The 71,519-nt window shown below is 47.1% G+C and overlaps 1 protein-coding gene across 1 annotated transcript; it reads right to left on the bottom strand.

The window, feature by feature from the left end:
- Positions 1–20,757: 20,757 nt before the first annotated feature.
- On the bottom strand, positions 20,758–49,587 carry MTMR9 (myotubularin related protein 9). The gene is made up of 10 exons (XM_054383604.1): positions 49,403–49,587; positions 45,323–45,431; positions 44,346–44,471; positions 36,621–36,794; positions 33,209–33,426; positions 30,427–30,588; positions 27,072–27,213; positions 25,550–25,770; positions 22,825–22,976; positions 20,758–20,921 (listed from the first exon to the last, which is right to left on the bottom strand). Exons 1-10 carry the CDS (start codon positions 49,585–49,587, stop codon positions 20,758–20,760), a joined length of 1,653 nt encoding a protein of 550 aa, XP_054239579.1.
- Positions 49,588–71,519: the final 21,932 nt, after the last annotated feature.

The raw sequence follows: 71,519 nt of genomic DNA, 5'->3' as shown, positions 1-71,519 counted from the left end.
TGGAAAGAAGAAACATCTTCTCCCTGTGGTGCTGAGCTGTTTTAACCCTGATGTTCATCATCCCCAACAAATCCGACACAGGCTGTGCCTGCTCACAAGAAGGTGTCACATTGTGTTGGCAGGCAAAGGAGAACCTCCTACTGATCAAAGTCAATTGTAATCTTCCCTCTGTAAGTGGCTGGCTTTGCTTCTGCACCCAAACATGTGCATCAGGCTTGGATTGCCATTCCCTTGGAGAAGATGGTGAAGATTTTATTTAGGAGTCACTCTTTTTAATTAAAAGCATGAACCTGATGCTCTTCATCTAGATTTGCCTTGGGATTTTGTTTGTTTTTGTTAGCGAGGTGAAGCATGGTGTGGACCACAGATGCCTTGTCTTTAAGATCATTCACCTGGCGTCATTCCAGGCCTTATGAGCTTCTGCAAAGTGAAAATGCAGGTGTTAGCCCTTCAGGTAGGATGAGAAGGAGGCATGTTTCTGCTGATAGCATCTTTCAGCCTGGATCTTCAATGCTCTGTGGAGGATCACTGCCTGAAAGATAACATTTTCTCCAGGCAGGCAGAGAAAGCAGGAGTTTCTGTAGCAGGCTTCACTCCAGCACTGGGTGCACACATCTTAGAGACTGCAGAGGCTGCAGAAATGTCTCTGCATAAGGGGAACATACAGCATCTTGCACGATAATGTACCAGGATTAAACCTTCAGTGCTCCACAGATGCTTTTGTCTTGTTGCCTTCTTATAGTCCACATCTTTTGTGAACAAGGGATAGCAATCTTGCAAGAGCAGTTCCCCTTAGAGACAGACATTCCTCCACCCGTGAATCTGTTAATGGACTGAGGGCAGATCCTTCATCTAGTTTCTTTATATCCACAGTGCTAATTTCCACCCTCATGGTGATGAGTTTTACAAGAGAGACAAGACGCTTACTGCAGCCTTCCAGTACTTAAAGGGAGCTTATGAGAAAGATGGGGACAAATATTTTAGCAGGGCCTGTTGTGACAGGACAAGGGGTGATGGCTTTAAACTAAAAGAGAGAAGATTCAAACTAGATCTAAAGAAGAAATTGTTTACACTGAGGGTGGTGAATTATGGGCACAGGTTGCCCAGAGAGGTGGTAGATGCCCTATCCCTGGGAACGTTCAAGGTCAGGTTGGAAGGGGCTCTGAGCAACCTGATCTAGTTGAAGATGCCCCTGCTGACTGCAGAGGGATTGGACTAGATGCCCTTTAAAGGTCCTTTCCAACCCAAAACATTCTATGATGATGACAGTCCAGAAAGCAAGAGTTAGGATAAAAATGCCGTAAGAGGAAGAGGACGCAGACAGTTCTACGAAGAGCAGAAGTGGCTGGAGGAGACAAGGGGCCAATCTTACAGGGCAAAGCACTACCACCAGTACAACAACAACAAAAACCCCAAGCCCCAAATACACTGATTCTGAAGCCATGTGCTCAAATAATAGCAAGATCATTCATTTTAGCTTTAAGGAAGTCCTGGAAAAGTTCACGTGGGCAGGGAGTAGAGTTTCTATTGCTAAGTGGATTAACAGCAGGTTAGGCAAGCCCCACCAGCAAAGATATACATTTGTTTAATTCTGTCTTAGGGCAAAGAGAGAGACTTAACATCCTCCTCTCTTCAACCTTAGCATCTGAATCTCTCCCCCTTGCTTGATACTTCTACATCTCTGAAGCCTTTCAGTTTAGCTGTTTGCATATAGGGCTGAGGTTCAACAAGACAAAGTGCAAGGTCCTGCATCTGGGTCGAGGAAATCCCAAGCACAAACCCAGGCTGGGCAGGGACTGGCTGGAGAGCAGCCCTGAGGAGAGGGACTTGGGGGTGCTGGTGGATGAGAAGCTCAACATGAGCTGTCAGTGTGCACTTGCAGCCCAGGAAGCCAACCAGAGCCCGGGCTGCATCAAGAGAAGTGTGGCCAGCAGGTCAAGGGAGGTGATTCTCCCCCTCTGCTCAGCTCTGGTGAGACCCCACCTGGAGTACTGCATCCAGTTCTGGAGCCCCTATTACAAGAGGGATCTGGACATGCTGGAAGGTGTCCAGAGAAGGGCCACCAGGATGAGCAGAGGGCTGGAGCACCTCTCCTATGAGGAGAGACTGAAAGAGTTGGGTCTGCTCAATCTGGAGAAAAGAAGGCTCTGAGATGACCTTATTGTGGCCTTCCAGTATCTGAAGGGGGCTACAAGGAAGCTGGTGAGGGACTTTTTAGGCTATCAGGTAGTGATAGGACTAGGGGGAATGGAACAAAGCTGGAAGTGGGGAGATTCAGGCTGGACGTGTGAAGAAGTTCTTCCCCATGAGAGTGGTGAGAGCCTGGAATGGGTTGTCCAGGGAGGTGGTTGAGGCCCCATCCCTGGAGGTGTTTGCAGCCAGGCTGGATGAGGCTCTGGCCAGCCTGATCTAGTGTGAGGTGTCCCTGCCCATGGCAGGGGGGTTGGAACTGGATGATCCTTGTGGTCCCTTCCAACCCTGACTGATTCTATGACTCTATGATTCTATGACCCTCGTGTCACCATAGGACTGTTTGTGATTTATTTCACATCCCATGGCGCTGCATGAGCTGGTGACTTCCTCTGCCCCTAAGCTTTGTCTTTTCAGCCTGGAACAATGCCTACGATCACAGAAATAACAGAATCACAGCATGGTAAGGGTTGGAAGGGACCTATGGAGATCATCTAATCCAACCCTCCTGCTAAAGCAGGGTCCCCCACAGCAAGATCACATCCAGGCAGGTTTGAAATCTCTCCAGAGAAGGAGACTCTACAACCTCTTTGGACAACCTCTTCTAGTATTCTGACACACTCACAGGAAAGAAACTTCTCCTCCTGTTCAGATGGAACCTCCTGTATTCCAGTTTGTGCCAGATGCCCTTAGTCCTGTCACTGGGCATCACTGAAAAGGGTCTGGCCCCATCCTCCTGACCCTTGTCCTTTAGATATGCATTGAGAAGATGCTCTCTCAGTCTTCTCCAGGCTAAACAGCCCCAAGTGTCTCAGCCTCTCCACCTCAGAGAGATGCTTCTGTCCCCTCATCACCTTCATAGTCCTAAATACCAAACACAAGAACAATGATTTGAGCTACATTTGCATGAAGAGGCAACAATCCAGGAAGGGCAAAACCAGACATATCCTTCAGACACACCAGCCAGAATGTTGCTGAGAAATCCAAAAGCTGACACTTGCCCTAAGCAAGGTTTTCACACCTCAGAGTGGATCCACATTGCTCACAAGAGGCAGGGAGATGCTCTAATGCAAAGTGACTCTTGCTTCTCTTTTGCCAGCTTTCCCAGTTTTCCAGCAGAGCTCCTTTAGCACGCTGAGAAAGACAGATGAAATGCTCACAACAGGAGCACTGAGTTCCAAACCATCTCCCTGCCCTTCACAGCTTCTTCTAGAGGTCAGATACACTCAACCTATATCAAACTTGAGTAGACCTAGCAAAAAACAAAGGTAGAAGGGAAAAGTTACATAACCTCAACAGCTGTTTTTGCAGAACTAGACCCACTGACAGTGTCTGGGGTGCACACAGCATCCATTTTTCTTCCTTCCTTACTGAGTGGCCTTGACAGTGCATGTTCCTGCACAGGGGTTTATTTCAAGTGGGCTATGGAAACAAGATGCAAAGCCAACTATATCCTGGGCTGCATCCAAAGAAGATTGAGGGAGGGGATTCTGCCCTTTTACTCTGCTCTGATAAGACCTCACCTGCAGTGCTGTGTCCAGCTTTGTTGTCCTCTTTCAGACACGCTCCAGCTCCTCAATGTCCTCCTTGGAGTGAGAGGTCCCAGACTGAAAGCATTGTTCTAGATGTGGCCTCACCGGTGCTGAGTACAGGGGGACAATCACTTCCCTTATTCTGCTAGCCAAAATAGCCTCTGTAATTAGCAGAAACAGAGTATTGCCACACAGTCAAAAAACTCACCTCCTGTGCTCTGGTGGTGAGAAGAGGTAGGGTTCAGCAGCGTGGCAGAAGCAAGTATTGAACACTACAGAGGAAACAATCACAGCACTAAGTAAGAAGCACCCTCTGGGACAAGAAAAGTGGAAGGTTACCTCCATCTGCCCAAGAAATGGAGACTTGCTGCACACCAAATAGCAGCCTTTAAATGTTGAATACTCAGAAAACAACGTACTGTGAAACACTCAGGTGTTCATGAGTCCTCGAGGCATCATTGTTTCTTCCTCCTCTCTTCCCACTACCACAGCTGGTTCAACAGAAGTCTCAGGCAGAGTTGGCTGAGGTCAGTTACAGCCTGTTCATCAGGGTCATTTTCTGCAAGAGAACAAAGCAGAGGAGAAAAAGCTGCCATCAAGTTAAAGCCACCCTCCAAGCTCTATTTACTAAGTGCCTTTGTTAAATAGACCTCAGAGAATAAAGAAGAGGTTTATGAGAAGGATTGGAGTTCCATCTGATAATGTAATGTATACCTTCCCTGTCAGGGGCTGAAGCCTTGTAAAATCTATGGCTTCACTACTGGGAGTAGATGCTCAGTGCAGTTCCTAATGATTCAGGGAACCACTGGGTTTCATTGTTCTTGAAGAGTGTAACCCTCCATGAATTGACCTGAGCAAAGCCTGCTAAAAATACCTCAGTGCATTTCATGAAACCTGCAAGGTTTCATGGGCTGAAATCCCTCATCTCTGAAGTGCCCTGGTCAATTAACCTCAAAACCTGCCCTCCAAAATGAATCTGGCTTTTGGTGGGAGACCTTGGAGAGGAGCTTCAGGGCAGGAGTGTGAAAATGCATTTAGAATGAAATCTAAGATGGCCATCTCTGCAAAATGGAGTCGTTACCACAGCTGCACAATCATCTACCAAGGGCTAGGAGCATGCTTGATGCATCCGAGAGCAAGCAGCTACCTTTCCCACAGGCTCACCAGCCTCTCACAGCTGTTAAGACTGAACAGAGATGCCAGCAGTGGCAGACACAGTGTGAGTGAAAAACCAGCTCAGGAATTTCTTGTCTGTGCTTGTGGGCAATAAAGCTTCACATTAAGAGCTAGGGAGGGACAAAAGAACTTAAGAATTCCATTTTCCCTAGAGAATTATGAGGTAATCTTTATAATCTAGCACAGTGAGTCCTTAAAGCTCTTGAAGTTTAATAGTCCTCATTGAAATAAACAAAGTTTATTCCTTCTTTTTACTTGACATCTCTCAGGCATGGATGCTGCAGATGAGATCTTTCTGCACTTACAGTGAAGTCCTCTGCAGGACAGGTGGTAGAGTTGGAAATTATATTTTCTTTCAGTATAATCATTGTAATTTTGCTGTCATTCCTGCAGACTGAACTGTAGTTGACATTTTTCCATCCCCTGGATTGGCAATATAGAATTATAGAATGGTTTGGGTTGGAAGAGACCTTTAAAGCTCATTTAGTCCAACCTCCCTGCAGGGAGCAGGGACAGCTTCAACCAGATCAAGCTGCTCAGAGCCTCATCCAACCTGACCTGGAATGTTTCCATGGATGGGACATCTACCACCTCTCTGGGCAACCTGTGCCAGTGTTTCACCATCCTCAGAGTAAAGAATATCTTCCTTCTCTCTAGTCTAAATCTCCCCTATTTAGTTTAAAACCATCACTTCTTGCCCTGTCACAACAGGCCCCACTAAAATAGGAGGACTGTTGGAATATGAGGAGTGTTGGAACATTGACAGCTGCCTCCAACTCTGTATTTATCCTCAGTGTTTTGTAGGAGCAAGATGCAAACATACATCAGCACATGCTTTAGCTAAAACCAAGAGCTTGCCAGCTTAAGCAGGTTGGGACTTTTCCACCCACAGAAAACACAATCTTGGGGTCCTTGGGGGCAAAAGGGGATTTTACCTCAATCAATCAATTTCCTTTTCCCTCCCCTGAAATCAAAAGTCAGTGTTTACTTGAACTAAACTCCAAGTGTTTCAAGTTATGTCAGTGTAGAATGGCTTCAGGCTGCTGTTTGCCTGCTGGGATTGTAGCTTTTGGGTGCTATACATTTGTAGCCTTTCCAAAATAAAGAGGAGAGCCAAGTAGTTGAGCACCAAGTCCCAAAGGGAACAAAGATTCAAGAGTCAGTTTGCAGAGGATACCTCAAAAGTGAGTATTAAAAAGGGCAATCCAGACACAATTTCTACCTCAAGAAGTCATTGAAACACTCATGATTGGAGTCTGGGAAACCTCCCATGATTAATAGTTTCTCCTTAAGTATCCACTGATGATGGTTGCTGGAGATCAAACATGGAGATGGAATGGAATTATAGAATCATTTCGGTTGGAAAAGACCTTTGAGACTGTCAGCTTCAGCCATGAATCCAGCACTGCAAAATGCAGCATAAAACCACGTCACCACATCTACACAGCTTTTAGATACCTCTGGGGATGGTGGCTCTAACACTTCCCTGGGCAGCCTGTTCCAGGGCTTGACAATTATTTGTGGAGGAAATTTTTCCTAATGTCCAGCACAAGTTTAGCTCCTTTGGCACAACTCAAAGCCATTTTCTCCTGTCCTTGGGAGAAGAGACTGACACCCACCTCGCTACAGCCTCCTTTCAGATAGTTGTAGAAAGCAAGAAGGTCTTCCCTGAGCCTCCTTTTCTCCAGACTAATAAACAACCCCAGTTCCCTCAGCTACTCTTCACCAGCTCTAGACCCTTCACCAGCTTTGTTACCCTTCTTTGGACACACTCCAGCATCTCAATGTCCTTCTTGGAGTGAGAGGCCTAGAACTGAAACCAGTATTTGTGGTGCTGAGTACATAGGGACAATCACTTCCCTAGTCCTGCTGGGCACTATGTCTTGTACCTTGGCTCTGCCCACCACGGCCACTCTTAGGTGTTTGTGTTATGCCAGCTGAGCTCTGTTTCTCATGGCAGTGTCCTGGTCTTGGGAGATGTTGTCTGGGCAGGACCCTGAAGCACGAAAATGTGACAGATAAAGTATCCCAGGTCCCTCTGAGTGTACATCTCAGTGAGCTGGAACCTTTACCTCAACAATCCCCAAAAAAGGAATCCTGAAATGTTAAAGTGCTTTTGCAAAGGTGCCTAAAGGAAATTCTCTGGCAAGGTTTGCTAGATAAAGAAAAAACTGCCATACAAAAAGGTGTGCATCCTTATTTTATTTTTGAGGTCTTCATTTTCAGTCAGGACAAAGATCACCATTCAAGTCCCAGAAACAATTTCCTGAGAGGGAAACCTTTCACAGAGCTCTGCTAGCAAAACAAACCCCTCCACTGCACACACAGATCTCCCCAGCCCAGAGATCAGAGGCAGAGTCAACCACATGTGACAGCTATTAATCACATCCCTTAATGCCTGGGTGGGCAGGACGTGGGCACAGCTACAGGGCATGAGAAGAAGACCTTACACATAACATTGCCCCCTGAGATGTACTTACAACAAAAGGGAAAAGGGCTTCAGATTCCCTCTCCAGCTGTTTCAAACACCAGAATGGTTTGTCAAAACCATCCCTGGCATTTGTTGTAGATACAAGGTCCAAGTCAGTTCAGTTTGGGTCAGAGATTCCTATTTTTAAAATGTATTCTTCTCCCACCCCACCCCACCCCACCCCTCCTCACCTCACCTCACTTCACCCCACCTCATCTCACCTCACCTCACCTCACCTCACCTCACCTCACCTCACCTCACCTCACCTCCTTAGAAAGGGAAGTGAGGAATGAAATGTTTTGGGGCCCTCACTGCTAGCAGGACATTGGGTTGCTGGAGCATGACCAGAGAAAGGCAACAAAGCTTGTGCAAAGTCTAGAGCACAAGTCTTGTGAGGAGAGGCTTTTCTTCCCTGAAAGGGTTGTCAAGCCCCAGAAAAGGCTGCCCAAGGAAGTAGTGGAGTCACCAGCCTCCAATGTCCTCCTATGGAGACAGACTGAGAGACTTGGGGCTGTTCAGTCTGGAGAAGAGAAGGCTCCAAGGAGACCTTATTGTGGCCTTCCAGTATCTGAAGGAAACTACAAGAAAACTGGGGAGGGACTTTTTAGGGTGTCAGGTAATGATAGGACTAGGGGGAATGGAGCTAATATGGAAATGGGTAGGTTCAGATTAGATGTTAGGAAGAAATTCTTCCCCATGAGAGTGGTGAGACACTGGAACAGGTTGCCCAGGGAGGTGGTGGAGGCTCCATCCCTGGAAGTTTTTAAGGCCAGGCTGGATGAGGCTCTGGCCAGCCTGATGTAGTGTGAGGTGTCCCTGCCCATGGCAGGGGGCTTGGAACTGGATGATCCTTGAGGTCCCTTCCAACCCTGACAATTCTATGATCCCTGGAGGTATCTGAAAGAGATGTAGATGTGGTGCTGAGGGACATGGTTTAGTGGTGACCTTGCAGTGCTGTAAACAGTTGAACTTGCTGATCTTAAAGGTCTTTTCCAACCACAGCGATTCTATGGTTCTATGAAATTGTTTCACAGCATTTGAAAGTTGGGAGAGCAAACAAAGCAGGATGGAGCAACACTTCCAAGGCTTTTAAACACTAACAGATGGTCAGATTTTCAAACCTCAGCTCACTACTTGTGGACATCTTGCTAAAAAACCATGGTAGAACAGAAGCTGCAGATGGGAAAAACCTCTGCTGGCCATAGAAGCTGAGTGCTCCCAGAACCTGGCTCCCAAGTGCCTAGCTGAGTTTGAAAGAACTGTTAAGTACCATTCACCAGAGCTGTCTCTCTTTAAAAGAGAGAAAGCTACAACAGAAAAATAAACTCAAAGGACCTCAAAAAAAAAAAAAAAAAGGCATTTAAAGACCCTGAGGAATCACAGCAATAGGAGTATCAGCAGTATGAGTCCATCTGCAATAGATTGTGCAGTGTCTTCAGCAAACTGAGGCAAACTAAAAGGTCACCCCAATCCTGTGAGCTCTCTCAAATGCCACCAGTAGCCAGCCAGGGCACAGTACCCAGAGGAAAATCTGTGCTATGCTTCCCTGGCATTCTGACACCACATTGCAAAGCGACTTTGAGTCATAGATGAAGTCCTTGTGCTAAATAACCCTGAAGAAACCTTTATTTCCATGTTTCCCTGCTTATTGAGCCCACATTGTATTTGGTATCTACAATGACCTTGTCCACTGAACCACAAACCCTACCAAACCACATCTCCTTCTGTTTCAAGTGCCACCTGATAACTTCACCTGGAACACCTCAATTCTTCTGTGACAGAGAGCAAATTGTTCCTTACCTTCTCCCTGACAATGTGTCTTAGATCTCCATCATATCATCACCTCAGCAATCAGCTTTTTCACCAATTGAAAAAGCAGGGAAGAGCAGAGCCTCTAGCATGACTCCATGGCTGCTTTTAGGAATGGGCACAAACTGGAACCCAGGAAGTTCCACCTAAACTTAGGGAAAAACTCCTTTCCTGTCAGGGTGCTGGAGCACTGGAACAGGCTGCCCAAAGAAGTTGTGAAGTCTCCTTCTCTGGAGAGATTCCAAACCTGCCTGGACATGATCCTGTGCAGTCTGGTCTAGGTGACTCTGCTTTAGCAAGGGGGTTGGACTAGACAACCTCCAGAGGTGCCTTCCAACCCCTACCATTCTGTGATCCATCCCTGAAGGACAAAAAGACCTCACCTGGCATGCTGCAGAAGTAGAAAGAAAAGATCTTGTGGTCTCCAAGGCCCTGATGTACCCCTGCAGCCAAGCAAAAAGGCTTTCTCTGCTTGGGGAGGATGACGCATGGAGCTCCTGAAGTTGCTCACCCCTGACTTTACAGTACCTGCTAGCCTGACCCAGTGTGAAGTTCTCTTCTAGACCCTGTTGTGCCAGGACAGCAGGACCTGATGATTCACAGGTTCACAAATTACAACATGTTGGAAAGGACCCTCAAAGATCAGCTTGTCCTTGATCTTAAAGGTCTCTTCCAACCAAAATGATTCAATGATCCTGCAGGCTGACAAAGAATCAGGAGTGATTCAATAACCCAGTTGCCTCCTCCAGCACTTATGCAACCAGCTGGAGCAGTCGACTGGCACCAGCACAGGGTAGACAGAATTTGAGCAAGCTGGCCCTGAAACTGCCCCATCCTGCAGGTTCAGCTGCCATCCAAGGCCTCCTTGACAGAGCCCAGCTGGGTAACCCTGCCTCCATGAGTGGAGGAGGTTGCCAACTTGTGAGAAAGAGCACAGAGCCCTGCAAGGGAAGAAAGGTGAAACTGAGGGCAGAGGCAGGATTGTCAGGATGTGATAGGTAGCAGCTCAAAGGTGCAAGAGGGAATGGGTCCAGAGGAGGGCCAGGAAAATGATCAGGGGGCTAGAACATCTCTCCTACGAGGACAGGCTGAGGGAGCTGGGGGTGTTCAGCCTGGGGAATAGAAGGCTCCAGGGAGATTGCCAGTACCTGAAGGGGGCTACAAGAAGGCTGCAGAGTGACTGTTTACAAAGGCCTGTGGTGATAGCATGAGGGGCAATGGTTTGAAATTAGAGAAGAGTAGATTTGGATTGGATGTTAGGAACAAGTTCTTTACTATGAGGGTGCTGGAACACTGGAACAGGTTGCCCAGGGAGGTAGTTGAGGCCCTTTCCATGGAGATATTCAAGGTCAGGCTTGACAGGGCTGTGGGCAACCTGATCTAGTTGAGGATGTCCCTGCTGACTGCAGGGGGAGTTGGACTGGATGACCTTTGTAGGTCCCTTCCAACCCAGACCATTCTATGCTTCTATGAGAGCAGAATGGATATTCTATTCCAGCAAGAAGCTGAGTGCTACCCTCCCACTTGAGTGCCCATCTGGGCAGCAAGGATCCTTTGGGTGTCTTTCTCAGTGGCCAGCACAGCCTTGTAAACTCACCAATCTTTCACTTGGGTGTATCCTGCTCACAGAGTCTCTGGGCATGACAAAAGATGTGTCCCCAAAAAGTGCTCCAGAGAGAGAGAGGGAGGGTTACAAAATTACTGAGAAGCTTGTATGGTTTATATTTTTATGGTATCTGGGGCCTTCCAGTTTTTGCAGGTTTGGGTGGATTTGGGATTTGGGGTTTTTTGTTGAAGATCCAGTCTGAAGTTCAGATACACTGTAATGGAGGCACATGTTGGAAGTGGGAATTAAAAGAGCCAAGATGAAGAGAGTAGGATGTGTTCTGACCAGCTGCTCTGTCTCTCAGAGCTCTGATGACAGGGAAGGGAAAGTCAGATCTGGGCTGGGTGTTGAGGCAACATTCTCATCACATAAAAATTCAGGGAGCTGAAGAAAGAGAGGGAAGACAGCAAAAGGTTGATTCCAGCTTAAGAAGGAGGACAGCAAGACCCTGTCTTCCTCACTCATGCAGGAGATGCCATCCTGGAACAGCAGCAGAGCTGTAGATTTAAGGGTGGTCCTACTTTGCAGGGCAACATAAACAGCCAGCCTCCAAAATGATCTGAATTGCTTTAGTAGGTCTTCCCTTCTTCTCTTCCTCCCCTCCCCAGATGGTTCCAGACCAGCAGCAGTTTTAACATGGTGTCACTCAGACCAAGGAATGCTGGTGTACAAACCATTCCCTTCTTCTGGAAGGGGCAGATTATTAAAACACAGTCAGCTGGCCAACTCCAGAGCATCTTTTGCACAGCATGTGGTGAGACATGCCTCTGAGCTGGGACCTGGGTGCAGTGCTGCCAAAAGGGCCAGGGTGGAGACCAGAGCTGTTGGCAGTCTCCAGCAGCAGCAGAGCAGCATCCATGCTCTCATAAGGAGCACAGTGCCATGGAGCTGATGACTCCAAGAGTGCTCATCCCTCTCCTCACTCTAAGCCACTGCCTTCTTCCTCCTTGTTCCCATGCAGCATCTGTGCTTCTTTTGTTCAAAGCTTTCTGCAACAGCCTCTCCCAGAGCCTCAGGCTTAATCTCTCCCACCCCTTCCTACTCACAGGGTTTTCCTGACCTCATCCCTGCTCCCACTCTGCCCACCTGCTGAATTTGCACAGCTGTGCTCCTACAGCTGAGCAGAAGGATCTTTCCTAGCCTTTCAGGACACCTCCTAGAGACATAACAGAGTTCCTGCCATCCCTTTGGTTTACAGAGGGACAGAATGGTAAAGGTTGGGATGACCTCGGAAGATCATCTAATTTGACCTCCCTGCTAAAGCAGGGTCACCTACAGCAGGTTGAGAATTGTGTCCAGGCAGGCTTTGAACCCCTCCAGAGAAGGAGACTCCACAACCTTTCTGTGAGGAAGAGCTGATTAGGCACTGGGATGGACTGCCCAGGGAGGTGGTGGTGTTGCCATCACTGGAGGTCTTTAAGAACAGATTTGCTGTGGCACTTGGTGGCATGGTTTAGCTGATGTGGTGGTGTTAGGTCATAGGCTGGACTTGATGATCTCAGAGGTCTTTTCCAACCTCAATAGTTCTATGATTCTGTAACCTCTCTGGGCAGCCTGTTCCAGTGCTCCAGGAACTGCACAGGAGCTCCCTGTCTTCCAGTTGGTGCCTCTTGCTCCTTGTCTGGTTGCTAGGCACCAGCAGAAAGATTCTGACCCCATCTTCTTGACCTCCAGCCTATAGATTCTGATAAGCATTGATAAGATCCCCTCTAGGTTTTCTCTTCTCCAGACTGAACAGCCCCAGGTCTCTCAGCCTTTGCTTGACAGAGAGATGCTGCAGTCCCCTCACCATCTTCATGTGCTCTGTTCCCTGCCCTGCACATACTCTCTGGGCACAAGCTTTGTGTTTCTATACACCAGCCATTTTTAGTTCTGCTGACAGCTGAGCAGGTGCTGAGTGTGTGGCTGTCTGGAGTGTTAACAGTGGGCAGGGACTGAGGCATGCCCTCTTGTCTGCCTTTTGTGGTTCCATCTGGGCTTCACTATTGGCCTGGATTGGGCTAGAACACAACCAGTTCTGCTCAGTGAGTTCTCAGCTCAGCTCCTCCCAGTGATGGCACGTTCTGAAGCTGAGGGCATGTTTGCACAGGCAGTGGCTGCTGCTAGCAGTGATGATGCTGATGTGTAGAGTTACTGCCAAGGACTGGGGTGCAGAAAGGCTCTGGCTTACACTTGCTCCTATGGTGACCAAGGTCAGTGTTAGCTCTTGTGTGCCATGTTTGGGTGCAGGAAGTAAGAGGTGGCACCTGTGGGCAGGAACAGACAGGACAAGTGACCCTAAACTGACCAACAAGGGATTGCATTCCATGTATGCCATTCAGTACAAAGCTCAGGGATCATGAGGGTCAAGCTCTCTTCTTCAGTGGCCAGCATTCAAGAAAGACTCTGTTCACACTTCTTCCTTTGAGCTCAAGCTGTGCATTTCTGAATACTGCCCCTAAACCCAGCTCCCATCTGCTACTGAGTCCAGCATGGATTCTGGAGGGGTCTGATCTTTGGTGTATACATCTTTGGTTTGTACATCTTTGGTGTATACATCATCTTTGTATACATTCCCTTATCTTCTTGTTAATATTACAATTTTATGTTATTAATTTTTCTGTTTCATTAAAGCTGTTTCACATTTCTTTTCCAACTCCTAAGTCTGTTTCCCTTACTCCTTTTCTCTGTCCTTTGGGAAGGCAGAGGGGTCAATAGTGTCTGTCATTTGTCCAGTGGCCAGCCCAGCCCTAACCCTTGACAACTACGTGCTTGATAGCTTAGACCTGGCTTAGTGCCTAGGGCTTTGATCAAAGCTCTACAATAGCCAAACAGTCTCTGTCCTAAACAGTAAACACACAAGAGAACAAGAGAGAAAGGAATTTTGCCTGGTCTCACTCTGAGGGTGCACTTCCTCAGCCAAGACTGATGCAGATGATGTAACTTTCTTGTGATGATACCAGCAGTCTGTAGCAGGCACAGCTGCAGGACTTGGATCTCCTAAACTCCAGTCCAGTGCCTAAAAAAACACACAGAAATGAGAGAATCACAGCATGGTAGAGCTTGGAATGGACTTCTGGAGATCATCTAGTCCAACATCTTGCTACAGCAAAGAAAAGAGATCAAATAAAGAAAAAACCCATCAATCATCCTTACAGCTAAATGAGGATCTGGTTGCAGTGACAGAGCCTTAGCTGACAGCTCATTAAGCCCCTTGGGTTTCCACCTTGCACATCTTCTCTGTGATTTAATTACTAAAAGCACCACCTCAAGGTTTAACACCCCAGATCCTGACTCTGGCTGCAGGGCATTTCCCTGTTCCCTGGTTTCCTCATCAGTTTTTCCAATCCGGTGTGCCACGTGGAATCACAAACAGCTGGACCAGCACAAGTGATGAGTAAAAAAAAAAAAAAAAACCACAAACCTAAAAGGAGGTGGAGGAGATCAGCAGGATTTTAATTCCACATTGCCAAAGCCTTCCCCATTGTGAAATGACAGCCTTGCCAACTGCTGGCAGTGCAGCCCAAACGCTTCATGTATTTGATGTTGTGCAAGTGTCCCTTAAGGATCTGTGGAACAAAGCCTCTTTCCCAATAAAGCATAGCTTTATTTCCCCCCCTCTCCCTGCTCCCACAGGTCTACGTCTTTCCTGTGCTGAGGACTCCAGAGCTGGGCAGATTTCACCACAGCAGGTCAAAAAGCCTTTCTGATGGACATTTTGTTCCTATGACATCCCTGATTTGTAAAGCTCCAACTCTCCTGCACGCTGCACAGCAACACAAAAGCCTTCAACGTTTCCAGCAGTCCCTCCCCTGCACAGCCATCACCCACACCATGCTTAAGACAGGCTAAAAGGTTGCTGGCAGTGCAAAGAGGAGCAAGCTTCACCTCATTGTGTGTAAACTAGCACAGAAGTCCATTTTCCCTCGAAAGCTGCATGAGCAAACACTGAATTCATTCCACCAACCTGCTGAATTCCCACAGAAAGGGAACTCAGTGCTACTTTTATGCCTGATTATTCTATGCCAAGCAAATGTTTTGCCCACTAGATAAGCAAAGAAAAGTTGTCCCAAACTCCCAATCTCTAGATAAGAGACAAACTTTCTTCTGTTCTATGTAGTGGCCAGGTTGTCTGCCAGCACTTTAGGATAACTGAAGGAGCTAATTTTGAGCTTTCAGTGCAAACCCTCAATTAGTGTGGCATGCCACATCAGATAAGGCAATCAAAAGCCCTCAGCAACACTCTTGCAACAGAGCATCAAAGGACCATCATCTCTGGCTCTGAAAGACAAATGCCAAAGGCTTGTCTTGACATTTACACAGCTGGAGAAACCATCAGCAACCCATTGCAGTCCAGCATACTTCAGTCACAGTTAGTGCACAAGTAGGAGTTCATCCTGATTGCTTTCTTTCACGGCTTGGGGGAGAAAAAACTGGCAGCATGGAAGACAGCCCTACAATGGCATTGAGCAAAACCACTTGGTCTTTCAGAAAAGAAATGCCAACAGCCTCAGTCTGCTGAGATTTTACCTTCCTTGAGATCTGTTCATAAGATCATAGGATGTTAGGGGTTGGAAGGGACCTTCGATTCCAACCACCCCCCCGCCAGAGCAGGACCACAGAATCTAGCACAAGTCGCACAGGAACACATCCAGATGGGTCTTGAAAGTCTCCAGAGAAGGAGACTCCATGTCACAGCCCATGCAGGATCCTGGGATTTGGAGGCTGCAGAGTCACAACCAGCCAGAGGAACCCAGTATTGAATGAGGTGAGCTCATGGACACCCCATCTGCAGGGGTAAGCTGTTTGCCCTGCCAGGCTGCTGCTTCTCACAGTGCTTGTAGGTCTGCACTTTTTTATTCCCTACCCTGCAAAGCCTGATCTAAGTTGGTGAACAGGTTAGAAAAGGGTGAGATCACCTCTCCTATGGAGAAAGGCTGAGTGTTGGGGTTGATCAGCCTGATGAAAGATGACTCCAGGGAGACCTTATCCTATCAGAAAGATAGGGACAGTCATTAGCATGGCCTGTTGAAACAGGACAAGGGTGATGGATTTAAACTAAAAGAGGGGGAATGCAGACTAGATAGAAGAAGTTTTTATGCTGAGGGTGGTGAAACACTGGCACAGGTTGCCCAGAGAGGTGGCAGATGCCTCATCTCTAGAAACATTCCAGGTCAGGTTGGATGGGGCCCTGAGCATGTTCCTTCAATGTAGAGGGAGTGGACCTTTAAAGGTCCTCTTTCAACCCAAACCGTTCTATGAGGTGGTTCACAGCCTACTGACCCAGCAGCCAGGAGAGATCCAGGAGTTCCCACAGTTCACAGCCTGTTTTCCAAGAGCTGTTCATCCCTTTTTCCTGCTCCTTCACTTGTAAGTAGATCAAAGTACTCCCCCACCCTTAAAAAGCAACAGTTAACCATGAGGCCAGGTCTAGCAGCAGGCATCTTGCAAGGTTTTGCTTCAGTTTAAACTACTTTCCCTTGGAGCTATCTGCCTGCCTGCCTGCCTGCCTTTAAGGAATCCAATGCAACCACAAAAGCTTAGCTGAGATTGATTGTCAAAAGCCCCAAACCATGGCAGCAGAGCTCTGCAAATCATGCAGAGATTCAGGGACTGAACCTTCTCCTTCCCATACAGCACAACCTTCAGTACACAAAGAGGTCTATAAGAAAGATGGGGCCAGAGATTATAGCAGGACCTGTTGTGACAGGACAAGGACTGATTGTTTTAAATTAAATACAGGGAGATTCAGACTAGGTACAAGGAAGAAATTGTTTACACAGAGTGGTGAAACACTGGCCCAGGTTGCCTAGAGAGGTGGTAGATGCCTCAAGCCCTGGAAACACTGCAGGTCAGGTTGGACTGGGCTCTGAGCAACCTGATTTAGTTGAAGACATGACTGCAGGGGTTTGGACTACATGGCCTTTAAAGGTCCCTTCCAACACAAAACACTCTCTGAAGCCCCTCTTCTATCCCCCAGCTGTTAAAGAAAACACAGTCATGCACTGAAAGAAACCAAAGGCCCAGGCCAGAGCTCACACCCAGGTCACACACAGGCACACAGCCCTCCCCTGGAGAGTGAAGGCAGGAGTAAGGTGGGGAAAAAAAAAAAGATTCAGCACTGTAATTAAAGAGCTTTTTTTTTTTTTTCCAATGTTTTAATTTGAACAGACATTTCTACTGTGTTCCCAACATATCTACAGCAAAGTTTACAGCCACTTGGTATCTGGGTTTCTCCCCCCAAATGCCTAAGCAATTTGAGCCACAATAGGTTTGGTTTAGTTTTTTTTTCTTCACTTTTGTGTTTGTTTATGATACATTGAACACCACAGCAGCTAGAATTCTGTGCACACAGCTCATACACCTACCAAGAGCACACAACTCCCAGGCCTGTTTGCTCGTTTCATCTTAGGTAACAGACCCCAGCCCGAGGGCAGCAGCCAACTCCAAGCTGCAGTTCCACAGGTTGGGAGAGAAGTGGCACTCACCCCTTGAGGTTTGCAGGAGTTCACAGGTACAGAGCACACATCACACAGTGCCATCTAATGCCATGTGGCTACAAAGGGAGTGCCAGCAGAGAAGATTTTCCCTCTCAGACAGGGACCTGCACACCACAGCACCCCCCAAGGCTTCAGCAAAGCATACATTAGACTCTGATATGCTGTACAGTGCAATTTAAGGTAAGAGCATCATATGCAACATGGACAATAGTGCACTTAAACCCGTTGTCACATTCAAGAGTTGGATCAATACAATCAAAATAGTGAAGGTAAATATTCCCTTATGAAAACTGTGCAAGTTAGTTCCTTTTTCCCTTTGCTGCTTGCTTGCTTGCTTGGTTTGTTTGCTTGATTGATCCCAGAGCTTGGGGAAACTTCAGTGTCCAGCAAACGTCTGTGTGAGAAGGAGGCGAAGCAGGGGAGTCCCCAAGACTGTAAGGCAGTGTCAGACTGAAGAGCCAGAGCTGGGTGCTGCCACAGCTCAGGAAGAGGCAGGGAACCTGCAAAGACTTCATGGGGTGGAGTCCAGCAGGTGCTCCCCTCTAAGAGAGAGCAAGTCAATCATCACTGCTCATATGTGAATAAATACGATGGACATGCAGGTAAGCCAAGGACTGGAGTGCTCTGCTGTGCCTTACACCAGTAGCCACTGGATTGGAGCCTGGGAATGAAAAGGTTAAGACAGAATGTGCAAGTACTCTGACATAAGAGGTCTGTGAACAGCCTTCTCCCTGCAAGGGTCCACACATCTTGTCTCCCTGTGCTGGGTTACACCCATCCCTGACCCAGCACACTCACCTTCACCACATGCAACACCTCCCAGGACTGCTCCAGGTAACACCTCATGAAAAGTGAGTATTTGCAGGTTAAACTTCAGCCTCTGGCTTCTGCTGTTCACAGTGCCTACAAGGTGATGCACAGCAGAGGAGCTGGGCAAGCACCTGCTGTGGCTGCTCAGAACACCACCAGTGTGTTCATATGAAGGCTGTGATCCACACTACCAGAAAGCCAAGGCAAGCACACAGCACTTGGGTGTGGATTCAGGCCTGGAACACAAGTCAAGGATGAAATGCCAGCTCAGAATTTTCTGCCTTTTCTTGGCTGCCACAGCTGGTTGCCCAATTTTCCTCAGATGCCTGCAGTTTGCATGAGAGATTAGAGCAGCCAGGCAATTAGATCCACAAAAGCCTCTTTGCTTCTCTATTATTTAGCTCAATATATAATTACTATGTTAGGAAATTACATAACCTTTAAGTGTGTTTTGTGTATAGGCTGTTATGGGGAAAATAGTGCCTTTGGAATCCTACCCATCTGGCTAGGGATGATGTATTTCAGCTGTACAAGTCTGACTCTGATGGGGGATACCAAAGCCAGCAGGTGCACAGCCCAGAGATGATTTCTTTTAAAGGGTGGGCAATGATTTTAAGGGCTTACATCAGCAATCTACCCAGAAGGCAGCTCCAGAAACCAGTTTTTGGAGGTGGAAGGCAGGCATGGGTGACTTGTTACCTCCTTTGTTATGCAGTAGAGATCAGCAGCCACCCTGAGAAGCACTCCCCACATCAGTTCACCAAGAGAAGTAAAAATCAAACCTTGGTCACAAGACTGTCACCCTCCAAACCTAAAAGGAAACTGCTGTGGTGAGTAGGAGGAATTATTCTCCTGCCTTAAGTGAACACTGGTTTAAAAATTGATCTTTTTAAAAGTTACTCCAAGTTATCTGGTTTAAAAGTTTAGGTTAGTCAAGATGAAAATAATTAAGGAAATAAGGACTGAAGAAAAAAAGGCATTAAGGTAGCACTTAATCACAGAAGTTTCTATAGCTTCCTTGGTTATAGAACTTTGTTTTTTAATGCTTATATGACTTCTGCAGATTACTCTCCAGCTACTTCAACTAAAAACCCTCCACCCTGTCACATAATTAAGTCTTAAATAAAGGCTCTTAAATAAAGGCTGCTTCATACCAAAGCAGCATAAGATGTCATGGAAGCTCAACAGTTTCCAAAGGGCTCAGTGCTGACCCAGGGCAGTTCCACTCCTTTCAACAGAAGCAGGCTCACAGCAAGCACCTCTTCAGACAATCCCAGGCACAAGCACTGTTGTTAATTCAAGACTTCTCAGCCATGCCCAGCTACCAATGGAATCAAGCTGAACAAATGCCTGGGTGACTGAATATTTCAGACCACTCATCTTTTTAAAGGAGAAATAATAATAATAATAAAAAAATCTCTAGGGAAATTGGTAAGAGCAGACTGCAGTCACAGAAACACAAAGATCAGCTACAAGACACAAAGTTACTTTGAAAAAAAAGAAGCTTAAAGTCTTTAAGCAGTTTTAGCAGCTACAAATGATCTAAACTATTCTAACTCTGTAGTGTGGTGGCCTCTTGAATCTGCAGCAGCAACCTGACATGTAAGATCACCTTAACTCCTAACTTCTGCTTTTGATGTTTCACTAAATGTATAGTAAGAGCATGAAAGAGAAAAAATAATAATAAAATCTCAGCAGGAGGAGCAGAAGTTTTGTTGAGCTGTAGAGGAAGCACTGCCCTTGCATTGTAGCAATGCTGTGAACCTGTTCAAGTGCACACAACCAGGCAGTGCAGTTCAAACTTCCCAAGCTGGACTCTAGCTAAAAGGACAGCACTGAGAGAGTCTTGCAAGTGAACATCTCCACCAACTACTTGACCTTTTTTGTTTTCCAGGCAAAACAAAAAACAGTTTGTTATTCCTTAGGAGGTATTTGTCCATGAGAGACAATTCCACCTGAAGGTCATGGCTTAAAACATTAGCAGCAGAATCCCTCCTTCAGTTCTGTATTGCACTGAGATTTCTTGCTCTGGTTTGCTATGAAACTTACAGCTCCCAAGCCAATGCTTAACACAAAATCCCAAAGTGTTAGATGTGAGGCCTACTGAGAGGATCACATCAACTGGTAGAAGCTGTAGTTAGATGATCCCATTTTCTGGTTTGTGTTGTTTGTTTCTTTGTTGGTTTGTTGGGTTTTCTTTCCTAGCAAACTGAAGAACTGAGCTGCCTTACTTACTCTTGGAAAATAAAAGGTGCTTTCAGACAAAAGACCTTTACCTAACTGCACATAACTTCTTATTTGAATCCTGTAGAGTATTTCGAGAGTTCAATAAAACCAGAAAAGAGTCCCAAACTAATTTGAAACATCCCTTCTCTTGGCCCATCCTGGTCATCCATACAGTTGGGTGGAGGTCAAGAGTTCCAGCTTCTGCTGACGCTGCACACGATTTCAAGACAAAAGCTGCCAAGAGAGGACACTGTGCCCAGTTGTGGATTTCTTCTGTAAACAAAACAGAAATCCCTCCCAGGAAGCAGGGAGGGACATATTGAGAAGTGAAGGTTTCAGCAGTGGGAGAACTGAGGGTCAGCTGTACCCAGAGGACTCTGCAATTCATGCACTTTCCACGGTTAGTCTTTAATGCAAAGGGAACCAGGAAGCAAAGACCTGAGGCAAAGCTCTGGCAGCTCACAGATTCTCCTGCATCCTATCATCTGTTTCCATCTCTGCTAGCTGCCTCCTCAAGGCATTAACCTTTGCCTGAAGTTCCTTGTTGTATTTTATAATGTTGATCATTTCTTCCTGGGCTTCATCTAAGAACCTGGAAGGCCTGTTCCACCGCAGAAAGACACCTGAAAGCCCAGACACAACAGGAATGAGTCAGAAGGGTTCCTTCTTCTAAAAGGAGGAAATATTATTCACATTCCAGCAGCTCTCAAGTCATGTGCATCCAGTTGAGGCAGTTTTTCCTTACCCTTCCCTCTAAATAGCATTTAGAAATACTGACCCTGCTCTCCCAAGTTCACCATTCCATTCAACAAGGTCAACAAAGGAAAAAAAAAATGAGGGACTTTCATTCTTTTTTTTCTAGTTCAGAACTACAGAATGGTTTGACTTGGAAGGGATCTTTAAAAATCATCTGGTCCACCTGCCCTGCACTGAGCAGTCATATCTGGGTGTCAGGAAGGAAGGGACAGGGACAGCCTCTGCTCACTTGTGCCCTGGGATAGGACAAGGGGCAATGGATGGAAATTACAGCACAGGAAGTTCCACCTCAGCATGAGAAAGAACTTTACTGTGAGGGTCACAGAGCACTGGAACAGGCTGCCCAGAGAGGTTGTGGAGTCTCCTTCTCTGGAGACTTTCAAGCCCTGTCTGGATGCGTTCCTGTGAGACCTGTGCTGGCTTCCATGGTCCTGCTCTGGCAGGGGGGCTGGACTTGATCTCCAGAGGACCCTTCCATCCCCTAACATCCTCTGATCCTCACTCAACTGCATCAGCATGGTCAGAGCCCCATCCAACTTGACCTGGAATGGTTCTGGGGATAGGACACCTATCACCCCTCTGGGCAACCTGTGACAGTATCTCACCACCCTCAGTGTAAACAATTTTCCTTCTCTCTAGTCCCAATCTCCCATCACCCCTTGTCCTGTTACAACAGGCCCTGCTGGGCACACTGCTTTGTGTGCAGCCCAGGATATGGTTGGTCTGGGCTGCAAGTGTACATTGCCAGCTCATGGACAGCTTTTCATCCACCCGTACCCACAAAAATGACCCAAGGGCTGGAGCACCTCTGCTACAAGGATAGGCTGAGGGAGCTGGGGTTCTTCAGCCAGGGGAAGACTCCAGGAGGACCTTAGAGCTGCCTTCCAGTACTTGAAGAAAGGCTGGAGAGGAACTTTTCATAAGGGTGTCTACAGACAGGACAAGGGGGAATGGTTTTAAGCTGAGGGAGAACAGGGTTAGACTGGCTCTTAGGAAGTTCTTCAGTAGGAGGGTGGTGAGAGTCTGGAACAGGTTGCCCAGAGTGGCTGTGGATACCTCCTCCCTAGATGCGTTCAAGACCAGGTTGGATGAGGCCTTGAGCACCCAAGTCTAGTTGAGAGGCATATCCCTGCTCACGGTGGGGAGGCTGAAGCAGATGATCTCTGAGGTCCCTTCCAAACTGAGCCATTCTAGGATTCTATGATAACCCCAAGCTCTTCTCTGCAGGGCTGCTCTCAATCCTTTCATCCCCCAGCCTGTACTGATACCAAGGGCTGCCCCAACCCAGGTGCAGATATAGATCAGACCAATCCATATTCAGTCTCCACCCTCCCTGCTTGCTTCATTGTAATTAACTCTTCAGAGTAGATGGGATGGAGAAAGTCCTGCAGTAGGGCAGCCACTGCACACAGATTATCCTGGCCAACACAGCTGGTAATGGAGAAAGAGAAGCCTTGGTTGATATAGGACAAAACCATCAGGGCAGCAGGACAATCATAGGTTAGGCTATAATCACTGCAGAAATCCCATGCTCAGAAGTACAATGGTACCAGGAAGGCTCCCTGGCAGAGAGCAGCAAGTCATCAAACCTCAGAAGGAGAAAGCACAGTGCCCCTGAGGATGGCACATCCCAAAAATATTTTGGAACAGGCTTCAACGGGAGTGAGATTTCCATCAACTGGAGCACAGACAAGAGGAGTGAACACTTCAGAAGCTTCACAAGCAGCCACAAAACCTACAGGTGCCTGCAAGAGAGCAAGCCTGGCTCACCTTCCCAGAGCTGCAGGCTCTGCGGGGCGACCGAGGGCCAGATCACCAGGCTGTTGGCCTCAAAAAGAGGGTTCTGGAACTTGCTCAGCTCCTCAGACCTGTTCACCCAGGACCACAGGGACATAGTCTTTTGTGGCAGCTTCAGTTTAGACCTAAAGAAAGCCAAAGGAACAAGTCAGCTTTTACTTGTATACTGTAAAGGCTCTTTATAGTTTTGTCAGAAGCCCATGAGCCTCCCCACATCAGACAATTCAGGCTAATCCCTTCCCTATCTCTCACCAGCATGGCACACAAGGTGTAAACCTAAAGAAGTTTACTCAATCTAGCTGGTTACAATTAGTTTCAAAGAAAAGATGAGGCAATCCCATTTGTAAGCTGGGTGGAAGCTGCCTGCCTTCTGTCCGGATGAAGAATCAGTCACTGCCCAAAGTGGCTCTGAAGGGGATTGAAGTCCTGTGTTAAGATAGGGCTGGGAGGTGTGGTAGGTCTGCACCACCGCAGGATCGAGGTGCAGCTCTCAGAGAACATTAGAGCAGTGTCCTTGCTTGATCTGTGTGATGGGCACGTCTGGTTAGGTCCCTCTAGTGGCAGGAGGCATCAGAGCACAGAGCCAAATCTCTTGTCCTGGATCCCTCCAGGAGTTACACCGGGATCTCCCTCCTTAGAGTCTGGCAAACCTCATCCTGCATGCACTCACAAATCAAACTGGCACCCAGAGAGCAGCTCCACCGTCCCTGTGCATGCTTCAGGCAGCAGGAGCTTAACAGCAGACCTCAAACATCTCTGTGCTCTCAGATGTGACAGGCAGGTTATTCCATGCAGTGTTCAAGACTCTTTCAGGTTTCATCTTACTGGTTTCAAGTCTAACTTGGTTTGGTGGATGACTGGTTTAGCAGCACTGCAGAAGACAGAAGAGTCTCTTCTAAGCAAAGATTATTTTAAGGGCAGGGAGGTTTATGGGAAGCTTTACATTTCCTTCCTTATCTGGTTCTGTTTTTCCCTTCCACTCATTCAGTGGTCTTCAGTTAAGCAGGGAACCATCAGAAATGGTCTTACTGGAGTCAGAAGTCCTGGGAATAGACCTGTCAAGTTCAAAAGAAGAATCCAAACCTCTCTGGCAGCTGCCATCTGCCATGGGAGGCTCCAGTCCTCCCAGGCTCCACCCTGTTTACTGCTCTCAATAGCCCTACTGCTCAGGGTGTGCCTAAAGCTGCCTCACTGGTACAGCCCAGCACCTAACCCAGGCTAGGATTCAGAACCTAGGTGCTGGCATGCTCAGGAACCTCAAATGTCACAAGCTTGGAAGCAAGCTCAAGCACAAATTTAAGAGAATCACAAATCACTGAGGCTGGAAAAGACCTTTGGAGTCCAACCATCAATCTAACACTACCAAGTCCACTGCTAGATTGGCACCACATCTACACATCTCCATGGATGGTGACTCCACCACTTCCCTGGGCATAGTGAAGGGCCCAGAACTGAATCTATTCAAGGTGCAGCCTCACCAGTGGTGACTACAGGAGGACAATCATCTGTCCAGCCCTGCTGGTCACACTCTTTCTAACACAGGCCAATGGGGATGGGTGGAAATTCTTCAAGGACACACAAAAAAAAAGACAATTTCAGTTATTAGGTTCAACACGAAGGAGACTAATTCAACTCCCTGACTACATCATAGATTTCTTTAGTCACACTGCCCCACTTGTAAGAGGGACAAGCTCCCTAACATTCCATCAGGACTTCACCATAAGGGTGGTGGAACACTGGAACAGGTTGCCCAGGGAGGTAGTTGAGGCCCCTTCCCTGGAGATATTCAAGGTGAGGCTCAAGAAGGCTCTGGGCAGCCTGATCTCGTGGAGGATGTTCCTGCTGACTGTAGAGGGGGTTGGACTGGATGACCTTTGGAGGCCCCTTCCAACCCAAACCATTCTGTGAGTAAGTAACTGCAATAACAGAAGCTATGGGAGACACATAAGCCCCACCACCCTCTTCCCATCTTTACACACATTGACAGATTGCATTGGGTTGGGACCCTCAAAGGTCATGTTGTCCAACCCCTCTGCAGTCAGCAGGGACATCTCCAACTAGGATCAGGCTGCCCAGGGCCACATCAATTCTGATCTTAAAGGTCTCCAGGGACAGGGCCTCAACCACATCCCTGGACAGCCTGTTCCAGTGTTTCACCACTCTTAGAGTGAAGAACTTCTTCCTAATGTCCAACCTACATCTCCCCTGCTCCAGCTTCAAACCATTCCCCCTTGTCCTATCACTATAAGCCCTTCTAAACAGTCCTGTCCCAGAGAGTTGGGGAAAAAGCTCTTTGTCTTTCATATCCAGCAGCTAGAGGAACTTGAGGAATTATGATAAGTACCAATTAAACCAGCACCACAAACTGCAGGTCTGAAAGGAAGGATGTTTTTCTGTGCCCTGCTTCTGGAAGCTGCAAGGTGATAACAGATTGGAACCTGGTTGAAAGGGTTGTTTTTTTTCCTCCACTGCTGTCCTTTATATTCAGTGAAATATAATGTCTTCTGAAGCCTAAATCTCCCCTGCTCCAGTCCCAAACCACTGCCCCTGATCCTATTGCTCCAAGCCCTTCTAAACAGTCCTTCCCCAGCCTTCCTGTAGGTCCCCTTCAGATACTGAGATGTAGTTATTGAAACGTAGATATTTTGTCAGATACAGCCTGTTTGCTTTGAACCCTTGAAACATCATTCTCACCAACCTTTCATTTTCATTGTTGCCCAGAAAAGTCCCAAACTGTGAGGCATAAGCATGTTCAAAGAGCATAATGAGGAACTGCTCGTTGAATTCAAAGGAGCAGGGGAACTGCCGAAGGATTTGCCACACACAGTCCAGAAAGAGGAGGAACACTGGGGCCTCCCATTTCTGCTTGCTGTTGGAGTAGGCTGACTGGGCACAGCGCTGCTGAAAAGGGTGACCAGCCTGGAAGTAAGAATCAGAGACAGCATCACACACAAGGCACACATAGCAGAGGCTTCAGAGCTCGTTCCGTCCGTGCAGCTGTGCTGTTACTGCTCTTTGCTACAGCTGTAATCTTGTCAAGCACTCAGTAACAAAGTGCTAGCAACCATGACCAACTCTGTGGCCTTTTTTCAAGTTCTGTAAATAGCTCTCTGCTTGGTCAGAGACTGTCACCAAGAACAAACAGGTACAGGTGCACTGAAGGACAAGGCTGAGGATATCGGCTGCAGAAACACTAAGGTTTTGTGGTTCACACTGAAGAGTGTTCTGAGGAGATGTTCCCTCTGAGCACTCAAAACAGGCAGCTCCACAAACCCAAAAAACTACCCTGAGAGGCAGAGACCTCATGGAGTGAGTGCCAGAGGGACAGAATCCCAGGATGGTAGGGTCTGGAAGGGATCTCTGATAAAGCAGGTTCACCTAAAACAGGTTTGCCAGGATCACATCCAGAGAAGGAGACTCCACACCCTCCCTGGGCAGTGCCCTGTCACCCTCATAGGAAAGAAGTTTTCCCTCATGTTCAGATGGAACCTCCTGTGTTCCAATTTGTGCCTGCTGCCCCTTGTCCTGTCACTTGGGCACCACTGCAAAGAGTCTGGTCCCATCCTCCTGACATCCACCCTTTAGCTATTGACATGAGCTTTGAGAAGATTCCTTCTCACTCTTCTTTTTTTCTGGGCTAAGCAGTCCCAGGTCTCTGAAAAGAGTCTGGTCCCATCCTCCTGACATCCACCCTTTAGCTATTGATATGAGCTTTGAGAAGATTCTTTCTCACTCTTCTTTTTTTCTGGGCTAAGCAGTCCCAGGTCTCTGAAAAGAGTCTGGTCCCATCCTCCTGACATCCACCCTTTAGTTATTGATACAAGCTTTGAGAAGATTCCTTCTCACTCTTCTTTTTCTCTGGGCTAAGCAGTCCCAGGTCTCTGAAAAGAGTCTGGTCCCATCCTCCTGACATCCACCCTTTAGTTATTGATACAAGCTTTGAGAAGATTCCTTCCCACTCTTCTTTTTCTCTGGGCTAAGCAGCCCCAGGTCTCTCAGCCTCTCCTTGTCAGAGAGATGCTCCAGTCCCCTCAGCATCTTTGTAGCCCTCCACTGGACTCTTCCCAGTAGCTCCTGGACAAACGACTCAGTCAGTGATGTTGCTTTTAGGACAGAAGCCATTCACACTAAGCAGGGCTGCACCAAGGCCCCACCTGCCTGCTGTGTCTCAGGCTATTTCTCAACACAAGTGTCCCTGGAGCAGAAGGACATTTTCTTACCTGCAACCACTCCCTCACAACAAGGGATTCGAAGCCACGTATGGTCCTGCACCTCGGATCCAAGATGATCTGTGCCAGAGAAGTTACCTGGAGTGTTGAATCTGTTCCTTCAGTCCCATGGACCAACACTGATGCACCTTCCCTGGCAAACCAAGGTGGAAAGGAATAGGAGTGTGAATGAGTAGAGCACATCCCAAGGACGTAACACAGTTACACCCCATGGGCACCAGCACTGCTACCCTGATGATGCTTCGCTGCCTCTTCACCCTTTCTTCCCTCCCCACCCCACACAGAAGCATAACTACCTGCTCCAGCTGGATCCTCATCAACACTTCCCAGGCCTTTCATCACTACAGAATTCATTTTTTGCTAAGCATTCTGGCAACCAGACCCTTTGCCACATGGATGGAAGATGCACAGAGAGAGCTCTGCTATGGTTCTGACTATTTTCAATCGGTACTCCTTTGAGCTAAAGCAGGGGAATGCAGCTCAGCATTTGCTTGTGTCATTTATGGGGTTGTTAAGGACTCTGAAGTCTTCCCACAAGCACTGCAATGAAGACTGATCATCCCCCACCCACCCAGATGCTCTTGCAAAACAATCCCATGAGATTTTTGCTCAAAACTGGGCCGTAATTTGAGTTTACTAAAGAAAAAAAAAAAAAAAAAAGTAAGCATAGGAGAATGAACAGGCAGAGCTTAGCCTTCAGAAAGGCAACAGAGTTAGTGTGCTGAGCAAAGCAGCTTGTCAAAGAGCCAGCACCAAGGCTCCTCACTCACCAGCCAGCACAAGTGAATCAGCAGAACAATGTGAAGAGAGTTTGGGGCAGGAAGGTTTTGCAGACAGCCAGACACCTCCATGCTGTCACTCCCCACGGTCCAACAGGGACTGTCCAGGACACCTGATTCCCTGCCCTCCTATCCATCCTAGGCTGTATTTGGAGACATTATCAGAATCCCATCCATGTGCTTCTGAGTGAAGGACTGGATGGTATTGAATGGCATTTGCTCCCTTTTTCTTCCCAAACCTTGCTCAAGTGTTGCACTTCTGCCAACATCCTTACACCTAGAAAGGAAATGAACTACAGGTGGTACTCACAGTAATAGAATCTTTGAGGCTGGAGGAGACCTTTAAGATCATGGAGTCCAACCATTAACCCAGCACTGCCAGGTCACCACTGAACCATGTCCCTCAACACCACAGCTACACTGCTTTTAAATTCCTTCAGGGATGGTGACTCCACCACTTCCCTGGGCAGCCTGTTTCAGGGCCTGACAACCCTTTCCATGAAGAAATTGTTCCTAATGTCCAACCTAAGCCTTCTCTGGTGCAACTTGAGGCTGCTTCCTCTTGTCCTATCACTCATTTTGGAGAAGAGACCAGCACCTACCTCACTGCTTGTAGCAAGCAAGGTGGTCTCCCCTCAGCCTCCTTTTCTCCAGGCTAATCAACCCCAGTTCCCTCAGCCACTCCTCACAAGACCTGTGTTCTAGAACATTCTCCAGTTTTCGTGCCTTTCTTTGGGCATGCTCCAGCATCTCAATGTCCTTCCTGGAGCAAGGAGCCCAAAACTGCACCCTCATCAGTGCTAAGTAGAGAGGGATGATCACTGCCCTTGTCCCACTGGTCATGCTACTGCTGAGCCAAGCCAGGAGGATTCTATGCAGAAATCCAAGGTAAGCAGCAAAGCATGAGTAACAAAGATCAATCCAGCAAATCCTGAAGGTATTACTTGTTTTAGGAAGTGAAAAGCAGGAAAAAAGAACCCACTCTACCTCAATCTGTGTGACATCTTTGTCTATAGTCCTATATCTAAAACAACCCCACCTGCAGGGAACAGATACCTTCAGCTACTTTCTCTCCTCCTCCCTCAGGCAGTGGCAGACAAAAAGGTCACTTAATAGCCAAGCACAATTGCAAATCACAGAATCACAGACTGGTGGGGGGTGGAAGTGACCTCTGGAGAGCTAATCCAACCAGGTTCACCTAGAGCAAGCTGCACAGGATTGCATCCAGGCAGTTGCAAAGGCTAACTGCAAGCCTGTGAACTCCTCAAAGTGTACAGGGGGCTCAGCAGGGTAACACCAGTTTCACTTTTCACCTTTCAGGCCCCAAACATTTAAGACACTGCAATACCTGTCCCAGTTATTCCTTTCCCCATGGCCAATATTACTGACCCATTCTTGTCAGCTCAGCTACAGTCTCTAAGCTCTGACAGAGGTGAGCCAGGAACCCCCAGCTGAGCTGGCCTGACACAGCTTTAGGTAAACAGAGGGAAAAAAAAAAAAAAAAAAAAACCAAAGCTGAGATAAAAATGATGAAATTGTCCACTGTCCAAACAAACCACAAGAGTTTCATCACCAATGTTTCTCATCATACACATGCAGGAAGGAATTACAGATAAAGATGTTGACCAAGAGCAACCTATTTCTGGCAGGGTCAATAATGAAGCAGGCACTGCCAGTGCTTTCAGAAAGCACAGCAGCTCATGTTTTAATGCAGCAAGGCCACTTTCCCCAATGAGACTGCATTTCAGCCTACATTCTCTAGCTGGAATGAAAAAAATAACTAAAAAAAAAAAAAAAAATCTAGGTTTTTCCTGGAGTGTTGAGAAGGGCTTTCCCCTCTCAGAACCACAAAGAAATCCCATTTAGACCCCCCTCACACACTTGGTCTTACAAACCCTGGCACCTGACAGCTAGGCTTTGGCTCTCCAGCCTGAGGTTTGCAGACAAGTTACAGCCAAGCCAGCAGTATTTATTAAAGGAATGTCAGGTTAAAAGAGGTCACAGGCACTTGGAAGGGCTGAAGATAATTGCTTAGACAGGACTAGGGGGATAAAAATTTCAAGACGGAAAAAAAAAAAAAAAAAAAAAAAAAAAGCACTGAACCAAAATGCCTGGGGAAAACAAAGAAATGCTGTTGCTTTGATCTCTAGAAGAGAGGTCTGTTGGAAACTTCCAGCTGCAGAAACTTGATTTCCTTTTTTATAAAGTCTGAGTTTTCACTTTAGTAGGCTACCAAACAGCACTTCAGGTGGGCACATTCTAACCTAAACCTTCAACAAAACTAAATCAGTGAGATTGCTTGCATCAGACACAGGAATATACCTGAACCAGATGATCTAACATCTATTCTTAGCCAAGATTTCCTCCCTCAGGCTTGTCCTTCTAAAAAGGCAAGCATGATTTACTGGAGGCACATTCCCTCAAGCATGGTGAAACAACATCTTGCATGGGTACAAACTAGTTCACAGGGGCCAATTACTAACAGTTAATGTGGAAGCAGAGGTATTTAACAAGCTCTCCCTCACCAGTAAATGAGAAATTCAAGGTTTTCTGAACAAGATATTTACCTATCAATACACTGAGCTGCTAGACAAGCTGCAGTTAGTATCTCCTTGATGTGAGTCAGCCAGTTGGAAGCTTCCAGTTTACTGAGCCAGCGGTCCATGTTGTGTGACTGGTCATTACAAGCTTCCACAAGCTTGATGAGGCTTTCCTGCAGGATGTTAAACCTTTGGGAAAAGCAAAACATTACTGAGATCAGCAGCACGCAGTTCCACGTGCTCACAGAAATACAGTGAGTGATCCCAAAACAAAGCACTACAGTTTATCCCAAATCATCTCAAAAGCAAGCTGTGAGCCTACAGAAGTGATGTTCCCTCAGCCAGCAAACCTGCTAATGCCAAGCCATGGCTAACTGCCAGCAGAGTCCCCCTCCTTGGACATGAGTTGTCTCTTCCCTTTCAAAAGGACTTGCTTTGCAAAGGTATCACAGCAGTGCAGCCTTTTCCTTATCTTACAGAACCACCAAACTCTTTAGCTGCTTGAAGACATCATCAGAATCCCATCCAGTGAAGGACTGGATGGTATTGAATGGCATTTGCTCCCTTTTTCTTCCCAAACCTTGCTCAAGTGTTGCACTTCTGCCAACATCCTTACACCTAGCAAGGAAATGAACTGCAGGTTGTACTCACAGTAATAGAATCTTTGAGGCTGGAAGAGAACTTTAAGATCATGGAGTCCAACCATTAACCCAGCACTGCCAGGTCACCACTGAACCATGTCCCTCAACACCACAGCTACACTGCTTTTAAATTCCTTCAGGGATGGTGACTCCACCACTTCCCTGGGCAGCCTGTTCCAGGGCCTGACAACCCTTTCCATGAAGAAATTGTTCCTAATGTTCAACCTAAACCTCCTTTGGCACAACTTAAGGTCATTTCCATTTGTCTTGTCATTTGTTACTTGGGAGAAAAGAGCAGCACCTACCTCACTGCAGATGTGGAGAGCAAGAGGGTCTCCCCTCAGCCTCCTTTTCTCCAGGCCAAACTCCAGTTCCCTCAGCCACTCCTCACAAGACTTGTGTTCTAGACCCTTCACCAGCTTTGTTACTCTCCTTTGGAAACAGTTTAGCACCTCAATGTCCTTCTTGGAGAGGGGACCCAAAACTGAACCTATTATTCAAGGTGCACCCTCACCAGCACAAAGAACAGGGGCACAATCACTGCCCTAGTCCTGCTGGCCACATTACTGATGATCCAAGCCAGGAGCATTCTGTGCAGAGATCAAAGCTGAGCAGCAAAAGTGGGTAACAAAGGTACAAGCCAGGATGCTGGTGGCCTTCTTGGCCACCTGGGCACACTGATGGCTCATGTTCAGCCCGCTCTTAACCAACACCCTCAGGTCCTTTTCTGCCAGGCAGCTTTCCAGACACTCTTCCCCAGATCTGGAGCATTGCATGGGGTTGTTGTGAGCCAAATGTTGGACCTGGCACTTGGTCATGATCAACCTCATGCCTCAGCCCACTGATCCAGCCTGGCCTGTACCTTGGCAGAGCCTTCCTTCTTACCTGACCTCTGGGTGTGCTTTGCCCTATCCTTCTTGTGTTTCAGGAGCCTCTCTCCCACTACCAAATACAAGTGTGACTACTATCTCCTGGCATGGACACTAACAAGTGACAGTCAAGCTTCAAGTGCTGCACCTTTGTTCTCAGTGCTAAGTCTGGGGGGGGGAGTTTTCACCTGTAGAAGTAAGTCTGGGGGGGGGCAGTTTTCACCTGTAGAAGTAAGTCTGGGGGGGGCAGTTTTCACCTGTAGAAGTAAGTCTGGGGGGGGGGGCAGTTTTCACCTGTAGAGCTGCAACAGTAATCTGAAAGCCATCCATCATAAGGACACAAGCTCCATTCTAAAGCAGATTTTAGACTAGACTCAAGAGCTCAATGTAGAGCCACGTTAAGATTAGTTTGGGTAGTTTTTGAATCTCCTCTGCATTTGTTGCCTTATGTCCTTAAGCTGTAGAAAGCTGGCATTCAGCATGCAGCTGATTAAACCAGATGCTTCTCTGGTCTTGTTTCACAGGGGTGCCAAACTACTGATGAATCAAAAGCAAATTAATGCCCTTTTCAGTGTGTGCTCAGGTCTAATAGAGGATGCAAACTAAATCTCAGAAAAGCTGACAAAGCCACACAATTAATTGCATGAGACATTTAGTCTTCAAACACCATGGTTGATTAATTCCTCTCTTTCTGATGCTGATGTCCACTTATAAAAAAATCCTCTTCAAACTTCTGTCCAGATAAAAGCTTTAGAAGCAAAACCAAACAGTATAAAGCAACAGGCAGGAAAGTCCTTACAGGAGCTCCTCAAGAGCCAGCCCACTCAGTGATGAGGGGAGCAATGCTTTCCAACAGCTCCAGTAACATGGCTGCATGGCTTTCTAGAAGGATCACTCAAAACTAAGGCTTAAGAGCAGTTGAATGAGGTCAGACTAAAAGTTCACTGAACTTAGAAGCTTGTCTCCATCAGTCCTCAATTGCAGAAATTTCCTAGCAGGTGAGTTGCTCATTCCTGTGCAGTACTGCAAAGGGAAACACAGGAGTGCAGCTACAGATGGTCAGGGAAAGAGATGGCACAGGGAGACTGCCTGATGTCTGAAATCTGCAGCAGGCTGGCTCAGAGCAAGGATCCAAACACAGCTCTTTATCACCCACATCACCTCCTTTCACCAAAAAGGAGCCTGCTGCCAGGAGCCAGGACACAGCCATTTCTCACAGCAGCAAACACTCCAGGGAACTATGACGGGCTCTGCCAACGCAAGGGGAGCAGGGAAGAGAGCCTGTGTGATTCCACCCACCTCTCAATACATTTGTGAATCCTCCTCCACTGGGGATAGTGTGCTTCTTGTTCAAAGCCCCCTCCTTTGGCCCTGGCCTGCTGGGCAACATTCAAGGACCTGGTGTCAATGATGTAGCCACGCTTGCCAGGCCGCAGCGTGGCATTGATCAGCTTCTCATCTTCTTTACACCGTCTCCCATTGGTGCCTGTGAGGGGCTGGCTGCTTCTCATCATGACCTGTGGAGACAAACAACCAGCAACTGAACACTGCAAGTGCAGGCCTGGGACTTGAAAGCTACTGAGAACTTGAGCTCCCAGCCAGGAATGGTGATCTAAACTCAGGAGGTGAAGCACACCTTCGCTAGAGGATTTCTTAGGGGGTCTGCACACGCAGACTGCAAATGGATGCCTGGTGGCTGGGGGTTAATGCCAGGCATGGTGAAAGGCTCTCTCTGGAGAAGTGTGCTGCTGAAGGTCACACAGGACACTCCTGTTTTCCAGAAGAACTCAGATCATTGTAAGAATGCTTAAAGAAGTGACACAGCTCAACCTTAAAAAGCTTCCTCCACCAGTTCAGGGCTAAAACTCAGCTGGCATCCTCCTGGGTCTCCACCTCTCCTCGGTGGAGTTACAACAGCAAGTGCAGGTCTCACCACACCACACTTTCTATCTGCTTCAAGTTGGATCCACCACAGCTGGACACAGACAAGCAACCCCCAATCTGCTCTGCCTGATGCACAGAAACACCTCTCTGCTTCTTCCTTCTGCCCTGAATTCTGCACTCCCTTGCAGGGACTGAATTTATTTAAAAAGGAAAACAAATGTTTCAGTCAAGGGATTATTTGGCAGGCCACCTTCTGAAGTACAGACATCTCAGAGGCTTTATCCCTTTAATCATTCCTCCAGTATCATCTTTGTGAGCCACTGAACTGACTTCCTACAGCTGGCTCCTTTATAAACCAACCTTCCCAGATTGCCATCTTCTTCCAAACTCTGTTTTTAAAACACCTCAGTCAATCATGTGTTAAAAAAGCCTCTTAGGTACAGTTTTACCCAGTGGCTAAACTAATAAACCTTGGGTCCACAGATTTCTGAGCTGCCATTTCTCTTCAGTAAATGCCTTTCAATTCAGAAAAGCATCCCATCAGCTCAGATGACAACTAAAACATGAGGGCAGCAGGTCAGCAAGCCCAGCTATGCTCAGGAAGCCCAACACGGGCAGAGCGAGGTGACAGCATTACTGCCACAAGGTCAACCCCTCCAAGCCAAATGCTATCCTCTTCCTTACACTTGAAAGGTTCAGAATTCCAAGAGATAAGTGAACAAGGCTTCCTCCAAGTATTCAGCTGGGCTGAGGAAAAGCAGAAAGTTACCATGTTCACAGAATCACAGAATGTTAGGGGCTGGAAGGGACCTCGAGAGCTCATCCAGTCCAACCCCCCTGCCAGAGCAGGATCACCTGTACCAGATCACACAGGAACACATCCAGGCAGGTCTTGAATATCTCCAGAGAGGGAGACCCCACAACTCCCCTGGGCAGCCTGTTCCAGTGTTCTGTCATCCTCACAGTGAAATAATTCTTCCTTCTATTTCCATGGAACTTCCTATGCCTCAGCTTCCATCCATTGGCCCTTGCCTTGTCATTGGGCATCACCAAGCAGAGCCTGGCTCCATCCTCTTGGCACTCACCCTTTATACATATACAAACATGAATGAGGTCACCTCTCAGTCTCCTCCTCTCCAAGCTGAAGAGCCTCAGCTCCCTCAGTCTCTCCTCATAAGGAAGATGTTCCACTCCCTTTGTCATCTTTGTGTCTCTGTGCTGGACTCTTTCAAGCAGTTCCCTGAGGTCCTTCTTGAACTGAGGAGCCCAGAACTGGACACAATATTCCAGGTGTGGCCTCACCAGGGCAGAGTAGAGAGGGAGGAGAACCTCTCTCAACCTACTGACCACAGCCCTTCTAGTACAATCCAGAATACCATTGGCCTTCTTGGCCACAAGAGCACATTGCTGGCTGATGGTCAACCTTCCATCCACTAGGACCCCCAGGTCCTTTTCCCCTTCACTGCTCTCCAGTGTAGTTGATTGATTGGTTGGTTTTAATGCAAAGCTAAAAAACCTCCAAAGTCAGACTTGCTATCCTCTACTTCAGGGCCCACAACAGGAAGCTCTAAGAAAACCTTCTAGAATTTGACTAAGAAGCCTGGCTAAGGTTTCCAAGCTGCAGGTTGGACATCTCAGCTTCCTCAGATATGTTTACAACAGCAAGGGATACAAAGAATTACAGAATCACAGAATTAACCAGGTTGGAAAAGACTTTCAAAGTGCTCAACAATTTCATGAAGTGCATTTCTTAATTATAGCCTCACAGTCCCTCAGTTAGATTTGGGCTTGCTGAGAGGTGGTGAAGTTTTGTGCAACACCAAGAATTCACTGCTCCCAAAACATGTTATAGTGACAGGCTTGGAGAACAGATTGTTCTGATCACTCCCTTCAACAGCTCCCCAGGAGAAGCAGTGCTGGCTCTAGGCATGCTTGCTGTTATCACCACACCATCATGAAGGAGACAGTCCACCACCCTGAGACAGGTCAATGTGCTTCCTGCCATCCTGTCAGCATGAAGCCTCTTGGCAGATGACTCAAGTAGGGGTGCCAGCAGTGGCTTTGCTAGTCTCATCTTGGCCTTACTTGTGTGAGCAAGCTCATATGCTCCCAACCAAGCAGATTAACAGCTGCTTCTAAAATGGAGATTAACTCATTCCACCACCCAGACACAGTTTATAGATTCATAGAATGGTTTGGGTTGGAAGGGACCTTGAAGATCATCCAGTTCCAACTCCCCTGGCATTGGCAAGGAGACTTCCCACCAGCCCAGGTTGCTCAAGGCCTCATCCAACCTGGCCTTGAACACCTCCAGGGAGTGGGCATCATGACCTCCCTGGGCAACCTGTTCCCATGTCTCACCACCCTCACTGTCAAGAATTTCTTTCTCATCTCCAGCCTAAATCTGCCCTTCTCAAGCTTCAATTCATTCCCTCTGGTCCTATCACGACAAATCCTTGTAAAAAGTCCCTGCCTAGCTTTCTCGTAGCCCCCTTCACCTTCACTGTAAAGATTGTCCTCATCTTTCTTACAGGCCCCCTTTAAGCAGTGAACAGCCACAATGAAGTCTCCCTGGAGCCTGCTCTCATTCAGGCTGAACAACCCCAGGTCTCTCAGCCTGCTCTTACAGGAGAGGTGCTCGGGCCCTTTGCTCGCTTCCGTGGCTCTTCCCTGCGCTGAGGACATCCTTCTTGCGCTGCGGGCTCCCAAGTTTCATGCTGCTGGAGAACAAGAGGGGCAAACAGCTCCTGAGCTGCGCTGTGGGAAAGCACAAGTTGTGTTTGCACGGCAAGGACTCCCACAGCTCCCTCCCCCAGGTGCAGCTTACCATCCCGTTCTTCTTGTGGTAATAGCTGAGGACCGGGAAGCGACTGCCGTGGCGGAACAGAGCGACCTTGCGAAGCGCTTCGTCGTCGACCGACTTGGGGACGACGACCAGCGGAGGGTAGGAAGGGCAGACGGAGAACTCCTTGTTGATGCAGCTCAGACGCCAGTCATCTGTCTGAAAGAGACCACGCCACACAGCTTGGGCTCACAGGACTCATTCCTACTGCCACAGCACAACAGGCCAGGGAGGAGGAAGTTCCGCGTTCAGGGCAAGACTCCATCCGCTCCAGCCCCGCTGTGATCAGCAGGGCTATGCCTCTCAACCAGACTTGGCTGCTCAGGGCCTCAGCCAGCCTGGCCTTGAACACCTCCAGGGAGAAGGCACCACAACCACTCTGGGCAACCTATTCCAGAGTCTCATCACCCTCATACTGAGGAACTTCTTCCTAAGATGCAGTCTAAGCCTACTCTGCCTCAGGTTAAAACCATCTCCCCTTGTCCTGTTGCTAGACACCCTTATGAAAAATCCCTCTCCATGCTTCCTGTAGGATCCCCTCAGGTATTGGAAGGCAGCTATAAGCTCCCCCCAGAGTCTTCTCTTCTCTAGACTGAACAACCCCTGCTCCCTCAGCCTGTCCTCATAGCACAGGTGTTTCAGCCCTTGGATCATCTTTGTGGCCCTCCTCTGGACTCACTCCAACACCTCTGTCTTCTTCTTATGATGGGGACACCAGAACTGGACACACTATTCAAGATGAGGTCTCACAAGAGCAGAGTAAAAGGGTAGAATCACCTCTCCTGACCTGCTGGCCACACTCCTCTTGATGCAGCCTAGGACAAGATTTGCCTGCTGGGCTGCATGAGCACACTGCTGACTCATGGGGAGCTTCTCATCAATCAATACTCCCACGTCTCTTTCTTGGAAGCAAGAACTTGGTACCTTTCTCAGGAGAACCCAGAACAGAAGTGTTCTGGTTCCTACATCATCTAATCCTACAATCCAATTCCTAGATAAGAGGATTTAGGGGGGGAGGGGTTGGGAAAGGGTTGATTTAGATGCAGGCAACATGGGCTCAAACCTCTGTCTGTGCCAACTTCAGACTAAGAAACACAGACAACAAAGAAAGCCAAGAAAGCCCTCCAGCTCCAGGCAATGAATCTGCTTTGAGGTGAAAATTGCAATTTAGCATTTCCAGCTTGGTCCTTTCTCTGCTTTATGGAAACCACACAAAGCTGCTCCTCCAAAAGTCCCTCCTGGAACCAGCACAGCATCTAAGCACAAAGGTCTCATCATGAACTCCTAACTTCAGCTTCCAACAGGCAAACACTTGTGAAAGAAATGCTGAATATTGGCACCCTGTACCCTCACAGGCATTTGGCACGAGAGCTCAGGCTACCTGATACCCAGGGTCAGACACAGGATTTGGCTCCACCTCAGGGAAAACCAAAGGTCAGTGAACAGCCTCACTGATGAGGAGTCATCATTTACTGATCCAGGCTGGAAGAGCTGACACTGCCCAGAGCTGCAGCCTCACACAGACCCAACCTTCACAATGGGATTGCTCCTTCTGGGCTGGAAGAGCTGACACTGCCCAGAGCTGCAGCCTCACACAGACCCAACCTTCACAATGGGATTGCTCCTTCTGGGCTGGAAGAGCTGACACTGCCCAGAGCTGCAGCCTCACACAGACCCAACCTTCACAATGGGATTGCTCCTTCTGGGCTGGAAGAGCTGACACTGCCCAGAGCTGCAGCCTCACACAGACACAACCTTCACAAAGGGATTGCTCCTTCTGGGCTGGAAGAGCTGACACTGCCCAGAGCTGCAGCCTTACACAGACACAACCTTCACAAAGGGATTGCTCCTTCTGGGCTGGTGTCACACCACTGCCTCCTGCATGAAGGACACTACCCAGGCCATGAAGCACCTGTAATCCCCAGAGGCACAAGCAGAACTTTGCCTAAAGCCTTCCAGGGAACTGAGTTCACAGAATCACTTTGGTTGGAAGGCACCTTTAGGATTATCAAGCACAACCACTAACCCAGCACTGCCAAGTCACCATTAAACCATGTCCCTCAGCACCACCTTCACATGTCTTTTAAATCCCTCCAGGGGCAATGACTCCACCAGTGCCCTGGTGGTGGAGTCACTGCCTGTTCCAGACCATGACAACCCTTTCAGGAAAGAATTTTTTTCTTACTATCCAACTTAAACCTCCTCTGGTGCAACATGAGACAATTTTCTCTTATCACTTTTTACTTGGAGACCAACCTCCACCTCACTACAATATTATTTCAGGTAGTTGTAGAGAGCAATGAGGTCTTCCCTCAGCTTCCTCTTCTCTAGGCTAAACAACTCCAGTTCCCTCAGTAGCTCATCACAAGACTTGTGCTCTAGACTCCTCACCAGCTTCATGCCCCTGCTTTGGGCATCTTCCAGCACCTCAATGTCCTTCCTGTAGTGAGGGGCCCAAAACTGAACCCAGCATTCAAGAAGCAGCTCATGGTCCTGGATAGCAGGATGGTGGCTTGGCTGGGCTGCATTTTCAGTCAGTGTCTCCTCATCCTGATTTCCTTAGGGCCAACAAAACCTGCTGGCAGAAGCCTTGGTGGGGAAAACGACCCAGAAGCCTCCACAATGTGTTTTGAATTTAACAGCAGTACTACATTCTTAATGTAGCAGCAGAAGAGCAGTCCAATTTGCCTCTAAAAGCTCCAGGCACAAAGAAGCTAAAATGAAATACAGAAACCTTTTGAAAAGGAGCAGGCAGCTGCTTTCAGGGCAGAGTTTCTGGAGGTTTTTTAGTTGCTATGCACTGACATGACACAGGTGTGAGAAAGCAAACAAGACCTTAAGTAACTCCTCAGCTGAGGGCTGGGAAGCATTTGTGTGCCACTGTAGCAGGCAGAGACCTCATAAAGATGCCATTAAAAAAAAACAAACCACAAACAACAACAAGCCCAAACCTCTGCTCATTTGTGTTCAAAGAAAGTTTCAGCTGGACAAAAAGCTGAAGGGATAAAGCAGGGAGCACAGAGGCAGTTCAGTTGTGCAGTAACCCCACAGCAGCTCAGGAAGGCTGGTTTAGCATGCATCAATTACACAGCTCTAAATCAGAAGCAGGCCCTTCTTTCCTGTCTTCCAGAGGCTTACAACCTCTTGCTTTACAATTCCTGGTTGCTACCTGGCTATATAAATCCTAGAACCACAGAATGGTTTGGGTTGGAAGGGACATTTAAAGGTCACCTAGTCCAACCCACTCTGCAGTCAGCAGGGACATCTTCAACTAAATCAGGTTGCTCAGAGCCCTGTCCAACCTGACCTGGAATGCTTCCAGTGATCTACCACCTTTTTGGGCAACCTCTGGCAGGGTTTCTCCACCCTCAGTGTAAATAATTCCTTCTTTATATCTGGTCTAAACCTCCCCTCTTTCAGTTTAAAACCATAACCCCTCATCCTGTTGCATTAGTCCCTGCTAAAGATTGTCCTCGTATTTCTTACAGACCTCCTTTAAGTACTGAAAGGCCACAACAAGGTCTCCCCAGACCCACCTTTGTCTCCAGGCTGATAAACCCCAACTCTCTGAAAACTGGGATTGATTTAGAAAGGTTTTCTGGCAATGAAGTCTCCCCACCATCAGGTGAACAGACTCACCACACTACTCAGCAGCAGCAGATTCAAGGCATGGGATGTGTGATGTGGGAGACAGAAAAATTGCCCCTTTTGGTGGCAGCCTAAGAAGAAGGTCCACATTGTGTGCATTATCACAGCAACTGCTGCCTGCATTCAGGAGCCTATCCAGACAGTTTTGCACTCTCCTTGCTGTAAACTCATTTAATTATTCATTAGCCTTAAAACAGCTTCTCTGAACATCTGCATTGTATACAAAGCAGAGGCTCTCCCAATTGCAAAGTTGCCTGCAGCAAGCACATCATAGGTAGAGGTGGCTCACATAAGGGAGGCCACATGGTCACAGCTTATGCTTTTAATGCAACAATGATGCCATTTGTTAATAGCTTTTTTTTGGGGTGTCTGTTTGAAACGACAGCAGATTTCATACAACCACGTGCAGTTTTTGTTTACAACCAAAGAAATGCATGGATGCAGAGCTGACAAACACTCTGCTGCCACGCAGGAGGGAGGGAAGGCAAAAGCAGAACTCTGTGGGATGCTTTTGCAGAGACTGGCAGTCACTGATATCACCAGTATGAAAAGGAATGGGAGACTACAGAGTTGATTTATCTCCCACTTTGGTAATCTAACACTGCCCATAACTTCCTCTCTTCACCATTTATAACAGGAGACAGATGATACTGTTATGTCATCCAGTCATATTTCACTGCTGTGTGGGAAGGAGGAAGGGAGCAGCAGCAATTAGCACCATTTGTCTCTGGAAGCAGAGCAGCTTCTGCAGGGATCCAGTTACCCTCTGCAAAGCCAGCCTCAGACTGCTAAAATACACTCTGACATGAATCAAATGATAATAAAACCCAATGGTGTGAGTCTTGATTTTTGCTTGGAGTACGTCTGGAATTTTGCCATTGCTAAATGCAACAGCAAGGTAACAGCAATGAGCAGAAGTAGATGGAAGCAGTAAGGATTGAAGTGAAGGAAGAGGTGGACCTCAGCTTCAGACATCACCAGGGAAATATGCTGTGTGAAACTTAGAATGTATGAAATTAACATTTACTTCTCCCAGGAAGAGATTTATACTTTAAGGAATCAGAAGTTAATTCCAGTTAAAGATGCAGCAAAGGACTGGGACCTGACCAGAAAGTGAAGGAGAGGACTCCAAAGGAACAAAAAACAAAGTAGTCAGAATTATTTTCTTACACACTGCAAAGGATTAATTCTTACATCAGCAAAAACTTCTCAGAAGAGGTTGTCAAGCCCTAGAACAGGCTGCCCAGGGGAGTAGTGGAATTGGCATCCCTGAATGTATGTAAAAGCTGTGCAGATGTGGTGCTGAGGGACATGGTTTGGCAGTGTTAGGTTAATGGTTGAACTCAAGGACCTTGAAGGTCTTTTCCAGCCTAAATGATCCCATGACTTTATGCTGGCAGATACAACCATCAGGAGTGGTTTGATCCCTGGAATCTAACAAGGATGTCAGCTACACATGGAAAGCAAAGTGTGAACAGATGCAGATCCATCTCCTGCAGGCTTCCATTGACCTCCAAAGGATTTCCTTCAATCCTGCTCTTGCATTCTTACTTCTCACTAGACAGCACTTCAGATTACAGCCTTTTGATTCTCACTGAAACACCTGCTGAGCTGAGAAAGCATCTGCTGCTTTGCTTTCAAACAGGAGAACACTCTGATCACACATCAGACTTCTCCAGCTGAAATTAAAACCCAAACTGTGCTGCTAGTTACTATGACAGGTCAGTTTGTATGTCTTTCAACAGCAGATGAAGATGGGACATGTGAGAGCAATTTAACTGAGACAAAAATAGAAGCCTCTCTGCACTCCTTTAATTCTGTAGTGATTTCATCACACAAATCTGGTCAAGCTAATCAAATTATTCATATGAGGCATAAACAGGAAGTGATCAGTGCTGCAGACAAGCTGGGATGCAGATAAAAAAAAATACTCACGTTCTCTGATGCTCTCATGGATGTGGTCTCAGAAACCCAAGATGATGCAGCAAGCACAGGCACTTAATGTGAAATAAATATTTGGAACACAGATGCTAACCCAAGGCACTAAAACTGGTATGCTCCTGGAACTGAGCCAGCTCCTACTATAATAGGATCACAGAATGTTCTGGATTGTAAGGGACCTTTACAGGTCATCTAGTTCAATTCAGCATCCTAAAATGAAGCTGGAATAACAGATAGAAGAGAACAATTCCTATCCTACAGGTACCAAAACACTATCCATGTGTGCCTACAGCACCTGGAATAACATGACTGGAAATTCCCCCCTGGCTAAACCACCCAAATATTTCCCCAACATGGACCAGACTGCAGGGTGTTTCAAAGTGGGCATCTTTAGCTACATTCTTCTTAGAGACAGCTAAGAAACCTTCAGCATTTTTTTAAAAGCAGCTTCCTTTCAATTAAGGCCTTGAAAAAGATTCATCCTCACTCTGCTTCAGATCCAAGGTACAGCAAACCCAGACCAAAGGTCTTAAATTTGTTCTTACAAATTTGAGGATCATCCTCGAAGGACAAAAATATTTCCTATCTTCATGGCCTCCCAGGTAACTTCAAACTCCATTTGTAGGAGATGAAACAAGTGCTGAACAGGAGTAAGTGCCAAACAGAAATGCCTGAAAAGCTGGGCACGAGCCAGCAATGTGCACTTGCAGCCCAGAAGGCAAATCACATCCAGGGCTGCATCCAAACCAACACAAGGCAGCAGATTGAGGGAGGGGATTCTGCCCCTCTACACTGCTCTGGGGAGACCATACCTGCAATGCTGTATCCAGCTCTGGAATCCTCTGCACAGGAAAAACATAGACCTGTTGGAGCAGGTCCAGAGAAGCCCACAAAAATGATCTGAGGGCTGGAATATCTCTGCTGTGAGGACAAGGCTGAGAGAGCTGGGGTTGTTCAGCCTGGAGAAGAGAAGGCTCCAGGGTGACCTTCTTCTGGCCTTTCAGAGCTTAAAGGAGAACTGTAAGACAGACTAGGATAATGTATTTACTGGGGCCTGTTGTGGCAGGACAAGGGGTGATGGTTTTAAACTAAAACAGAGGAGATTCAGACTAGAGAGAAAACTTTCCATATTGGGAATGGTAAAACACTGGCACAGGATGCCTGGAGGTGGTAGATGCCCCTGCAAGGGACCAGCCCAAAATGACTGTACTGTGAGGACAACACCCTGAGAGGACAACATGCAAGTTCTGAGGAGCAGTCTGGTATCACTTCTCTTAACTTGCCACATCCTGAGAAATTACTGGTACTGGTGTCTCAACCACACCATGAAATCAGCAGGAGAGGGCCTGGTGTCATTTCTCTTATGTGCCATGTCATAGAAAAGTCCTGGGGTCTCAACCACTCTGGGAACTAGGCTCTCCAAGTGGGGGCACATAGAAGCCTGCAGGGGATTCTCTGTACACCAAATGCCCACATCAGCAGGTCTGACACTGGACACAAGACTGCTTTCTCTCAAAACTCTTAAGTGATGCAAAGCCTACCTTCACTTCTCACACAGCTGCAGAGCTCAGGTAGACTAATTGACGGTGCCAGAGCTTACAGAACATTTATTCTACAGAAATCTCCCACTAAAGCAGATGTTTATGTATGGACCAGAAGTGTTAGGTCCCCTGAATCTATACTAAAGGAATTTGTGCATCTTAGACACTCTCCCCTCTCCACAGATGTTGCATGGCAGCCCCATCCCTGAAAACATTCACTCAGTTTACACTGAGTGTGGTGAAACACTGGCACAGGTTGCCCAGAGAGGTGGTGGATACCTTGTATCCCTGGAACCATTCCAGGTCAGGTTGGACAGGGCTCTGAGCAACCTAATGCAGTGGAAGATGTCCCTGCTCACCACAGGGACTAGATGACCTTCAAGAGTCCCTTCCAACTCAAAGCTTCCTATTATTCTGTGTTTACAGAGTATCTGAACACCACCCACCGTTCACTCGGGCACCAGACAGCTGCTTGTCCCATCCAAGATCTCCAGTCCAGACATTACTGGGTGAATTTCCTCACCAACTACGTGCAGAAGTACATCTGCCTGCCTGTGCAAATCCTGAAGATGCAACTTACCACTGAACTGAGGAGCTCAAACTCTTGGTCAGGCAGGAAGGAGCGCCAGCCATCCTCCACGATTTCAAACATGGGCCGGTAGAAGAAGGGATACATGAGAGTGACAGAATCCAGGGTGGAAAGGGCCTGTGCAGGTGAGAGAAACAAACACCTACTGAATTCATACAACCTGCTGTCTTACTCTCAAAAGACCATACAGCAAGTAGTGCTTCCCTCTAGTATTCTTGATGCAAACTCAAGCCACTCAAAAGCATGCAGCGGTTAAGCTTGAAATACTTTTGTTACCCACAGGGTAGTTTAACCTGCATAAAAACCAGCAGCAGAAACAAAAGCAGGCAAGAGACAATCTAATTGCAACTGGGGGGTTGCAGACAGTGTACCATTTCCCTAAGCCCTCACTGCAATGAAGACATTGAGGTGCTGGAGTATATCCAAAGAGCAATGAAGCTGGGGAAGGGTCTGGAAAAGAGGTCTTCTGAGAAGCATCTGAGGGAGCTGGGGTTGTTTAGCCTGGGGAAAAGGAGGCTGAAGGGAGACCTTCTTGCTCTCTACAACTCCCTGAAAGGAGGCTGTACTGAAAGAAGGTGGATGTTGGTCTCATTTCCCAAGTCTGGGACTTCCCCAGTGCCTGCCCACAGCACTAGTGACAACTGCCAGCTGGTGGTTTGCTTTGACATTGGTTTGTATATAGAATCACACTTCTATACATTTCATTTTATGGTTATAATTTTCATTAGAGCTGGTTTAGTTTTCCAACCCCTAAGTCTCTCTCCCTTATTCCCTTTTCTCTTCCCCCTTGGGAAGGCAAAGGGTTAATAGAGAGCATCTGTCATTCATCCAGTGGCCAGCCCAGCCCTAATCCTTGACAGCCTTCCAGATCATCAATGAAAGCCTTCCTAGCTGTCCAAAAAAAAAGTGTTAAGAGGTCTGCTGAAGATCTAAGAACACAAGTGGTGTTTATCATTAAGAAGAGTTACCTCAATGGAACTAGCAATGTTCAAGCACTCCTCCATTCCAGGTATATCCAGCTGAATAATCCTCAGATCCTTGCATTTTATAACAACAGTGCCCAAGGAGCCCACAAACCTACAGCAAGACATGAAGAAAGAGGCTCTTAAGAACAAGGTCTTCTCAAGGTATGAGGAGGTGTTACACAGCTCTCCCCACAACACAAGCCTACAAGGCAAAGCTCCAATTTTATTTATCTGCAATATCTTTAAAAAAAAAAAAAAATTAGGAAAGCCCCCACCTTTTTATTTGGTACTTGCAAATCATGGTCTGTTCTTTTCTTTTTTTGCCTTTTTTGTTTTTAACTCCAGCCTTGTGATATGGCAGTAAGTGGAAGTACAATGAGATAAAGAGAAAGTTTTCCTCCCAGCCTTTCTTTAAAAGATAGGGGAAAAAAAAAAAAAAAAAAAAAAAAAGAGTGTTCAGATATTTTCTGATAGTACTGAAAGCTTCATCTGAAAGTTCCCAGGTTCATTCATTGAAACTTTCGAGGATTGCTGAAATATTTGAGTTTAATTCCATTTTTAGGCTGACATTCCAGTCTGGCTACACTGCCACTCCCTTGCCTTCAACGAGAAAGTCTGGGTAATGGTATCTGCAGTGCCACAGAGCTGCTTGCTCTGCAGACCTCAGAGAAGTTAAGGTCTCACCGCTGCTCCTCAGGATGGAAGGAGCCCTGCGTTACACCACCAATGCAGCTCACAGACGCCCTCTCCAGTCTTCCGCACCTACCTGGAAGAGGGATGATGCCTGAACAGAGCCTGAGTGTTTCCTTTATGTTAATTAGCCCCTAATGGTTACAAGAACAACGCAGATTTTAGTTGACACAGCAGTGAACGAAGGACAAGTAGCTGAGCCTCCTCATACGCCACAGGAGCGCTTGCAGCAGCCAAGAATCATCTAATCATAGAATGGTTTGGGTAGAAAGGGACCTTTAAAGGTCATTCAGCCCAAACCCCCTGCAGGAACATCTCCAACTACATCAGCTTGCTCAGAGGCCCAGCATGGAATGTTTCCAGGGATGGGGCATCCACCACCTCCCCGGGCAACCTGTGCCAGTGCTTCACCACCCTCAGCACACACAATTTCTCTCTTGTATCTGCTGTAAATCTCCCCATCCTCACAGCAGAGGTGCTCCAGCCCTCTGATCGTGTTTGTAACAAATCCAACAGGTCCATCTCTTTCCTGTGCTGAGGACCCCAGAGCTGGACACAGCACTGCAGGTGGGCTCCCAGCAGAGTGGGACCAGACAGGCAGAATCCACTCCCTCAACCTGCTGGCCTGTGGAGGTTTGAATGCAGCCCAGGACACAACTGGCTCCGGGGCTGTGCGTGCATGCTGCCAGCCCATGTTCAGCTCTTCACCCACCAGCACCCCCAAGTGCTTCTCCACACTGCTGCTCTCCATCCCTCCATCCCCTGGCGTGGATTGATGCCAGGGTGCAGGACCTTACACTTCACATTCTTAAATCTCATGAGGCTCACATGGGCCTACTTCTGCTGAAGCTTGTCAAGGTGGAAGCAACAGAAGCAGACAAGGCCTGAAGGACCAAGTTCCAACCTCTCATGGCCTGACCCTCAGTCAGACCATGCACAAGGGCGGAGTTCTACACACTTTGAAACCTGTTGCTAAGCTTCGAGTTGCTTCACCCAAAGAAGAGATCTGTAATTTATTTTAGCATTATTACAGCTAATTATCTGTCTCCCCTGTGCAGACAAAGGTCAATATGCACAACCAATTCTACCTTGGCTAGTGCTGAAGGAAGAACTGGTCTGTGCACCCCTTTTGCCCTCGTTGCAGTGCTCCTTCACAGATCCCCAAGGAAATAACAGCATGCAGCTCCAACCCATCACCAGGGCTGCTTCCTTTAAGCACACACACCAGACTGTTCCCCCACAGCTCACATTTAGGTTGCTTAAAAGCTACAAGAATTCAAGAGCAGTTTGATGCCTACCTAGTAATTAGGGAAGACAGTTCTGTGCATGAGACATTCACATCCAAGTGGGAGAAAAGATTGTATGAAACTGGCACAATGTCACAGTAGTGTCAAGCTGGACCCTTCTACAACCTGTATCAGCTTAAGAATGTTCCTCCATTCTCTTCAGCACTGAGGAGAAAACACTCCTAATTCTTTTACATGGCAGTTTCATTACAGTTACATTCACACAGAGCTACTCCCAGGGAGGGAGGTATCTACTCTAGAAACCTTCTAGAAACTAGGGCTGGCAATAAGGGCTGTGAGTAACTGCAGACAGCACTAATTCAGTTACAAATCATTTTGGCTGGATGAGATCATTAAGCTCATAGAGTCCCACAATTATCTAATTCCACCAAGTCTGATGCTAAACCATGTCCCTTAGCACCACACCTATGCATCTTTTAAACACTTCCAGGGGTGGTGATACAACCACCTCCTTGGGCAGCCTAGTCCAGTGTTTAGTAACCCTTCTGGTGAAGGGGTTTCTTCTATGTCCAACCTAAACCTCCCATAGTGCAGTGCGAGGCCATTTCCTCTCCTACCATCTCTTGTTACTTGGGGAAAGAAACCGACCCACACCTTGCTACAGCCTTCTTTCAGGCAGTTGCAGAGAGGAAGAAGGTCTCCCCTCAGCCCCCTCTTATCCAAGCAAAACAACCCCAGTTCCCTCAGCTGCTCCTCAGCAGGCCCATTTTCCAGACACTTGACCAGCTTCACTGCCCTTCTCTAGACCCACTCCAGTACTTTGATGCCTTTCCTGTAGTGAGGGCCCTAAAATTGAACCCAGTATTCAAAGTGTGGCCTCTCCTGTGCTGAGCACAAGGGGACAATCACTTCCCTAGTCCTGCTTGCCACATCATTCTTGATATGAATCATGTTCTGAGCTAGCAATGCACTACTCCCTCAGAACAACTCATTACGTCCTTGTTTATTCGGTATTAACTTACATTGCAACTGCAACTAAGCTCATGAAACAATTAAAAGAGAGAAAGAAACAAAGGCTTGTCTGTAATGGTTTTCAAAATGGAGCTACTGCTAGCTTAGTACAAGCAGTGAGGAGGAGGAAGCCAACCAGCCCCAATGTCTGAGCAGTACAAAACCAAAAGCAGATTTCCTGAGGTTTCGACCTCCCTGTTGCTCTCCAACCTCAGCCCCAGATGCAGCATTTCAGAGAAACACTGAGAGAAATCACAAACTTAATCAGTGTCCAGTACTTCACCCATCCCCAGACTCTCAAGCAACCTGCTGCTTCATTTTTTTCCCAGTCTCGTTGGCAGGAAGGAAATCTGTTCTTGCAAGACACCAAACCCAGGGGATTGACACTGTAATTAATGCAAAAGCATAACGAGAAAAGGACTAACGTGAGGAAGCTGAAGACAACGACCAGCTGAGATGAGACTGCCACTCAGCAAGGGAAGTGTGAGGGGGTGATGTAAAGCAGATAGAAGTGATGGTAGGATGATTGATCTCTAAAGTCCCTGCAGCAGAAGGGGATGGGCAGAAATAAAATGGAGTGTTGCAAGTATAACTCAGCTTTCCTACAACGTTCCTGCAATGAGTATGCTGTTAAAGTGTTATTGACTCCCTTAAGGAGTTGGAGGAGAAAAGGGATAATAGTGTCAAGGAATAGGAGACTGATCTGTGGCTGAGAAAGTCCAGAGTCGACTTCTGCCATCAGTTTTGCTGGCAAATGACTTTGGTAGTGCCTCAGCTTTCATCTCCATTGAACAGTGGTCAAGATGCATCCTTTATGAAGTGTTTCAACAGCTGCTGAGCAATGCACAATCCACTGTTGACCAAATACTGTTGACAAAGATGTTTAAGCATAAAAATTCCAACTCCATATATGGCATAAAAAAAAATAATTTTAAGATGCAACAGTCAAATGTCAACATCCAAACAGAATAAGAATCAACCTGCTCACACCAGGATTTTGCCCCATGCTCTGACTCTGTCTCCAGGCTCTAATCTGAGAAAGCTGAGCTTTCAAGCCTGTCTTGGCAACAACTTTTCAACTCACAAGACACAAACACAACTCGATACGAGTAGGCAGGGAAATCTGGAGGCATACCTTTTCTCAATAGAGTCAATGTTGGAGTGCAGCAGCCACAGCTCCTCAGCATTATCTTGGCGCCGTGAAGAAAAAATTAGATGATGGCCAGTCAAACAGAGAGTCCCCTCCACAGCCAGGTAGAAGGGGCGGTGCAAGACTACGTTGTCTGCTCGGGGTGTCTTGATCAGCTCCGCAAACTCCATGCTTGTAAGCAACAGGCCCCGTGAAGCCTTTCCGCAAAAAAAATTTGCTGAGGAAAACGGCAAGAAACCTCAGCACCGGGATGGAGAGCCTGGGGATGGTCTACAACGGGTGAGCAGCCCTGAAGGGATGCAACGGCATAACCCAAGGGGTGATCCCGTTTCTTGGCACGCTGGAGAAAGCCAGCACTGTGCCCGGTGGTAGATGATGCGGGGAAAAGAAAGGGACGAGGCGGGAGATAACACAAGACCCACCACCTCCTATGAGAAGGTCGATGCCCCTGTGCCAGGGGCCCGACCGAGGGGGTCCTGGAGGGTGACTCGGCAGCTGACAAAGGAGAGCACTAGGGTGGTGAGGAGGGGACCCTCAGTGCTTGACAAAAGGCAGTGTGGGCCCGGCAGAGTAGGGTGAGAGCGCACTGGATAAGCCAGGAAGGGGAGCACCGGGCGGCAGAGGTGAGGTAGCGGCGGAGGAGAAGTATCGGTCGCGCCGAGCTGAGCTGCCCGACGACCCCCAGGCCCCGCCGCTCCCAGGAGGCGCCCGGCGGAGCGATTCCAGCCGGAAGCTCACGGACTCCCACCCGGACGTTGGGCGTTCACGTGACACGCCGAGACCAATCCCTATCCGCGCCTGCCCTTACCGGAAATATTCCTTCTGAAGGAGGACCCGGCGCGCCCTGCGACCCCACAGCAAACGTTCCGGGGCCTCGCCGCCAGATATTTAAAAGATGGGCGGGGCAGGAGGGGATAGTGGGCGGGAAGGAGGCGGGACGTTTCCGGGTGAGAGCCAATGGAAAATGGTCGTTATTGCGGGGGCGGGGCCGGGGGCGGGGCCTGAGTAAAAGGCAGGATGTCGGGGCGCGGCGTGGGCCGTGCGTGGAGAGGGAGGAGAGGGAGCCGCGGTGACAAGGGGCGGCGAGAGTCGGGGTGACAGGGGAGCGGCAGGAGCACAGTGCCCCAGGCTGGAGCGGGCAGGAGCCCTGAGGGCAAGGAGCTGGCAGTAGCTGTGGAGCAGGCAAGGACCAAGCAGTTCAGAGTCACAGGCTGAGTGTGGGAGGCCGGCACCACTTCCCCGGAGGAGGCTCAGCAGTACACCAACCTCCAAATGAACATTTCTCTTCATGCCGATGTCTTCCCTACACACCCTTCGGGAACCTTTCAGCCTCTACTCCCAACAGGCTCAAATCTGCAGCTCTAGCAGCATCGTGCTTGGTTACATTATACACCATTACATGTTGGTTCTGGAGGCTTGCAAGGCTGCACATCCCTGGTACCCAGCCTCGGAAGGAGCATTTGCAGCCCCCTCCAGCCTGCTGAAAGCCTCCCCAGAGCTAACCTGTTATATTTCATCTGCTGCTTTATTATTCCCACTCAGGTTCCTCAGGGATTTGGCTGCACCTCTGATGATTAGGGCTTCTGATTTCCAGGCTCTGCTGTGTGCCCAGAGAATAGGACAGAAGCAAACAGGATGATGGAACCCCCTGTTCTGAGCTATATCCACTTTTTCTTCTAAGCATGAATCCCAACCTGTGCTGCAATCTGAGTTTTCCTTAGAATCATAGAATGCTTTGGGTGAAAAGGGACCTTTAAAGGTCACCTAGTGCCATCTCCCTGCACTGAGCAGGGACATCTTTGACTAGAGCAGGTTGCTTAGAGCCCTGGCCACGCTCACCTGGATTGTTTCCAGGGATGGGGCATCTACCACCAATCTAGACAAACTGTGCCAGTGTTTCACCACCCTCACTGAAAACAATTTCCTATAGCTAGTCTGAATCATTTAAAACCCAGCACCCCTTTGTCCTGTCACAACAGACCCTGCAGAAAGACTGTCCCCATCTTAATAAGCAAGGTCTCCCTGGAGCCTTCTCTTCTCCAGGCTGAACAACCCCGACTCTCTCAGCCTGTCCTCACAGCAGAGTGGTTCCAGCCCTCTGATGATTTTTGTGGTCTCCTCTGGACCCACTCCCACAGGCCCATGTCTTTCCTGTGCTGAGGACTCCAGAGCTGGACACAGCACTACAGGTGGGGGCAGCTAAGCAGAGAGTCAGAATCCCCTCCTTTAACCTGCTGGCCACACTGCTTTGGATGCAGCCTGGGATACAGCTGGCTTCTGGGTTGTGAGTACACATTGCCAGCTCATGCCCTTATGCCTATACTCCACAAACAGGGGAGAATCTGTTCTAGTTATGCCACCCTGTATGCCAACCACAATTTTTTCCCTTGCCCAGCTGGATGATTGTGGACTGAAGCTGCTTCCTTACTGTGTGGTACTTCCCATGACTCTGCCAACATCCTACAGCTGGTAGGAGATGCTGAGAATCAAGTGCAGGGATGTGGCCTGCAGTACCTAGGAGGCAATGCCAGGGAACATCTCGGGGTTTGAGCAAACCAGGATTATTCCCCCTCCATTTTGGAGGCAAAGAAAGTCTAAGCATTGGCATGGCTGGACTGAGCCTGAGGTCTAGGGGAGAGGTCATGGCATGGGGTGGATCACCAAAACCAGTAAGTTAGCAAGACTCAACCCCCAGTTCAAGGTGGGTAACACTGAAATCCAGCATTTATCCTAAGAGTATTTATGAGAGGGGCTGTCTCATAAATACTGTGTGTGCTTTCAAGCACAAGCAAACTTCTAAGCAGTGGTAAGAATGACCTGCTCACAGAATCACGGGATGTTAGGGGCTGGAAGGGACCTTGAGAGATCATCCAGTCCAACCTTCCTGCCAGAGCAGGATCCCCTATACCAGAGCACTCAGGAATGCACTCAGGAATTCATACAGGGGGGTCTTGAATATCTCCATCTTAAAGGTCTTTTTGAACCTAAACAATTCTGTGATTCTAAGGAAAGGAAGGTCGATTCCTACTGCCAGCAGGCACCAAGCACCTCCTGCAGAGGGGCTCCATCAGCTGTGCTGCCCACAGCTTCTCCCCAAAAGGAGGTGCTGGACCAGGTGGTTGGATGCAGGCTTTGATGCAGAACCACAGGTCTTGCTCACCTGGAGAAACTTCAGTTGCTTAGTCTCCATCTGCTTTATCTCTGAAGAAGAACAGAGCATGAAAATCAGGTCATCAGACATTTCTAGGTCTCCCTGTGGAGGAGATGAATAGCTCTTTGGTACCATCCTGCCCACGATTACTTTGGTGGTGTGAGTTCAAGGTTGTTCAGTCCCTGCATGATAGAAACAGCCTGGAACTATCAGTGCAGATACAAACAGGCAGCTTTTGGTGACAGCCTGTTCTGGGCAATTGCACACAAGAAGGATTGCATAGGTGTTTCGGTAGGGTGACCTGAATTTTTATGCTCACTTCTGGTGCTGAGTTCATTCTGAGTTTGTCCAGGCTGTTACCTGCATGTCATATTAGTGCTGGCAGTATAGGTGATTTCAGTATCTGAGAATGATTTGAAAGTCTAATTAATGACATTTTCTTCTCATAGACACATGCAAAGATTCATAATAAGGCAGATTAATTCTTCCCTCACAGGGATTTGCACTGATCCACATCATCAGCCCTTCCAAGAAGAAAACAGGAATCTCCCCTAGTCCTGGAGCTACCAGAGAATGGGAGTCCCATGTTTTATTTAAATTAAAAATGCTTTTTATTTTGCTGTTTTCAGTCCAGTTCTGAGATGATGTGGAAGTGGAACAAGACTAATCAATCCTGCCTGCATTTTACTGGACTGCCTTTGGTGTGAATCTAGAGCTAAACACAAACTCCCATCTTTGGAGCATAAGCAGGACTTTTAAAGTGCTGTTCCCCTCTGCAGTTTGTCCTGGCTGAAGCTGAAAAGCTGTTTCACTCTCCCCTTCCATGCACAGTGATGCTGGGCACCCCTTTGGGGCTGCATAGGTAGGGCTGGTGCTTTGGGGGCATCATCAGTTTCAGGAGAGGTACCTGGGGTTTCCACACAGCATCCTTACAATCAGCTTATCATAGAAGCACAACATGGTTTGGGTTGGAAGGGTCTTTAAAGGTTGTGCAGTCCAACCACCTGCAATTAGCAGGGTCACCCTTGAGCAGATCATGTTGCTCAGAGCCCTCTCCAACCAGACCTGGGATGTTAACAGGGATAAGGCATCTGTCACCTCTTAGGGCAACCTCTGCCAGTGTTTCCCCACCCTCAGCATAAACACTTTCTTCCTTCTGTCTAGTCTGAGTCTCTCCTCTTTTAGTTTAAAACCATCACCCCTTGTTCTGTGGCAACAGGCCCTGCTAAAATGTTTCTTATTAGTCCCCTTTAATTATTTACAGGTTTTAGCTCTCACATGTTCACCCCCGTGACCCCCACAGCCTCTATCTTCACAAAGCACCATCAGACCCCACAGTCTGAGGGACAGCTGCTTTCTTGGGGGGTGGCCTCTATCCCACTGAAGGTGCTGTGGGGAGTATTAGGAGCATCCTCAATAAAATCATGGAATCATAGAATGGTTGGGGTTGGAAGGGACCTTTAGAGGTTATATCTAGTCCAAACCTCCTGCAGTGAGCAGTGATATCTACAGCTAGATCAGACTAGAGCACAGAGCTTCATCCAGCTTGAGATGGAATGTTTCCAGGGATGGGGGGACACTCAGCTGAAGAGTAGCTGCAAAGGAAAGCAAAGGCTTCAGCCCCAGGAGCAGCAGGGAATCAGCACTCACCCCAGTGAAGGAGGGAAAAGGAAAATTTGGGCAGTGGCTGCACACCCTGGGACTAATTATAAACCCAGTGCTTCCCCCACACTTGTCCTGATGACTCTGCAACCCCCAGGCAATGTGTGGAAGTGGATCATCTCTCTCCCAGCTCAGAGGAGGAAAAAAGAAAAAGGCATTAGATGTACTCCTCAAATCAAGGACATATCAGATATTACACTGAGAAAAATGAGTCAGAGGTGCCTTAGAAATATGCCCAAGAAGAAGAATGACTGGCATTTGGGTGGGTTTCACCTCCTGCCTTTTTCTATCTCTTTGCCATGTTCTTTAGGGAGAATGAACTGCTGTGTGGCAAAGCCAGAAGTCTTGTACTGAGAAAAAAATAAATTGGCTCAGATTTCCTTCCTTCTAGAAGAAACTCTGAATATTGCAGTGAGAGTCATCATACTCTTCTGGACTCATTTTTCCTTCTGTAAAAATAATAATAAAAAAAAAAAGGATCAGTAACATTTGGAACAGGCTCCTTCCCTTCCTGTATTTCCACACTGCTTGGCACACTGCTTGACTGGTATTAGTCAGTAAATGGTACTACAATGTCCTGAAGAATGGAAGATGTACAAGAAGTCAGGAAGAGTACAACATGTCTCCTCTGCAATAAAACCCCACTGGCCTGACAACTTTTTCTTTTGGTCCTGCACAAGTTATCCTGTCCAAACCCATGGCTGCTGCTCCCCACTCGTGGGGGAAGAACATAATCCTCAGGCTGGGCTGGGTACACCAACAAGTTTAAAAAAAACCTCATGGTAAGGGAGTGCAGGAGGGAGAGAAGTTGTACAGGTGTTTAGGAGTATAAATTTAGCTCACAGTCACAGACTCATGGCATGGTTTGGGTTGGAAGGGACCCTTAAAGGTTATGTAGTCTGGCCCCCCTGTAATGAGCAGGGACATCTTCAAGTAGATCAGGCTGCTCAGAGTCCTGTCCAACCTGACCTGGAATGGTTCCAGAGATGAGACATCCACCACCTCTCTGGGCAACCTGGGCCAGTGTTTCACCACCCTCATTATAAAACCCATCTTCCTTCTATCTATTCTAAATCTCCCCCCTTTTTAGTCTAAACCCACCACCCCTACAAAAAAAAAAAAAAAAAAAAGAAAAGTCTGTCCCCATCTTTCTGATAGACCTCCTTTAAGTACTGAAAGAACACAATAACTTCTCCCCAAAACCTTCTCTTCTCCACGCTGAACAACCCCAACTCTCTAAGCCTGTCCTCAGAGGCTTAGAGATCATTTTTGTGGCGTCCTCCTGATCCACTCCAACAAGTCCATGTCTTTCCTGGGCTGAGGACACAGCACTGCAAGTGGGGTCTCAGCAGAGCAGAGGGGCAGAATCCCCTCTCTTGACCTGCTGGCCCCTGGAGGTTTGGCTGCAGCCCAGGACATGGTTGCAGGTAATGAGTTACTCAGAACTCACCAGCTGCCCTGCACAACACGCTCTCACGTGCTCTGATAAAGTCCCCTCAGAAACAACATTCCTATCAAGGAGTCTAGCAAGAGCCAAAGCATAAGGCAATGCAGCTGAATCAGGATTCTCTGCCAAATGCCCAGAGATTCCTCCTGCCAGCCCCCTAAATGCCTGACCATCTGCTTCCCTCTGTCCTGGAGAGACTTGCCAAGGCTCTTGTCTGGCCTCAGCACAAGAAGAGGCTTTCCCCATGTCTTCCTTTCCTGGCTGGAGAGTCTTTGGCCACTCTTCCCTCATCTCTCTGAAGGACTGCAGGGCACAGGGCAGTCCTAGGGGAGCAAAGGATCCTCTCCCAGCTTGCACATAGGTGGTCTGAATTCACTGGTGAGACCTCATCTCCCAGATAAGAAGCACTTAGGGTTTTAGGCTTTCCAACAAGAAAACTTTCCTCCACTCTGTGCACTCACTCGCTCCAGCAAGGTTTTGTCTGTGGAATCCAAGGAGTAATTTGCTGCAGGATAGCAGAGAACCACCCTCCGTGTGCTGCTTTCCCATGACCATTTGCCTCTTTGGATGAGCAGAAGTATTTTCTAAGGCTTTCAATTTGCTTGTTTTCATTCCTGAAATAGATTGCTGTCTTGTTATCCAAACACCCAACTGCTTTGCCCTTTGATGTTCTCCTGTGGAGGGCAGTGACAGAGCAGCAAGAGCAAGGTAAAGGATGTTTGTGGCTGAAAATCATCTCTGCTTGCAGTGATCACATCCATGGGAGTAAGTCCAAGGCAGCCTTGAGGCCAGCTGGCACAGCCAAGCCATATGCAGGAAATTAAGGTCTCTTGGCTTTCCAAAAAGGAAACTACAGCAAGCAGCTTGCTGAGGATTAGTCCTTGTGCTAACTCCTGAGCTTTGCCTGGGAGCCAGTTTGCCCAGACCAAAAGTGTGCCAGGGGCTTGTGCTAAATTTTATGTCTTAGCCTGGTTGTGGCACTGCTTGATTTACTGGTGTGCATCCCTCAAGCCACAAGAGATAGGACAAGAGGAAACAGCCTCAAGCTGAGCCAGGGAAGATTTAGACTGAATGTTAAGAATAATTTCTCTCTCTCTCTCCAACTGTCTGAAAGGAGGCTGTAGTGAGGCTGATGTTGATCTCTTCTCCCAAGGAACCAGCAACAGGACAAGAGGAAATGGGCTTAAGTTGTGCCAGGGGAGGTTTAAGTTGGACATGAGGAAAAATTTCTTTACTGAGAGAGTGGTGAGGTGTTGGAACAAGCTGCCCAGGGAGGTGGTGGAGTCACCATGCCTGGAGGTGTTCAACAAGTGTGTAAATGTGGTGCTTCAGGATATAGTTTAGTGGTTATGGTAGTTGGGTGATGGTTGGACTCAATGATCTTAAAGGTCTTTTGCAGCCTTAGTGATTCTATGATTCTTCCCCCAAAAGGGTTGTCAAGCCCTGAAATAGGCTGCCTGGGGAAGTGGTGGAGTCCCCATCCCTGGAGGCATTTAAAAGCAGTGGAGATGTAGTGCTGAGGGATGTGGTTTAGTGGTGACCTCACGGTGCTGGGTTCACAGTTGGACTTTATGGTCTTAAAGGTCTCTTCCAACCAAAACAATTCTATGATCCTGTGACACTGTGAGTGGCAAGGGGGCTAGAAAAAAAGAAAGAGGATGTGATGGTTTGGGGGGCTGGGGGGGGGGGGGGGGGGGAATTTCAGCTCACACTGACACAGAGGTGGAGAATGAAACTCTCCCATAGAGAAGCAGATAAAATATTCTATTTATACAACATTTGCTGCAGCAGCAGGAGAGCCTGCTGAAGCTGATCTAGATGGGTTTTTTCCATTTAATATCCATCAGGATGTCTGTGCACACTTCCTAAGAGCTGCCATCCACACTTCCTCACTAACCCCAATCTGAAATCCATTGGCTGCTTCCCACCAACTCGTTTCATCCTCTTGACAGCTGAGAGGAGGGAGGGAGCTTGCAGGGGTGGGACAGCTCCTCCCTGTGAGCTCTCCTGAAAGCACAGCAGCACACCCGGGACTGGGCAGCCAGAGAGGGAGTAGGCAAGGCTGAAGGGAGAACACAAGAGGCTGGAAAGATGTGAAAGAGCAGAGATAGGAACCACAGGCACAAGTGTTCCACAGACCTAAGTTTCTATCATGAACTATTTTAGCAGATTATTATTATTATTCTTATTAATAAAAATAATGATATTATATAATACTATATAATGACATTATATATTATAATTGATATAATTATGATATTATGATTATATTTAACAAGAATAAAATTATACATTTATATAATATATATTATATAATAATTATTATTGTATTATATAATGCTATATAACACTATACAATGATATTATATTTTAATATATATAATCATGATATTACAATTCTATCATTCTATGATTTTATGAAAACAGAAAAGCTTCACCAAAAAAGGTGGTAATAATAATAATAATAATAATAATAATAATAATAATAATAATAATAATAATAATAATAATAATAATAATAATATATAATTACAATAATTATTACTTTTATTATAATATTATTATTAAATAATAATAGGTATAATTATAATTATAGTCATTATATATTATTATCTTTTTATATAATTATTTTTAGATATATAATGTTTATATATTTATATATAATTTTTATATATAAATTTAATCTAATTATTATATATAATTATAATATATTATTTTAATTATGACAAGTATTGTAATATTATATAATTATTATTATTATTTTATTTTTTATTATTTTATTATTAAATAATAATGATAATTTATTATTTATTATTTATATTTTTGCATATTTATGTTTATATATTTTAAAATTATTATTATTATTATTATTATTATTATTATTATTATTATTATTATTATTATTATTATTATTATTATTAATTATTATTGGAATAGCCAATTTTTTGTGAAGCTTTTCTGTTGTCATAAGATCACAGAATCTCATAATGGTCTGGGTTGAAAGGGACCTTCAAGCTCATTTGATGTCAAGCTGCCTGTCATGGGCAGGGGTGTCTTCAACTAGAGCAAGTTGCACAGAGCCCTGCCCAATCGTTTCCAGGGATGGGGCATCTACCACCTCTCTGGGCAACCTGTGCCAGTGAAGAACTTCTTCCTTATCTCAGTGTAAATTTCCCCTCTTTTAGTTTAAAACCATCACTCCTTAGCCTGTCACAACAGGTCCTGGTAAAAAAGTTTCTCTCTTTCTTTTCTGCAGGCCCCTTGAAATAAGGAAAAGCCACAACAAAGTCTCCCCAGAGCCTCTTTTATCCAGGCTGAACAACCCCCAACTCTCTCAGCCTGTCCTCAGCTAGCTCTCTGCTCACTTTTGTGACTTCCTCTGGACCCACTCCAACAGGTCCCTGTCACTCCTGTGCTGAGAACCCTGGAGCTGGACACAGCACTGCAGGTGGGGTCTCAGCAGAGTGAAGGAGAGGAGCAGAATCCCCTCCCTCAACCTTCTGCAGCCCAGGATATGCTTGACTTCTGTCCTGTGAGTGCTCATTGCTGGCTTATGTTAGGCTTCTTGGACCTGGGAGATGTCTGGACAATGAAAAGGGAATTCTGGGTTTGTTTTCTCACCACTTTGGAAAAATCCTTTTGTTTTGTTTTGGGTTTTTTTGTTTGCTTGTTTGTTTGGGTTTTTTAATTTATTTATTTTTATCTTTTTCATGGAGTTAGCCTGGCACTCACCAAGGCCAAACCAAGAGGTCTCTGTGCTCTCAGAGTACCTTTAGGGCTGGACATTTGAAACACAGAGACAGGTTGATGCCAATCTTCAATGCAATTATTCTGAGTGAGTAAGAACAATTGCTTGGGTACAAATTGTCCCCAAAACTTTCCTCATCATTTAACCTGTGGAGGAAGGGTAGGATGTCTGATATCATCTGCATTTGACTTTAAGGAGAAAGAGCCAACCTCTTTCACAGGCTCAGAAAACACTGAATTTTGAAGAAAACATCAGCTTAGGATTCTGATAAATGTTTCACATGGTGATGTGCTATGCCCTGATTTGTTATGGGGAAGCATGGATGGTTTGAGAAGTTAGCCTAGGGCAGTCTGCACAGGAATGCATCCAGGTGGGTTTGGAAAGTCTCCAGAGAAGGAGACTCCACAACCCCCCTGGGCAGCCTGTTCCAGGGCTCTGTCACCCTCACTGCAAAGAAGTTTCTCCTCATGTTGAGGTGAAATCTTCTATGTTCAAGTCTGAACCCATTGTTCCTTGTCTTATCACTGTGAACCAATGAAAAGAGCCTGGGCCCCTCCACTTGACACCCACCCCTCAGCTATTGATAGACATTGATCAGATCCCCTCTCAGTCTTCTCTTCTCCACACTAACAGCCCCAGGGCTCTCAGTCTCTCTTCAGAGGGGAGATGCTCAAGTCCCCTAAGCATCCTCCTGGCTCTCTGCTGGATTCTCTCCAGCAGGTCTCTCTCTATCTTCTCTTCGGTGGCAGAGAACCCAGTGTGATTCTTCTTGTCCAAAGAAGGGCAATGAAGATGGGGAGGACTCCAGAGCACCAGTCTTATGAACAGCAACTGGGGTTGTTTAGCCTTGGATAAAAAGGAGGCTCAGAGGAGACCTTCTTGCTCTCTACAGCTGCAACCAGTGAGGTAGATGTTCATCTCTTCTCCCATGCAACAAGTGATAGGGCAAAAGGAAATGGGCTCAGGTTGTGCCTGGGGGGGTTTAGGTTGGACATTAGGAACAATTTCTTCCCCAGAAGGGTTGTCAAGCCCTGGAAAAGGCTGCCAGAGAAGTGGTGGAATACCCTCTCCTGGAGCTATTTAAAAGACATGTAGATGTGGTATTGAGGGACATGGCTTAGTGGGGGACCTGGCAGGGCTGGATTAATGGCTGGGCATTATGATCTTAAAGATCTATTCCAACCAAAACAATCCTGTGATTCTGCAAGAAGGTTTTCCCATTGGAGAGCAGCATGTGAAAAGAGGCATTAAGGAGGTGAACTTGACCTGCACATATATTTAAGTGTAAAGATAATTTAACAGACATCTCCACAGCTTGCAATAGAGGCAGCTATGGTTTCTCTGGAGCCCACAAGAGACTATGATGTGATTCAGGTTGACAGTGCTCTTCCTCCATGTTTCTGAAAGGGCAAATGAGGATAGCATGAAGTGATAAAACAAATTGTTTATGAACAGTTTTGTTTGGTTTTTTTTTTTTTTCCCCCAGTATTGTTATTTAAAAGCTGTGGTGCATTGAGAGCATCATTCTGGGGGCTTTTCCACAGGGTATAGGTTGGACCTCCTGTCCTACAAAGTGCATACTTTAGGGTAATACTTCATGACTTCAAAGCTGGGTTCTTGGGAACTGGGCAAATTTAGGAAAGGACCAAATCATTCCTGAGCAAACTGCATCATGAATTGCCTCTTGAAGAGTATAAGTTCATATATTTCCAAACCCCAAATCCTCCAGGACTTGGTGGAGACTTGAGGAGAGCTTCTGTTTAAAAAAAAACAATCCAAAGGATTTTTATGTAGGAATGTCAGATGTGGTGAAGCCTGGCAAGTTGCTCTGTAAGGAATTGCAGCTGGTTGAACTATTAGTTCACCCCTAGGAAGTGAATAGGCTTGCCATGGTTATGTTAAGGGACTTAAGAAATCATTTCTTCCTCCTTTCTGTTCACTCTGTGTCCAAATGTTGTGGTTATGCCACAAATACATTATATATATATAAATATATACATATATAAGTACATTATATGCAAATATATTATATAGCTGAGGGTCCTTAACCATGGACAGGGAGGAAAGTCTCCAGCTGAAGTGTTTTCTGAAGACATTTCACAGTGGGTTAAGCAGACAACTGTTCAATCACCTCCAGGATGCCCTTTTGATGGTCAAACCCACCAACATGTCAGTCTGATTCAAAGGATCAGAAAGTTGTGCTGAAGTAGGCAGGGGGACTTGAGGAGCTACAGGTTTCATAGGCTCAGCATGAACCTCCCCTAAGAGAGGAGACAGAGGCAGCAAAGCTCATGTCTGATTCAGGAGGAATCAGAGAATCACAGAATGGTTTGGTTCAAAGGGACCTTTAAAGGTCATCTAATCCAACCCTCCTGCAGTGAGCAGTGGCATCTGCAGCTGGATCAGGTTGCTCAGAGCCCTGTCCAACCTGGAATGTTTCCAAGGATGGGCATCTACCACCTCTCTGGGCAACCTGTGCCAGTGTTTCACCACACTTAGTGTAAACAATTTCTTCCTTGTAGCTGCTCAACATCTCCCCTCTTTTAGCTTAAAACCATGGCTTCTTGTCCTGTCACAACAGGCCCTGCTAAAAGCACTGTCTCCATCTGTCTTTGAAGTACTGAAAGGCAAGAATAACATCTTCTTGGAGCCTTCTTTTCTCCAGGCTCCAAAGCTCCAACTCTCATCCTTCCTTCACAGTCAGAGTGATCAAGAGCAGTGAATGACCTGTTCTGAAAACAGGAGAAGAGCAGCAGCAACAACTGACCATCTTCTTCCTCTATGAACTCTCTTTAGCCACCAGGTTAGCCTCAGGCAACATCAGCAGCAGCCACACTTCACACATTGGTGCCTTCCCCTACAAATATCCATTAGCTTAGTGCACACTGGGTTACAGGAGGCAGCTCTACACATTTCACTATGTGTCTGCAGGTTCTGTGCACTTCCCAACCAGGTAAAATGGCTTTAAATGTCAGGAGCTGGAACTGCATGCTGGTGCTGTCAGTTCAGCAGTGACTGCTTAATTTGTGCTGAGCATTTAAGATCAAATATGAATAGCCTGCATTAGGGTTTGCTAGCCTGTCTGGAGTGGCTTGAGGCTATGTCTGAAGCATTGCTTGTTAGGGAAGAAAGGCTGCTCAGTATGGGAGTAAATGTTCTCTCTGCTGGATGTTCAGAAGTGAAAATCTTTTCCTTCAAAATCCAGCTAACAGTTCCAGTTAATAAAGAACAAATGGTCAGAACAATATTCATGCTTATATGTGACAAAGAGATTAGAGATAGAGTAGCCCAGTAGGGTCAGACATGCTTCTAGCAGCTGAAAACCTTTTTATGTCACTCCCTGTTCTAAAGAGTAGGATAAATTTAGAGCAGCAACTTGTCATTTTGGAAATCCAAAAGGACACAGAAAGTGAGCCCTGGAAAAAAAAAAGTCAAGCTGTGCTATAATTTGTCAGTGATGCTGAAGCAGAGTGAAAGTCTCTGTAGCCCTAAGATCAGAGACAAGCAGAGCTCCTGCTGTAGTTTGATGGCTTTGCAGAGAGCACTGCACAGCCAATGGATGAATATTTTGTTGTGGTGTTCAGGAAGAGCCCTTCATGAGCCAGCAATGAGCACCTGCAGCCTAGAGGGCCAACCAGATCTTGGGCTGCATCCAAAGCAGCATGGCCAACAGGTTGAGGGAGGGGATTTTGCCCCTCTGCTCCATTCTGGTGAGACCCCACCTGCAGTGCTGTGTCCAGCTCTGGGATTCTCAGCACAGGAGACATGCATCTGTTAGAATGGATCCAGAGGAAGCCACAAAAATGATCAGAGGGCAGGAGTCCCTCAGCTGTGAGGACAGGATGAGAGTTGAGGCTGTTCAGCCTGCAGAAGAGAAGGCTCCAGAGAGACCTTCTCTTGGCCTTGCAATACTTAAAGGGGCTTATGAGAAAGATGGGGACAGACTTTTTAGCAGGGCTGGTCGTGACAGAACAAGGGATGATGGATTTAGACTAAAAGAGGGGAGATTCAGACTAGAGAGAAGGAAGACATTTTTTATACTGAGGGTGGTAAAAAACTGATGCAGGTGTGCAGAAAGGCTCTTGCTTATACCTGCTCCCATGGAGAGCAAGGTCACTGCTAAATCTTGTGTATCATATTGGGATGCAGTGAGCACTATGTGGTACCTGCTGGGAGGAGCAGACAGGACAGATGACCCTAAACTGACCAACAAGGAATCCATCCCAGGGATCTTATCTTCAAGATAAAGTTGAGGGATCCCATGAATCAAGCCTCTTCTTCAATGGCCAGTGTCCAAGAAGGACTCTGTCCATCTGCCTTTAATCCCAGGCTGTGTGTTCCTGAATCCAGCTCCTGAATCTGGTTTCCATCTGCCACTGAGCCAAGTCTGAGACTTCCTTAATGCCTGCCACAGCATCAGTGGTGATGCTGACATCATTTCCCTCCTATCCAGGGGGTGGAAATGTGTGTGTGGGGGGGGAGGGGGGGAGAGGAGGGGGAGGGAATTGCTATTTATTTATTTGGTTTGTAAATCCATGTGGATATTTCATTTTACTGTCATTATTTTTATTAAAGCTGTTTTAGTTTTCTTTTCCAGCTCATATGTCTTTCCCTCTTATTCCCTTTCTCTCCCCTTTGGGAAGAGAGAGGGGTTAATAGAGAGCATCTGTCATTCATCTAGTGGCTGGTCTAACCCCAACCCTTGACAACATCCCTTGACCTGCTGTCCATACTTTTGCTGACACAGCACAGCACACAGCTGGCCTTCATTGCTGCTGACTCACCCTGAAATGAATGTTTGTGGCTGGTGATGCTATTGGGAAGAACAGGTCTGAGAAAAAGGATGTGGATTTATGTATTGAAATGGAGGAAGCCTCACCTTGAGGGAAGAGCAGGAGCAGGAGCAGCATGTCAAAGCTTTGCTGTGAGGAGTGATTCAGTTCAGTGTACTGCCCTCTTCACAAGGAGAATATACAAAGAAACAAATAGAGCTGTTTAACTGGTAAGAGGAAGGCACAACCTTCCTGATGCTTCTGCTTCTTTAAACAGACTAAACTTAGAAAGAAATCTTATTTCTTAATGGTAAGAGTAGTCAATAATACAAGTGGCGATGCCTTCATTTCCTGGAGACCTTCAGGTCCTGGCTTCATACTCTTCACCAGGGAAGATTTTCACCACCAGTGCAGCTCCATGGCTTGTGAAGTCCAGAAGATCTGATTAAATTGACTCCTCCTGCTTCCTTTAATTCTTGGAGACATTGTGACCTTGAGGTACCCTATGGCGTGCTCATATTCTCATTTAAACAGTGCTGTTAATTCTGAATGCTTGGCACAGTCCCAGGAGCTGCAGTGTCCCAGGAGCTGATGTGTTGCAGAAGCTGAAGTATCCCAGAACAATACCCAGTGACAGCACAAGGGACAAGGGATGGAAGTTGAGGCATAGGAAGTTCCATGGAAACAGGAGGAAAAATGTTTTCACTGTGAGGATGACAGAACACTGGAACAGGCTGCACAGGAGGGTTGTGGAGTCTCCCTCTCTGGAGATATTCAAGACTCACCTGGATGCACTCCTGTGTGATCTGGTATAGGTGATCCTGCTCTGGCAGGGGGGCAGGACTGGATGAGCTTTTGAGGTCCCTTCCAGCCCCTAACATTCTGTGATTCTGTGATCCTTCCTCTGCTGGCTTTTCTGCAGCTCTGCTGTTGCTCCTGTGGTGCAGAGGGCTTCAGCATCTCCCAGCAGTGGTTTCTTTCATGTATCTCATCCAGACTCATCTTTTCTAGTCCTTCTGCCTTGATTCAAAAGAGGAAATTATAACTGCTGGTTTTGCATGCAGAAAAGATGAATCCAGACAAACCCTGCAGCTCTGCATGCTAAGCCAACATTAGCAATGGGTGCTGGTGTTTGTTTGAATCCATATGAGGGATTCCCTGATGACCATTTGCAGCAACATACTCATCCCATATCTATAAGATAAACTCTGCATCTGACAAACACCCAGTTGCTTGTCAAGAAAAAAAGAAAATGCTTTAGTAGTAGAGTGATGATGATTTTTTTTTTCCTTCAAAATCCCAGCAAATGGAGTTATTCATTTTAAAGGGTTATGAATGGTCAGCTGCAGGAATGAGCAGAGTGTTCAGAGTGAAACAAACAAACAAACAAACAAAAAAGAGTTACAAGCCAAGGGATAAAAGCAGAGAGGAAACTAGGAGAGTATGAACTGATGGTGTGGGTCCAGAGGAGGGCCACAAAGATGACCTGAGATGATCTGAGGTCTGGAGCACCTCCCCTATGGGGACAAGCTGAGAGAGTTGGGGCTTGTTCAGCATGCAGAAGAGAAGGCTCCACGGAGACCTCAGAATAGCCTTCCAGTACCTGAAGGGGGCTACAAGAAAGCTGGGCAGGGACTTTTTACAAGGACTTGTAGTGATAGGATGAGAGGGAATGGATTGAAGCTTGAGAAGGGCAGATTTAGGCCGGAGATGAGAAAGAAATTCTTGACAGTGAGGGTGGTGAGACACTGGAACAGGTTGCCCAGGGAGGCCATGGGTGCCCCCTCCCTGGAGGTGTTCAAGGCCAGGTTGGATGAGGCCTTGAGCAACCTGCTTTAGGGGAAGGTGTCCCTGCCAGTTCCAGGGTGGTTGGAACTAAATGATCAACATCCCTTCCAACCTAAAGTATTCTATGGATCTCTGAAATGTGTAGTGGCAAATAGTTGTGGGGAGGCATAAAAAAGAGAGAAGGAATGGAGAAATCTAGAAGGTGACAGATAAGAGCACTCTGAGCATTGGAGGCTGTATTCAAATCTGCCCAACTGCAGGTTGCCCATATAAGAAGATTATGAAGATGGTAATTGCTAATTTTGACCTTCCAGCTCTCTCTATCCTCTGTAGCTTCCTAGCTACTGTGTTACCTGGGTGAGCATAGAGAAAAACAAAACATGAGAAAAACAAAACAGTGTAGAAAATGTTCACGCCTGAAGGGCAGGGGAGATTGTGGTAGTCTTGGGCTGTGCCTAGGAAGTTTTCCACAAATCTTGAACAGGAAGAAGAAGGATGTAAATAAATTACCATTGGATGTAAAAGGGGAAAGAACGATAAGGTCTAAATATTCCCATTGGTCTGAAAACTAACATCAAGTTTGGTGTGCAAACTAACCTCTTCTCTTTTTGGTTTCCTGGCTCTAGCAGATACTAGCTGGTAGCTTCTGCTTACCTTGGCTGCATCTCTTTGTGGTGGCTAAGTGCTAACAAACTACTCTCTGCTTTTCTCCTCTTTCTTTTTCCCCCCCTTGTATAGGGTGAGGGAAAGGATAAGGGAAGGGGTAGCTGTTGGTAACCCCCCTGGGTTTTGTCCAGGGTGGGTTCTTGTGTTGTTTATAAATTGTAAATACATGGAAATGTTGTATATTTTGTACATATTCATTGCATTTCATAGTTGAGATTGTAGTTTTGCTTGTGAATGTTGCTTCATCTGCTTCCATCTCTGAAGACTTTCAAGACCCATCTGGATGTGTTGTTGTGTGACCTGTGCTATATTCTAGGGTCCTGCTCTGGCAGGTGGGGTTGGACTCAATGGTCTTCAAAGGTCCAATTCCAATCCCTAACATCCTATGATCCACCTGAGCTGGCAATTTTATTTTGGGAGAGGGGGGTAATTTCAACCCACCACAGAGATCTGGGTGCACCAGCAGCCTAAAGCAACACTCATCAAAAACAAAGGTAGAGACATTGGTGCTTGGAGATGGACTCCTGCCACGAGTGGGAGGAGAAACCCGAGCAAAACCATCTCCCAAGAGGTGGTGTTTGCTTGCTGGCATGTCCAGTGTCACCCTGACCTGCTGCTCCCACTTGACAAAAGGCACTTGGCAGCCAGATCCATGTTCCAGTGGGCTTCTCCTCGCTGACTGCCTTCACCAACCCGGACACAACTCCCCCACCCCCAGATCCGGCTGCTGGGACTCTGCCATCAGCGCTCAAGGAGCTCCAGCTCTGCTCAGCCCAGCACCAGCCAGGGTGGGGACTGCTGGCAGCACAGCTGCTTGCCAGAGGTGCAGGAATTAAGTCTGAGCAGGTTTCTGATAAGCTCTGGACACTGTCTGCAAGGCACAGTCAGGATGGACACTATCAGGGCATCAGATCCAGCATGGGGAATGGTTTCCAGGGTGCATTCATCCCTGACCAGTACATTGGCAATGAGGTTCCTCAAGGGTCTCCCCCAAACAATCTTTTTTCATCACATTCATTTGGTTGGGGATTTTAACTCACTTTTGGGTTTTTTTTTTTTGTTTTGGTTTGGTTTGGTTTGGTTTGGTTTTTTTAATTGTGTTATTGTTGGTTTGTAATTTTTTTTTCCTCCCCAGTATTGATCATGGCCTAAAGGAAATGAAGGGGGTGAAAAAATGGTTTATGAACAGGAGTTAATAAACTTCCAGTTGCCATGGTGATGGTAGAAGGACATCTCAGAAGGCTGTTCTGAGTCCTGAACTATCCAGGGCCTTCATTAACAAATTGCATAATGGAGCAAAAATTGTTCTTACTGAATGTGCAAAGAGCAGGCTGACAAAGACTGCAGCATGTTGGAGGACACTGGAGATGGGACCTTTTCTTCATAGAGTCATAGAATACCAGGTTGGAAGGGAGCTCAAGGATCACCTAGTCCAACCTTTCAGGGTAAGAGTATAGCTGAAACGAGATGGCTCAGAGATGTTTGCTGACAAACAGTGTCACTGTTCCATGCCTTTTTCAGGAGGCACAGTGCATACACCTTTCTTTTTCCAAAAGACAGGAACAATTGGTGGAGAAGGTGGGATCAGCAGTACCTGGCAATGCACCAATCCTGCAGAAGAGGTGTGGGGCTAATTACTTCTAAAGAAACCCAAGCCAACAGAGTTATCACTTGACATACACTTGACTTTTTAGGCTATCAGGGAGTGACAGGACTAGGGGGAATGGAACAAAGCTGGAAGTGGGGAGATTCAGGCTGGACGTGAGGAAGAAGTTCTTCCCCATGAGAGTGGTGAGAGCCTGGAATGGGTTGTCCAGGGAGGTGGTTGAGGCCCCATCCCGGGAGGTGTTTGCAGCCAGGCTGGATGAGGCTCTGGCCAGCCTGATGTAGTGTGAGGTGTCCCTGCCCATGGCAGGGGGGTTGGAACTGGATGATCCTTGTGGTCCCTTCCAAACCTGACTGATTCTATGATTCTACACTGAAATTAATCCATTTATTACTCCAAACTGCTAGATATTCAAGAAGTGTGCTAGTTACTTTTTAAGGCACCATACTTCAAGATGAAATGAGCTGGAGAGAGCCTAGAGCTGAGATGGCCAAGGGACCAAGCAAGTACAATCTGTTAGAAAAACATGGAATTGATGGGGAAAAAAATGTGGGAGCCATGATACCCCTCGAAGCTGGAATGAAGGGTAGATGGATAGGAAGTGAAGTGCATATGTTGTCCATGACTAGAGCAGTCCAGATGAGAAACAGTGAGCTGAAAGTGCAAGGATGACAGTTCAGTGCTGTGTATCACAGAATCAACCAGGTTGGAAAAGACCTCAGAGTTCATCAAGTCCAACCTACTACCTAACACCTAACACCTCCTGACAACTAAACCATGGCTCCAAGTGCCACATCCAAGCTTTTTGTGAACACCTCCAGGGATGGTGACTCCACCACCTCCCTGGGCAGCACATTCCATGGCCAATGACTCTTTCTGTGAAGAACTTTCTCCTCACCTCAAGCCTAGTATGGGGCAGTGCAGAGTCTATTTGGAGGTCTGTATCTGGCAGTGTTCCCCAGGGGTCAGTACTGGGTCCAGTCTTGTTCAGTGTCTTCATCAATGACCTGGACAGAGTGCACCCTCAGCAAGTTTGCTGATGATGCAAAAGGAGGAGCATCTGACACACCATCAGGATGGTGTCCCTGCCCATGGCAGGGGAGTTGGAACTAGATGATCCTTGTGGTCCCTTCCAACCCTGACTGAGTCTGTGATTCTATGATTCTATGATTCTATGTGCTACCGTTCAGTGAGACCTGGACAGGCTGGAGAGCTGGGGAGAGGGAAACCTAATGAAGTTCAGCAAGGGTGAGTGTAGACTCATGCACCTGGGGAGGAGTAACCACTCGCACCAAGACAGGTTAGGGGTTGACCTGATGGAAAGCAGCTCTGTGGAGAAGGACCTGGCAGTCCTGGTGGACAACAAATTCACCATAAGCCAGCAATGTGCCCTTGTGGCCAAGAAGGCCAATGGGATCCTGGGGTGCATTAAGAAAAGTGAAAGCAGCAGGTGGAGGGAGGATCTTCTGCCCCTCTGCTCTGCTTTAGTAAGGCCACACCTGGAGTACTGCATCTGCTTCTGGGTTGCCCAGTTCAAGAGAGACAGGAAACTACTGGAAAGAGTCCAAGGAAGAACTATGAAGATAATGAAGGGACTGGAGCTTCTCTCTTATAAGGAAAGGCTGAGAGACCTGGGGCTGTTTAGTCTGAAGAAGAGGAGTCTGAGAGGGGATCTTCTCAATGCTTATCAATACCTGAAGAGCAGAGGGCAAGAGGATGGGGCCAGCCCCTTTTCAGTGGTGCCCAGTGACAAGACAAGGGCCAATGGGCATAAACAGGAACACAGGAAGTTCCATCTGAATGTGAGGAAAAGCCCAGAGAGGTTGTGGAGTCTCCTTCTCTGGAGAGATTCAAAATTCTCCTGGACACAATCCTGGGCAACCTGCTTGAGGTGGTCCTGATTTAACAGGAGGGATCTCCAGAGGTCCCTTCCAACCCCTATCATTCTATGATTTCTAGTGGAATGGAGAATGGTGCCCTGAAGGAGGGGCAATGAAACAGAAGAGGCTCATTATTGGTTCTATTCCCAAAGAGGCTTGGCACCTTTCTGAGAGGGATGATTTGGGTTGTAAGGAGCTCTACTGGGGGGATGTAGAACAGTGACTCCGAGGACACCTCTGGTTCCATGCATTCTTGGTGACATCACACAATAAATCATCATGGTTGCCTCTTCATTAGTGAACAGAAGAGTGCCAGGGCCCACTCTATGTTCCTGAGGCCAGTGGGCATACCCTACCCACTGTATTAAACTCCAGTCCTCTCAATCCCTGCCACACTGAAAACCATACATGTCCCATGGAGACTGATGCAGGGTGGTGGGAAATGTGTTTGCAGAAGGGCTAAGTGGGCTCACAAAACAATCTGGCCAGAGCCCTGCTGAAAATGGAACAAAGGGGAGGACAGGTAGCCTTCTGTGTCAGGCTTCAGCAAAATTTATTTATTATAAGTCAGCCTCAGTAAAGAAAATCATGCTAGAGAGTCGTGGAATCCAGAAAAAGGTTTTGGTCAGAAGAGATCATCAAGACCACAGAGTGCCGCTGTTAACCCAGCACTGCCAGCTCACCACTAAACCATGTCCCTCAGCACCACATCTACATGGCTGTTAAATCCCTCCAGGGATGATGACTCTACCACTTCCCTGGGCAGCCTGTTCCAGAGCTTGACAACCCATCTGGGGGAGAAATTTTTCATGAACTCCAACCTGCAAGCTAATTTTTCCTAAAGTCCTGCTACAGCCTAGTTTCAGGGAGTTGTGGAGAGTGAGAAGGTCTCCCCTGAGCATCCTTTTCTTCAGGCTAAACAACCCCAGTTCCCTCAGCTGCTCCTCACCACACTTGTGCTCTGGATGCTGCTCCAGCTTCATTGCTCCCTGCAGAGCATCCCTGCATATATATAAATATATAAATATATTATATGCAAATATATTATATAGCTGAGGGTCCTTAACCATGGACAGGGAGGAAAGTCTCCAGCTGAAGTGTTTTCTGAAGACATTTCACAGTGGGTTAAGCAGACAACTGTTCAATCACCTCCAGGATGCCCTTTTGATGGTCAAACCCACCAACATGTCAGTCTGATTCAAAGGATCAGAAAGTTGTGCTGAAGTAGGCAGGGGGACTTGAGGAGCTACAGGTTTCATAGGCTCAGCATGAACCTCCCCTAAGAGAGGAGACAGAGGCAGCAAAGCTCATGTCTGATTCAGGAGGAATCAGAGAATCACAGAATGGTTTTGGTTCAAAGGGACCTTTAAAGGTCATCTAAT

This window comes from Indicator indicator, chromosome 9 (genome assembly GCF_027791375.1).
Source record: "Indicator indicator isolate 239-I01 chromosome 9, UM_Iind_1.1, whole genome shotgun sequence".
Lineage (NCBI taxonomy): Eukaryota > Metazoa > Chordata > Aves > Piciformes > Indicatoridae > Indicator > Indicator indicator.
The sequence above is the reverse complement of the archived record's forward strand: the minus strand, read 5'-3'. Positions and strand labels throughout refer to the sequence as shown.

Bases quoted from the DNA above. Each gene is read 5' to 3' on its own strand.
- MTMR9 (XM_054383604.1), bottom strand. From the start codon at position 49,587: ATGGAGTTTGCGGAGCTGATCAAGACACCCCGAGCAGACAACGTAGTC. The intron at 27,214-30,426 runs GTAAATATCTTG...TTGGTTTGCCAG, and splicing joins GCAGCTCAGTGTATTGATAG to GGAAGGTGCATCAGTGTTGG. The intron at 25,771-27,071 runs GTAAGAAAATGT...TCTTACTTCCAG, and splicing joins TTGTGAGGGAGTGGTTGCAG to GCTGGTCACCCTTTTCAGCA.